The sequence below is a fragment of the Bombina bombina genome, chromosome 4 (assembly GCF_027579735.1).
Source record: "Bombina bombina isolate aBomBom1 chromosome 4, aBomBom1.pri, whole genome shotgun sequence".
NCBI classification, from domain to species: domain Eukaryota; kingdom Metazoa; phylum Chordata; class Amphibia; order Anura; family Bombinatoridae; genus Bombina; species Bombina bombina.
The window spans coordinates 1,143,876,992-1,143,949,080 of NC_069502.1; positions in this window are offsets into that span (position 1 = coordinate 1,143,876,992).

The window sequence follows — 72,089 nt, forward strand, 5'->3', positions numbered from 1 at the left end:
TGCCTTTCACAGAGAAGATTTTTCCTGTAGCATATCAGTCTGATCCTGACTTAGCAGTGCAGTCCAGCCCCGAAATACCAGGCAATCCCTCTCTGAGATAGAAAAGGCAAAATTCCAGACGTACGTTTCGGCCTATTGTGGGCCATTTATTATTATTTTATTTATGCGGTAGAACTTCAGTCAGCTACTGCTATAAAAACTCAACACTTCCTGTCCTCCATGCCTGTTTGTTGGACTTGCTCCTAGGGTGTGCTTTGCTGTATATTGCTGATTTAATTCCTCTGACCATTTTTGCCTGAACCTGTCTACTCTTTTGCCATCTGACTCTGTACCTCATTACCAGACTGTGTATCGGCTTCCTGCCTGTCTCGACTACTCACTCGGATTATCCCTTTGTGCCACATTGCCTACCTGTTGTCGACCTTGCCTGTTCCACTATGTTTTTGCCTTACACTCATTCACTTCTCCACTAGGAACTATACCAACGCTTGGGAACCCTCCAACTAGAGGCCAGTAGTGGAGAGTCTACCTCACTGCAGTAACTTACAAAGTCAACTAAATCACTTTAACTAATGGTTCAATGAGAAACTAGAATAATTATCTATTCTATGAATAAAGCAGCCTAGAGTCAATTAAACTAATTTGGGAAATTAACAACTCTCTTAAAAAAAAAAAATTACTGCTTAAAAATTTGCATAATTCATAAATATTTTTAACAGCCACTTGTCAGAACAGTGAGTGGCATGACCAGCTCCATGGACAAAAGTAACTTCTTCTATCTTACAACCATAAACTTTTTGCTGCATAAAACAACTTCCCAAGGATAATGGCAACAACAAAATCATTAAAAAAAACACTTTAAACTAGTTTGTGTATTAGGCATATTTGTAAAAGTAAAAAAAAAAAGGTGAAAACAAAATAATTTTAAAAAGAAGTACCTCATGCTGTAAAGACAAAAATTATAACTTATAAAAATCAGAGACAAACACAGTCAGCTAATTATATGCAAATATGGTGACTCCAATAAACAAAAGACTAGACTTGTGCACGATTGAAAAATTCGGTTCGCTTCGTTTCATTTTGGTTCGGGCCGTAAAAAAATTTGGTTCGAGACATTCGGAATAATTCAGTATGTGTTGGTAATTCGGTTTTGGGATTTATGTTGTTCCAAATTTTGAAATTTGGAAACATTCAAAACCGTTACCGAATTATTATTAATGTCGGACCAAATTTTTATTACGGACCAAATCGTTATTTCTAACCAATGTTCCGGCGATTGCCGAAAAAAATTATGTTAAACCACCGCCGCCACCCACGCCGCCACAAAATAAAGCTATTAACCCCTAAATCACCATGCACTCACATCACTAACACTACCTAAACTATTAACCCCTGAACCGCCGCCCCCCACATCGCAGACACTAACTAAAAACAAAATAAAGTTATTAACCCCGAAACCGCAGTTCCCCGACATTGCCGACACAAACTAAACCTATAAACCCCTTAACCACACCCCCCGATCGCCAACACTACCTAAACCTATTAACCCTATTAATCACTAAAAAAAGTATTAACCCCTAAACTGACAATAAACGACACTGCCGATACTAACTAAAACTATTAACCCCTAAACCGCACTCCCCCCACATCGCCAACTCTACCTAAACCTATTAACCCCTAAAGCACTGTTCCCAAACATCACCAACACTAACTAAATCTATTAACCCCTAAACTGCACCCCCCCACATTGCCAACACTAACTAAACCTTTTAATTAACCCCTAAACCACCGGCCCCCACATCACAATAACCTAAATTAAACTATATTAACCCCTAACCCTAAACCTAACCCTAACACCTCCTAATTTTAACATAATTTAAATAGACCTAAATTAAAGTTTAAATTATTAACTAAATAATACCTATTTAAATCTAAATACAAAGTAACTTACCTGTGAAATAAAACCTAAGCTAGCTACAATATAACTAATAGTTATATTGTAGCTAGCTTAGGTTTTATTTTTATTTCACAGGTAAGTTATTTATTTTAACTAGGTAGACTGTTAGTAAAATATAGTTAACTATTTACTAACTACCTAGTTAAAACAAATACAAACTTACCTGTGAAATAAAAATAAAACCTTAACTGCCTTACACTAAAACCTACCATTACAAAAAATAAAAAACACTAAAATTACAAAAAATAAAAGAAGCCTACCATTACAAAAAATAACAAACAAAATTATCCAAAACAATAAAAATTATTCCTATTCGAATACCCCCTTTTTTTAAAACAAAATACACCCCAAAATAAAAAAATAACATTACACAAAATAACATACAAATTATCAAAAATAATAAAAATTATTCCTATTCTAATACCCATTTAAAAAAAAAAAACACCCCAAAATAAAAAACCTAATCTATAATAAACTACCAATAGCTGACAGGGTATGGCTGAGAGGCATTGGATATTACATAATTTAATATCTCATTTAGCTAATATCTACAATGAATTGATTTAGCTGCATTGCGAACAAACACTGGAATGGGTGACATCAACCCCTCCCTTTTGTTCTCTATCTATCTATTGGGTACTTATAGAGATGGAAACTAATCACACGTGTTCTCAACTACAGACTTGTAGAACAAAAGAAATAGACAGGACTTCTAAAAAACAAACAAACATTGATCCCAAACTATAAGAGATAATGTCATCTAAAGAGCCTAAGAAATTCATTACTTAGATCACAGCAACCTCTGTAAAGAACAGTTGCTCAGTCTGAACTGATAATAAAATACACAAACATACTCAGAGGAAATAGCTCATATCATCTAGGTGTAAATTTCCGCTGCCGAGCTCCCATACGCAGCTCCCAGACAAGCTGACATTTTAAGTCTCTGTATGACATGGGAAACTATTAGATAAAGGAATTGTGCCTAATTGTCATTTAGTTTAAGATACTCAAATGAATATATATATATTCAGACACATATTAACCCCTTAATGACCACAGCACTTTCCCATTTTCTGTCCGTTTGGGACCAAGGATATTTTTACATTTTTGCGGTGTTTGTGTTTATCTGTAATTTTCTTCTTACTCATTTACTGTACCCACACATATTATATACAGTTTTCTCGCCATTACATGGAATTTCAAAAGATACCATTATTTTCATCATATCTTATAATTTACTATAAAAAAATTATAAAATATGAGGAAAAATTGGAAAAAAACACACTTTTTCTATTTTTGACCCCCAAAATCTGTTACATATCTAATACCACCAAAAAACACCCATGCTAAATAGTTTCTAAATTTTGTCCTGAGTTTAGAAATACCCAATGTTTACATGTTCTTTGCTTTTTTTGGAAGTTATAGGGCCATACATACAAGTAGCACTTTGCTATTTCCAAACCACTTTTTTTAAAAATTAGCGCTAGTTACATTGGAACACTAATAACTTTCAGGAATCCCTGAATATCCATTGACATGTATATATATTTCTTTTTTAGAAGACATCCCAAAGTATTGATCTAGGCCCATTTTGGTATATTTCATGCCACCATTTCACCGCCAAATGCGATCAAATAAAAAAAAAAATATTCACTTTTTCACAAATTTTTTCACAACTTTAGGTTTCTCACTGAAATTATTTACAAACAACTTATGCAATTATATATGAGGTGTGATGGTAAAATAAAATAAAATATAATAATCTTCTATCTTTTAGTTGGGGTAAAGAATACCAATAATAAGTTCAAGGTGTGATGATAAAATAAATTAGTATAATAATCTTCTATATTTTCAGTGGTAATATAATGTGTGCTGCGTAGAAAGCTACTTAGTGAAAGTGTTAATGAAAGTGTTAATCTTTTAGTTAGGGTAGAGAATACCAATAATATGAGGTTCAGGTATGATGATAAAATAAAATAGTATAATAATCTTCTATCTTTTCAGTGATAATATAATGTGTGCTGCGTGGAAAGCTGCTTAGTGAAAGTGTTAATGAAAGTTAAAACATGCTCATTTCTTCTTGTTTATGTAAGGAAAAAAAAAAAATTAAATTGTGAGAGTAAATAGGTGTGAAATTAGTGTTAGAGCAGTAAGTTAAAAGTGACTCTATGCCACCAGGTAGATCTTTTGTGTATATAGTATACGTGCAGCGGCCTTCTAATTACCAAAAAACTATGCCAAAGCCATATATGTCTGCTATTTCTGAACATATTGGATCCCAGAGAAGCATTTACAACCATTTGTGCCATAATTGCACAAGCTGTTTGTAAATAATTTCAGTGAGGAACCTAAAATTGTGAAAAATTTAACGTTTTATTTAATTTGATCGCATTTGGCAGTGAAATGGTGGCATGAAATATACCAAAATGGGCCTAGATCAATACTTGGGGTTCTCTACTACACTACACTAAAGCTAAAATTAACCCTAGAGGCTCCCTACATGCTCCCTAATTAACCCCTTCACTGTTGGGCATAATACACGTGTGGTGCGCAGTGGCATTTAGCAGCCTTCTAATTGCCAAAAAGCAAAGCCAAAGCCATATATGTTTGCTATTTATGAACAAAGGGGATCCCAGAGAAGCATTTAAAACCATTTATGCCATAATTGCATAAGTTAGATAGGGTAATTTGAACAATCTAACTCACTCCAGATATAGCCTCCTTCACTAGTGTAGTCTTCTCACAAGTGACTACACCTAAAGTTTTTGAAAAAAAGAAATTATAGTGGGGTAGGAAGGGGTGCTGAACCGCAATCTGGAAATGTATATAACTTAAGACCTTTGCATTAATTTATATTTAGTTGGTGTAGAGAATACCAATATTAAATCTTATATGAGGTGTGATGGTAAAATAAAATAAAATATAATAATCTTCTATCTTTTAGTTGGGGTAAAGAATACCAATAATAAGTTCAAGGTGTGATGATAAAATAAATTAGTATAACAATCTTCTATCTTTTCAGTGGTAATATAATGTGTGCTGCGTAGAAAGCTACTTAGTGAAAGTGTTAATGAAAGTGTTAATCTTTTAGTTAGGGTAGAGAATACCAATAATATAAGGTTCAGGTATGATGATAAAATAAAATAGTATAATAATCTTCTATCTTTTCAGTGATAATATAATGTGTGCTGCGTGGAAAGCTGCTTAGTGAAAGTGTTAATGAAAGTTAAAACATGCTCATTTCTTCTTGTTTATGTAAGGAAAAAAATAAAAATTAAATTGTGAGAGTAAATAGGTGTGAAATTAGTGTTAGAGCAGTAAGTTTAAAGTGACTCTATGCCACCAGGTAGATCTTTTGTGTATATAGTATACGTGCAGTATGGATGATAATTGTTGTAGTGAAAAGTAGGGGTGCAAAAAAAATAATAAAATAAATATAGTTAAATATATTTGTGATTAAATTAGTACTGGGAACTAGGGATCCTCACAAATTTTTGATTTTAGGTAAAAAATATGGATCCTAATTAAAAATGAGAAAAACAGGGATAGTATGCAGATTAGTGTTATAATGTTAATTTATTAAGTAAGTTCATACTAAGAAATAAAAATTCCTTACAGACATTAATAGCAATAAAATATTAAACAGTAATGTTCTAAAAAATTAGATTCTAAAAACTTAATAACACCGGTTTTATAAATGCATTAAAAACTACAAATCTAATTTAAAACTACAATTCTGATAGAAAAGACTCCAATAGCTGCTAATATGTTAGATGATGGGCATATAATAAAGTAAAAATTAGTAGAGGCATAAGTTGATACAGTAACAATAAACCACTATAAATTGATAAGAGGAGTAAATTTTCAAACACTAGTATGAATTAATATTGAAAACAATGATAAGCCTTTTCTGTGTTGGTAGTATGTAACAGGTGTTTCAAAGTGGTGTGTGTCTTATTAGACACAGTGTTGCAAGCTTTAATTAGAGGGCTTTTCCTAGCATAAGTTGATACAGTAACAATAAACCATTGCAGATTGATAAGTATAGTTAGCTTTCATACACCAGTATGAACCAATGGTAAAAACAATGATAGGCCTTTTCTGTATTGATAGTCTGTAATGAGTGTTTTCAAAATGCTGTGTGTCTTATTAAACACAGTGTTGCAAGCTTTAATTAATTAGAGGGCTTTTCCTAGCAGGTGTTTACCCACAGTCTTTCCTTTTTTGTAGTTCCTTTAAAAGTTTCCAATTAGAGATGTCACACAGTACCTTTATGTATAAAAAACGCTCCTCCGTGTATTCTTACTTTTCCTGTCAGTGTTTGATATATCAGCTGTCCGGTTCGGCAATAGAGTCACGTGGGTTCTTTGTGACTAATCAGAGGTTCTCCTTGTTTAAATTAAGTGCGCGCACTTCATTCCTTTTAAATATTTTTCAGTATGTGGCTCCTCTCGCTGTACATTAACTAACAAGGATTTCTTATTTCAAGATCTTGAAAAAGGCTCTGTTGCCGATACGCGTTGATCCGCCCTACAGCTACAGACAAACTTGGCACCCAGGACCGTTGTCTCTAACAGGAGGTTTGAAATAAGAAATCCCTGTTAGTTAATGTACAGCGAGAGGAGCCACATACTGAAAAATATTTAAAAGGAATGAAGTGCGCGCACTTAATTTAAACAAGGAGAACCTCTGATTAGTCACAAAGAACCCACGTGACTCTATTGCCGAACCGGACAGCTGATATATCAAACACTGACAGGAAAATTAAGAATACACGGAGGAGCGTTTTTTATACATAAAGGTACTGTGTGACATCTCTAATTGGAAACTTTTAAAGGAACTACAAAAAAGGAAAGACTGTGGGTAAACACCTGCTAGGAAAAGCCCTCTAATTAATTAAAGATTGCAACACTGTGTTTAATAAGACACACAGCATTTTGAAAACACTCATTACAGACTATCAATACAGAAACGGCTTATCATTGTTTTTACCATTGGTTCATACTGGTGTATGAAAGCTAACTATACTTATCAATCTGCAATGGTCTAATTAAAGCTTGCAACACTGTGTCTAATAAGACACACACCACTTTGAAACACCTGTTACATACTACCAACACAGAAAAGGCTTATCATTGTTTTCAATATTAATTCATACTAGTGTTTGAAAACTTACTCCTCTTATCAATTTATAGTGGTTTATTGTTACTGTATCAACTTATGCCTCTACTAATTTTTACTTTATTATATGCCCATCATCTAACATATTAGCAGCTATTGGAGTCATTTCTATCAGAATTGTAGTTTTAAATTAGAATTGTAGTTTTTAATGCATTTATAACACTGGTGTTATTAAGTTTTTAGAATCTAATTTTTTAGAACATTACTGTTTAATATTTTATTGCTATTAATGTCTGTAAGGAATTTTTATTTCTTAGTATGAACTTACTTAATAAATTAACATTATAACACTAATCTGCATACTATCCCTGTTTTTCTCATTTTTAATTAGGATCCATATTTTTTACCTAAAATCAAAAATTTGTGAGGATCCCTAGTTCCCAGTACTAATTTAATCACAAATATATTTAACTATATTTATTTTATTATTTTTTTTGCACCCCTACAATTATCATCCATACTGCACGTATACTATATACACAAAATATCTACCTGGTGGCATAGAGTCACTTTAAACTTACTGCTCTAACACTAATTTCACACCTATTTACTCTCACGATTTAATTTTTTTTTCCCCTTACATAAACAAGGAGAAATGAGCATGTTTTAACTTTCATTAACACTTTCACTAAGCAGCTTTCCACGCAGCACACATTATATTATCACTGAAAAGATAGAAGATTATTATACTATTTTATTTTATCATCACACCTGAACCTTATATTATTGGTATTCTCTACCCTAACTAAAAGATTAACACTTTCATTAACACTTTCACTAAGTAGCTTTCTACGCAGCACACATTATATTACCACTGAAAAGATAGAAGATTATTATACTAATTTATTTTATCATCACACCTTGAACTTATTATTGGTATTCTTTACCCCAACTAAAAGATAGAAGATTATTATATTTTATTTTATTTTACCATCACACCTCATATAAGATTTAATATTGGTATTCTCTACACCAACTAAATATAAATTAATGCAAAGGTCTTAAGTTATATACATTTCCAGATTGCGGTCCAGCGCCCCTTCCTACCCCACTATAATTTCTTTTTTTCAAAAACTTTAGGTGTAGTCACTTGTGAGAAGACTACACTAGTGAAGGAGGCTATATCTGGAGTGAGTTAGATTGTTCAAATTAGACATGTGCGGTTCGTTTCGGATTAATTTGGAAATTCGGTAAATTCGGTAAATTCGGAGATTCGGATCGATTCGGATTTCCGAATTAAAATACTTCCGAATCTACCGAATGAATCCGAAATAGCTGCCGTATCTCCGAATAAATCCGAATTAGCTCGTTAAAATTCGGCATTTCCCCATAGGAAACAATGGGAGTTTCGGCTGAAAAAAAACTAACACCGCAGCCCCATTGTTTCCTATGGGGAAACACTAAGGCCTAGATTTAGAGTTTGGCGGTAAAAGGGCTGTTAACGCTCCGCGGGCTTTTTTCTGGCCGCACCATAAATTTAACTCTGGTATCGAGAGTTAAAACAAATGCTGCGTTAGGCTCCAAAAAAGGAGCGTAGGGCATTTTTACCGCAAATGCAACTCTCGATACCAGAGTTGCTTACGGACGCGGCCGGCCTCAAAAACGTGCTCGTGCACGATTCTCCCATAGGAAACAATGGGGCTGTTTGAGCTGAAAAAAAACCTAACACCTGCAAAAAAGCAGCGTTCAGCTCCTAACGCAGCCCCATTGTTTCCTATGGGGAAACACTTCCTACGTCTGCACCTAACACTCTAACATGTACCCCGAGTCTAAACACCCCTAACCTTACACTTATTAACCCCTATTCTGCCGCCCCCGCTATCGCTGACCCCTGCATTACACTTTTAACCCCTAATCTGCCGCTCCGTAAACCGCCGCAACCTACGTTATCCCTATGTACCCCTAATCTGCTGCCCTAACATCGCCGACCCCTATATTATATTTATTAACCCCTAATCTGCCCCCCACAACGTCGCCGACACCTACCTACACTTATTAACCCCTAATCTGCCGAGCGGACCTGAGCGCTACTATAATAAAGTTATTAACCCCTAATCCGCCTCACTAACCCTATCATAAATAGTATTAACCCCTAATCTGCCCTCCCTAACATCGCCGACACCTACCTTCAATTATTAACCCCTAATCTGACGACCGGAGCTCACCGCTATTCTAATAAATGTATTAACCCCTAAAGCTAAGTCTAACCCTAACACTAACACCCCCCTAACTTAAATATAATTTACATCTAACGAAATAAATTAACTCTTATTAAATAAATTAATCCTATTTAAAGCTAAATACTTACCTGTAAAATAAATCCTAATATAGCTACAATATAATTTATAATTATATTATAGCTATTTTAGGATTAATATTTATCTTACAGGCAACTTTGTAATTATTTTAACCAGGTACAATAGCTATTAAATAGTTAAGAACTATTTAATAGTTACCTAGTTAAAATAATAACAAATTTACCTGTAAAATAAATCCTAACCTACCCTATCAATAAAATAATTAAATAAACTACCTACAATTACCTACAATTAACCTAACACTACACTATCAATAAATTAATTAAACACAATTCCTACCAATAAATACAATTAAATAAACTTGCTAAAGTACAAAAAATAAAAAAGAACTAAGTTACAGAAAATAAAAAAATATTTACAAACATAAGAAATATATTACAACAATTTTAAACTAATTACACCTACTCTAAGCCCCCTAATAAAATAACAAAGCCCCCCAAAATAAAAAATTCCCTACCCTATTCTAAATTAAAAAATTTACAAGCTCTTTTACCTTACCAGCCCTGAACAGGGCCCTTTGCGGGGCATGCCCCAAGAAGTTCAGCTCTTTTGCCTGTAAAAAAAACCATACAATACCCCCCCCCAACATTACAACCCACCACCCACATACCCCTAATCTAACCCAAACCCCCCTTAAATAAACCTAACACTAATCCCCTGAAGATCTTCCTACCTTGTCTTCACCATCCAGGTATCACCGATCGGTCCTGGCTCCAAGATCTTCATCCAACCCAAGCGGGGGCTAGACATCCACTGAAGAAGTCCAGAAGAGGGTCCAAAGTCTTCCTCCTATCCGGCAAGAAGAGGACATCCGGACCGGCAAACATCTTCATCCAAGCGGCATCTTCGATCTTCTTCCATCCGGTGCGGAGCGGGTCCATGTTGAAGCAGGCGACGCGGATCCATCCTCTTCTTCCGATGTCTCCCGACGAATGACGGTTCCTTTAAGGGACGTCATCCAAGATGGCGTCCCTCGAATTCCGATTGGCTGATAGGATTCTATCAGCCAATCGGAATTAAGGTAGGAATTTTCTGATTGGCTGATGGAATCAGCCAATCAGAATCAAGTTCAATCCGATTGGCTGATCCAATCAGCCAATCAGATTGAGCTCGCATTCTATTGGCTGTTCCGATCAGCCAATAGAATGCGAGCTCAATCTGATTGGCTGATTGGATCAGCCAATCGGATTGAACTAGATTCTGATTGGCTGATTCCATCAGCCAATCAGAAAATTCCTACCTTAATTCCGATTGGCTGATAGAATCCTATCAGCCAATCGGAATTCGAGGGACGCCATCTTGGATGACGTCCCTTAAAGGAACCGTCATTCGTCGGGAGACATCGGAAGAAGAGGATGGATCCGCGTCGCCTGCTTCAACATGGACCCGCTCCGCACCGGATGGAAGAAGATCGAAGATGCCGCTTGGATGAAGATGTTTGCCGGTCCGGATGTCCTCTTCTTGCCGGATAGGAGGAAGACTTTGGACCCTCTTCTGGACTTCTTCAGTGGATGTCTAGCCCCCGCTTGGGTTGGATGAAGATCTTGGAGCCAGGACCGATCGGTGATACCTGGATGGTGAAGACAAGGTAGGAAGATCTTCAGGGGATTAGTGTTAGGTTTATTTAAGGGGGGTTTGGGTTAGATTAGGGGTATGTGGGTGGTGGGTTGTAATGTTGGGGGGGGGGGTATTGTATGTTTTTTTTTTACAGGCAAAAGAGCTGAACTTCTTGGGGCATGCCCCGCAAAGGGCCCTGTTCAGGGCTGGTAAGGTAAAAGAGCTTGTAAATTTTTTAATTTAGAATAGGGTAGGGAATTTTTTATTTTGGGGGGCTTTGTTATTTTATTAGGGGGCTTAGAGTAGGTGTAATTAGTTTAAAATTGTTGTAATATATTTCTTATGTTTGTAAATATTTTTTTATTTTCTGTAACTTAGTTCTTTTTTATTTTTTGTACTTTAGCTAGTTTATTTAATTGTATTTATTGGTAGGAATTGTGTTTAATTAATTTATTGATAGTGTAGTGTTAGGTTAATTGTAGGTAATTGTAGGTATTTTATTTAATTAATTTATTGATAGTGTAGTGTTAGGTTTAATTATAACTTAGGTTAGGATCTATTTTACAGGTAAATTTGTAATTATTTTAACTAGGTAGCTATTAAATAGTTCTTAACTATTTAATAGCTATTGTACCAGGTTAAAATAAATACAGAGTTGACTGTAAAATAAATATTAATCCTAAAATAGCTATAATATAATTATAAATTATATTGTAGCTATATTAGGGTTTATTTTACAGGTAAGTATTTAGCTTTAAATAGGATTAATTTATTTAATAAGAGTTAATTTATTTCGTTAGATGTAAATTATATTTAAGTTAGGGGGGTGTTAGTGTTAGGGTTAGACTTAGCTTTAGGGGTTAATACATTTATTAGAATAGCGGTGAGCTCCGATCGGAAGATTAGGGGTTAATAAGTGTAGGTAGGTGTCGGCGACGTTGTGGGGGGCAGATTAGGGGTTAATAAATATAATATAGGGGTCGGCGATGTTAGGGGCAGCAGATTAGGGGTACATAGGGATAACGTAGGTGGCGGCGATTTGCGGTCGGAAGATTAGGGGTTAATTATTTTAAGTAGCTGGCGGCGATGTTGTGGGGGGCAGATTAGGGGTTAATAAATGTAATATAGGGGTCGGCGGGGTTAGGGGCAGCAGATTATGGGTACATAAGTATAACGTAGGTGGCGGTCGGCAGATTAGGGGTTAAAATTTTTAATCGAGTGTCGGCGATGTGGGGGGAGCTCGGTTTAGGGGTACATAGGTAGTTTATGGGTGTTAGTGTACTTTAGGGTACAGTAGTTAAGAGCTTTATAAACCGGCGTTAGCCAGAAAGCTCTTAACTCCTGCTATTTTCAGGTGGCTGGAATCTTGTCGTTAGAGCTCTAACGCTCACTGCAGAAACGACTCTAAATACCAGCGTTAGAAAGATCCCATTGAAAAGATAGGCTACGCAAATGGCGTAGGGGGATCTGCGGTATGGAAAAGTCGCGGCTGCAAAGTGAGCGTTAGACCCTTTAATCACTGACTCCAAATACCAGCGGGCGGCCAAAACCAGCGTTAGGAGCCTCTAACGCTGGTTTTGACGGCTACCGCCGAACTCTAAATCTAGGCCTTAGTCTGCACCTAACACCCTAACATGTACCCTGAGTCTCTAAACACCCCTAATCTAACACTTATTAACCCCTAATCTGCTGCCTCCGCTATCGCTGACACCTGCATTATTTTATTAACCCCTAATCTGCCGACCGAATATCGCCGCCACCTACATTATAACTATTAACCCCTAATCTGCTGTCCCTAACACCGCCGACCCCTACATTATAGTTATTAACCCCTAATCTGCCCCCCCCCCAACGTCGCCGCACTCTAACTACAAGTATTAACCCCTAATCTGCCGACCCGATATCGCCGCCGCCTACATTATAGCTATTAACCCCTAATCTGCTGTCCCTAACACCGCCGACCCCTACATTATAGTTATTAACCCCTAATCTGCCCCCCCCAACGTCGCCGCAATCTAACTACAAGTATTAACCCCTAATCTGCCGACCCGATATCGCCGCCGCCTACATTATAGCTATTAACCCCTAATCTGCTGTCCCTAACACCGCCGACCCCTACATTATAGTTATTAACCCCTAATCTGCCCCCCCCAACGTCGCCGCAATCTAACTACAAGTATTAACCCCTAATCTGCCGACCCGATATCGCCGCCGCCTACATTATAGCTATTAACCCCTAATCTGCTGTCCCTAACACCGCCGACCCCTACATTATAGTTATTAACCCCTAATCTGCCCCCCCCAACGTCGCCGCAATCTAACTACAAGTATTAACCCCTAATCTGCCGACCCGATATCGCCGCCGCCTACATTATAACTATTAACCCCTAATCTGCTGTCCCTAACACCGCCGACCCCTACATTATAGTTATTAACCCCTAATCTGCCTCCCCCCAACGTCGCCACAATCTAACTACAAGTATTAACCCCTAATCTGCCGACCGCAAATCGCCGCCACTATAATAAATGTATTAACCCCTAAACCGCCGCACTCCCGCCTCGCAAACACTATAATACATTTTATTAACCCCTAATCTGCCCTCCCTAACATCGCCGCCACCTACCTACAATTATTAACCCCTAATCTCCCGCCCCCATCGTCGCCGCTACTATAATAAGGTTATTAACCCCTAAACCTAAATCTAACCCTAACACTAACACCCCCTAACTTAAATATAATTTAAATAAAACGAAATAAGTTTACTATAGTTAAATAAATGAATCCTATTTAAAACTAAATACTTACCTGTAAAATAAACCCTAAGATAGCTGCAATATAACTAATAGTTACATTGTAGCTATTTTAGGATTTATTTTTATTTTACAGGCAACTTTGTATTTATTTTAACTAGGTACAATATTTATTAAATAGTTAATAACTATTTAATAACTACCTAGCTAAAATAAATACAAATTTACCTGTAAAATAAATCCTAACCTAAGTTACACTAACACCTAACACTACACTATCATTAAATTAATTAAATAAATGACTCATATTTAAAACAAAATACTTACCTGTAAAATAAACCCTAATATAGCTGCAATATAACTAATAGTTACATTGTAGCTATTTTAGGATTTATATGTATTTTACAGGCAACTTTGTATTTATTTTAACTAGGTACAAAAGCTATTAAATAGTTATTGACTAATTAATAGCTACCTAGTTAAAATAATTACAAAATTACCTGTAAAATAAATCCTAACCTAAGTTACAATTAAACCTAACACTACACTGTCATTAAATAAATTAACTACAAGTACCTACAATTATCTACAATTAAATAAACTAAAGTACAAAACCCCCCCACTAAATTACAAAAAAAAACAAACACTAAATTACAAAAAATAAAAAAATATTACAAGAATTTTAAACTAATTACACCTAATCTAAGCCCCCTAATAAAATAACAAAGCCCCCCAAAATAAAAAAAAATGCCCTACCCTATACTAAATTACAAAAGTTAACAGCTCTATTACCTTACCAGCCCTGAACAGGGCCCTTTGCGGGGCATGCCCCAAAGAAAACAGCTCTTTTGCCTGTAAAAAAAAAACACAATCCCCCCCCCACATTACAACCCACCACCCACATACCCCTACTCTAACCCAAACCCCCCTTAAATAAACCTAACACTACCCCCCTGAAGATCTCCCTACCTTGAGTCGTGTTCACCCAGCCGGGCCGAAGTCTTCATCCGATGGGGCAGAAGAGGACATCCAGACCGGCAGAAGTCTTCATCCAAGAAGAGGTCTTCCATCCATCATACAAGTACCAAAATACAAACAAACACTAAATTACCAAAAATAATAAAATATTACAATAATTTTAAACTAATTACACCTAATCTAAGCCCCCTACTAGCTATTAATATAGCTTCAATATAACTAATAGTTACATTGTAGCTATTTTAGGATTTATATGTATTTTACAGGCAACTTTGTATTTATTTTAACTAGGTTCAATAGCTATTAAATAGATATTGACTATTTAATAGCTACCTAGTTAAAATAATTACAAAATTACCTGTAAAATAAATCCTAACCTAAGTTACAATTAAACCTAACACTACACTATCATTAAATAAATTAACTACAAGTACCTACAATTAAATACAATTAAAAAAACTAAACTAAAGTACAAACCCCCCCCCCCACTAAATTACAAAAAATAAAAAAATATTACAAGAATTTTAAACTAATTACACCTAATCTAAGCCCCCTAATAAAATAACAAAGCCCCCCGAAATAAAAAAAATGCCCTAACCTATACTAAATTACAAAAGTTAACAGCTCTATTACCTTACCAGCCCTGAACAGGGCCCTTTGCGGGGCATGCCCCAAAGAAAACAGCTCTTTTGCCTGTAAAAAAAAAACACAATCCCCCCCCACACATTACAACCCACCACCCACATACCCCTACTCTAACCCAAACCCCCCTTAAATAAACCTAACACTACCCCCCTGAAGATCTCCCTACCTTGAGTCGTGTTCACCCAGCCGGGCCGAAGTCTTCATCCGATGGGGCAGAAGAGGACATCCAGACCGGCAGAAGTCTTCATCCAAGCGGGGCAAGAAGAGGTCTTCCATCCATCAGAAAAGTACAAAAAAACAAACAAACACTAAATTACCAAAAATAATAAAATATTACAATAATTTTAAACTAATTACACCTAATCTAAGCCCCCTACTAGCTATTAATATAGCTACAATATAACTAATAGTTACATTGTAGCTATTTTAGGATTTATATTTATTTTACAGGCAACTTTGTATTTATTTTAACTAGGTACAATAGCTATTAAATAGTTAATAACTACCAACTAAAATAAATACAAATTTACCTGTAAAATAAACCCTAACCTAAGTTACAATTACACCTAACACTACACTGTCATTAAATTAACTAAATAAATTAATCCTATATAAAACTAAATACTTACCTGTAAAATAAACCCTAATATAGCTACAATATAACTAATAGTTACATTGTAGCTATTTTAGCATTTATATTTATTTTACAGGCAACTTTGTATTTATTTTAACTAGGTACAATTGCTATTAAATAGTTATTGACTAATTAATAGCTACCTAGTTAAAATAATTACAAAATTACCTGTAAAATAAATCCTAACCTAAGTTACTATGAAACCTAACACTACACTATCATTAAATAAATTAACTACAAGTACCTACAATTAAATACAATGAAATAAACTAAACTAAAGTACAAAAAAAACAAACACTAAATTACAAAAAATAAAAAAAATTACAAGAATTTTAAACTAATTACACCTAATCTAAGCCCCCTAATAAAATAACAAAGCCCCCCAAAATAAAAAAATGCCCTACCCTATACTAAATTACAAAAGTAATCAGCTCTATTACCTTACCAGCCCTTAAAAGGGCCTTTTGCGGGGGCATGCCCCAAAGAAAACAGCTCTTTTGCCAAAAAAAAAAAACACAATACCCCCCCCCACATTACAACCCACCACCCACATACCCCTACTCTAACCCAAACCCCCCTTAAATAAACCTAACACTACCCCCCTGAAGATCTCTCTCTACCGTGTCTTCACCCAGCGGGCCGAAGTCTTCATCCGATGGGGCAGAAGAGGACATCCAGACCGGCAGAAGTCTTCATCCAAGCGGGGCAAGAAGAGGTCTTCCATCCATCAGAAGTCTTGATCCAGGCGGCATCTTCTCTGTTCATCCATCCGGAGCGGAGCGGCAGCATCCTGAAGACATCCCACGCAGAGCATCCTCTTCTTTCTTGATCCGACGACTAGGTGACTGTACCTTTAAGTGACGTCATCCAAGATGTCGTCCCTTGAATTCCGATTGGCTGATAGGATTCTATCAGCCAATCGGAATTAAGGTAGGAAAAATCTGATTGGCTGATTTAATCAGCCAATCAGATTCAAGTTCAATCCGATTGGCTGATGGAATCAGCCAATCAGATTGACCTCGCATTCTATTGGCTGTTCCGATCAGCCAATAGAATGCGAGCTCAATCTGATTGGCTGATTGGATCAGCCAATCGGATTGAACTTGAATCTGATTGGCTGATTGAATCAGCCAATCAGATTTTTCCTACCTTAATTCCGATTGGCTGATAGAATCCTATCAGCCAATCGGAATTCAAGGGACGCCATCTTGGATGACGTCACTTAAAGTTACAGTCACCTAGTCGTCGGATCAAGAAAGAAGAGGATGCTCTGCGTGGGATGTCTTCAGGATGCTGCCGCTCCGCTCCGGATGGATGAACAGAGAAGATGCCGCCTGGATCAAGACTTCTGATGGATGGAAGACCTCTTCTTGCCCCGCTTGGATGAAGACTTCTGCCGGTCTGGATGTCCTCTTCTGCCCCATCGGATGAAGACTTCGGCCCGCTGGGTGAAGACACGGTAGAGAGAGATCTTCAGGGGGGTAGTGTTAGGTTTATTTAAGGGGGGTTTGGGTTAGAGTAGGGGTATGTGGGTGGTGGGTTGTAATGTGTGGGGGGGGTATTGTGTTTTTTTTACAGGCAAAAGAGCTGTTTTCTTTGGGGCATGCCCCCGCAAAAGGCCCTTTTAAGGGCTGGTAAGGTAATAGAGCTGATTACTTTTGTAATTTAGTATAGGGTAGGGCATTTTTTTATTTTGGGGGGCTTTGTTATTTTATTAGGGGGCTTAGATTAGGTGTAATTAGTTTAAAATTCTTGTAATTTTTTTATTTTTTGTAATTTAGTGTTTGTTTTTTTTGTACTTTAGTTTAGTTTATTTCATTGTATTTAATTGTAGGTACTTGTAGTTAATTTATTTAATGATAGTGTAGTGTTAGGTTTAATTGTAACTTAGGTTAGGATTTATTTTACAGGTAATTTTGTAATTATTTTAACTAGGTAGCTATTAAACAGTAAATATCTATTTAATAGCTATTGTACCTAGTTAAAATAAATACAAAGTTGCCTGTAAAATAAATATAAATGCTAAAATAGCTACAATGTAACTATTAGTTATATTGTAGCTATATTAGGGTTTATTTTACAGGTAAGTCTTTAGTTTTATATAGGATTCATTTATTTAGTTAATTTAATGACAGTGTAGTGTTAGGTGTAATTGTAACTTAGGTTAGGGTTTATTTTACAGGTAAATTTGTATTTATTTTAGCTAGGTAGTTATTAACTATTTAATAGCTATTGTACCTAGTTAAAATAAATACAAAGTTGCCTGTAAAATAAATATAAATCCTAAAATAGCTACAATGTAACTATTAGTTATATTGAAGCTATATTAATAGCTAGTAGGGGGCTTAGATTAGGCGTAATTAGTTTAAAATTATTGTAATATTTTATTATTTTTGCTAATTTAGTGTTTGTTTGTTTTTTTGTACTTTTCTGATGGATGGAAGACCTCTTCTTGCCCCGCTTGGATGAAGACTTCTGCCGGTCTGGATGTCCTCTTCTGCCCCATCGGATGAAGACTTCGGCCCGGCTGGGTGAACACGACTCAAGGTAGGGAGATCTTCAGGGGGGTAGTGTTAGGTTTATTTAAGGGGGGTTTGGGTTAGAGTAGGGGTATGTGGGTGGTGGGTTGTAATGTGGGGGGGGGTATTGTGTTTTTTTTTACAGGCAAAAGAGCTGTTTTCTTTGGGGCATGCCCCGCAAAAGGCCCTGTTCAGGTCTGGTAAGGTAATAGAGCTGTTAACTTTTGTAATTTAGTATAGGGTAGGGCATTTTTTTTTATTTTGGGGGGCTTTGTTATTTTATTAGGGGGCTTAGATTAGGTGTAATTAGTTTAAAATTCTTGTAATATTTTTTTATTTTTTGTAATTTAGTGGGGGGGTTTTTGTACTTTAGTTTAGTTTTTTAATTGTATTTAATTGTAGGTACTTGTAGTTCATTTATTTAATGATAGTGTAGTGTTAGGTTTAATTGTAACTTAGGTTAGGATTTATTTTACAGGTAATTTTGTAATTATTTTAACTAGGTAGCTATTAAATAGTCAATATCTATTTAATAGCTATTGAACCTAGTTAAAATAAATACAAAGTTGCCTGTACAATAAATATAAATGCTAAAATAGCTACAATGTAACTATTAGTTATATTGCAGCTATATTAGGGTTTATTTTACAGGTAAGTCTTTAGTTTTATATAGGATTCATTTATTTAGTTAATTTAATGATAGTGTAGTGTTAGGTGTAATTGTAACTTAGGTTATGATTTATTTTACAGGTAAATTTGTATTTATTTTAGCTAGGTAGTTATTAAATAGTTATTAACTATTTAATAGCTATTGTACCTAGTTAAAATAAATACAAAGTTGCCTGTAAAATAAATATAAATCCTAAAATAGCTACAATGTAACTATTAGTTATATTGAAGCTATATTAATAGCTAGTAGGGGGCTTAGATTAGGTGTAATTAGTTTAAAATTATTGTAATATTTTATTATTTTTGGTAATTTAGTGTTTGTTTGTATTTTGGTACTTGTATGATGGATGGAAGACCTCTTCTTGCCCCGCTTGGATGAAGACTTCTGCCGGTCTGGATGTCCTCTTCTGCCCCATCGGATGAAGACTTCGGCCCGGCTGGGTGAACTCGACTCAAGGTAGGGAGATCTTCAGGGGGGTAGTGTTAGGTTTATTTAAGGGGGGTTTGGGTTAGAGTAGGGGTATGTGGGTGGTGGGTTGTAATGTGGGGGGGGGGATTGTGTTTTTTTTTTACAGGCAAAAGAGCTGTTTTCTTTGGGGCATGCCCCGCAAAGGGCCCTGTTCAGGGCTGGTAAGGTAATAGAGCTGTTAACTTTTGTAATTTAGTATAGGGTAGGGCATTTTTTTTATTTTGGGGGGCTTTGTTATTTTATTAGGGGGCTTAGATTAGGTGTAATTAGTTTAAAATTCTTGTAATATTTTTTTATTTTTTGTAATTTAGTGTTTGTTTGTTTTTGTAATTTAGTGGGGGGGTTTTGTACTTTAGTTTATTTAATTGTAGATAATTGTAGGTACTTGTAGTTAATTTATTTAATGACAGTGTAGTGTTAGGTTTAATTGTAACTTAGGTTAGGATTTATTTTACAGGTAATTTTGTAATTATTTTAACTAGGTAGCTATTAATTAGTCAATAACTATTTAATAGCTTTTGTACCTAGTTAAAATAAATACAAAGTTGCCTGTAAAATAAATATAAATGCTAAAATAGCTACAATGTAACTATTAGTTATATTGCAGCTATATTAGGGTTTATTTTACAGGTAAGTATTTTGTTTTAAATATGATTCATTTATTTAGTTAATTTAATGATAGTGTAGTGTTAGGTGTTAGTGTAACTTAGGTTAGGATTCATTTTACAGGTAAATTTGTATTTATTTTAGCTAGGTAGTTATTAAATAGTTATTAACTATTTAATAACTATTGTACCTAGTTAAAATAAATACAAAGTTGCCTGTAAAATAAAAATAAATCCTAAAATAGCTACAATGTAACTATTAGTTATATTGCAGCTATCTTAGGGTTTATTTTACAGGTAAGTCTTTAGTTTTAAATAGGATTCATTTATTTAACTATAGTAAACTTATTTCGTTTTATTTAAATTATATTTAAGTTAGGGGGTGTTAGTGTTAGGGTTAGACTTAGGTTTAGGGGTTAATAACCTTATTATAGTAGCGGTGACGTTGGGGGCGGGAGATTAGGGGTTAATAATTGTAGGTAGGTGGTGGGATGTTAGGGAGGGCAGATTAGGGGTTAATAAAATGTATTATAGTGTTTGCGAGGCGGGAGTGCGGCGGTTTAGGGGTTAATACATTTATTATAGTGGCGGCGATTTGCGGTCGGCAGATTAGGGGTTAATACTTGTAGTTAGATTGTGGCGACGTTGGGGGGGCAGATTAGGGGTTAATAACTATAATGTAGGGGTCGGCGGTGTTAGGGACAGCAGATTAGGGGTTAATAGCTATAATGTAGGCGGCGGCGATATCGGGTCGGCAGATTAGGGGTTAATACTTGTAGTTAGATTGCGGCGACGTTGGGGGGGGGCAGATTAGGGGTTAATAACTATAATGTAGGGGTCGGCGGTGTTAGGGACAGCAGATTAGGGGTTAATAGTTATAATGTAGGCGGCGGCGATATCGGGTCGGCAGATTAGGGGTTAATACTTGTAGTTAGATTGCGGCGACGTTGGGGGAGGCAGATTAGGGGTTAATAACTATAATGTAGGGGTCGGCGGTGTTAGGGACAGCAGATTAGGGGTTAATAGTTATAATGTAGGCGGCGGCGATATCGGGTCGGCAGATTAGGGGTTAATACTTGTAGTTAGATTGCGGCGATGTTGGGGGGGGGCAGATTAGGGGTTAATAACTATAATGTAGGGGTCGGCGGTGTTAGGGACAGCAGATTAGGGGTTAATAGTTATAATGTAGGCGGCGGCGATATCGGGTCGGCAGATTAGGGGTTAATACTTGTAGTTAGATTGCGGCGACGTTGGGGGAGGCAGATTAGGGGTTAATAACTATAATGTAGGGGTCGGCGGTGTTAGGGACAGCAGATTAGGGGTTAATAGCTATAATGTAGGCGGCGGCGATATCGGGTCGGCAGATTAGGGGTTAATACTTGTAGTTAGGATTGCGGCGACGTTGGGGGGGGGGCAGATTAGGGGTTAATAACTATAATGTAGGGGTCAGCGGTGTTAGGGACAGCAGATTAGGGGTTAATAGCTATAATGTAGGCGGCGGCGATATCGGGTCGGCAGATTAGGGGTTAATACTTGTAGTTAGATTGTGGCGACGTTGGGGGAGGCAGATTAGGGGTTAATAACTATAATGTAGGGGTCGGCGGTGTTAGGGACAGCAGATTAGGGGTTAATAGCTATAATGTAGGCGGCGGCGATATCCGATCGGCAGATTAGGGGTTAAATAATGTTATTATAGGGTTTGCGATGTGGGGGGGCCTCGTTTTAGTGGTTCATAGGTAGTTTATGGGTGTTAGTGACTTAGTGTACTAAATGGGTGTTAGTGTACTAAAAACATACCGAATTTCGGAACGGAATAGAACCGAATTCAGCCGAATCCGAATAAATCCGAAACTAATTTATTCGGATCCGAATAAATCCGAAACGAATTTATTCAAATTTTGCCGAATCTGATTCGATTCGAAACGAAATTCCAAAAGTCCGAATCGATCCGAACCGAAAACGAACCGAATTTTTTAGCGGTGCACATGTCTAGTTCAAATTACCCTATCTAACTTATGCAATTATGGCATAAATGGTTTTAAATGCTTCTCTGGGATCCCCTTTGTTCATAAATAGCAAACATATATGGCTTTGGCTTTGCTTTTTGGCAATTAGAAGGCTGCTAAATGCCACTGCGCACCACACGTGTATTATGCCCAGCAGTGAAGGGGTTAATTAGGGAGCATGTAGGGAGCCTTTAGGGTTAATTTTAGCTTTAGTGTAGTGTAGTAGAGAACCCCAAGTATTGATCTAGGCCCATTTTGGTATATTTCATGCCACCATTTCACTGCCAAATGCGATCAAATTAAATAAAACGTTAAATTTTTCACAATTTTAGGTTCCTCACTGAAATTATTTACAAACAGCTTGTGCAATTATGGCACAAATGGTTGTAAATGCTTCTCTGGGATCCAATATGTTCAGAAATAGCAGACATATATGGCTTTGGCATAGTTTTTTGGTAATTAGAAGGCCGCTAAATGCTGCTGCGCATCACACGTGTATTATGGCTAGCAGTGAAGGGGTTAATTAGGTAGTTTGTAGGGAGCTTGCAGGGTTAATTTTAGCTTTAGTGTAGAGATCAGCCTCCCATCTGACACATCACACCCACTGATCCCTCCCAAACAGCTCCCTTCCCTCCCCACCCCACAATTGTCCCCGCCATCTTAAGTACTGGCAGAAAGTCTGCCAGTACTAAAATAAAAAGGTATCTTTGAATTTTTTTATTTTTTTAGCATATTTACATATGCTGCTGTGTAGGATCCCCCTTTAGCCCCCAACCTCCCTGATCCCCCCCCCCCAAACAGCTCTCTAACCCTCCCCCTCTGCCTTATTGGGGGACTGATTTTGACTTTGCTGCCTTTTTGGGACACAGTCACAATAAGCAAAATTGGGCTACCTTTTCATCCATATTGCAAAATACTCCTCTTATTTTATGAGGTTAACGTGAATTTCAACTGGTAACGTATAAAAGGTTATTTCATACTTTTATATTTTGTTGCTACAGTTTAATTAATGCTGGCGATTCAAGAGGGCACTTTGTATTTTAAGTTATAGCCATAGTCCTGTGTAAATTAGAACCAGTCATATTCAATGCTAGATAATCTTATTTGCTAGATAAAGTTTTTTTTGTATTTTATATCCTTAAGTCAGGTTTATTATTGCAGTTAAGTTTCTCTGGTGTATTAAGTTATTTGTAACTATTGTGATATATTTTAAAACTTATTTTGTTGTAGCTAAATAAGAGGTTATTTCAGCTAAGATAAATTGGCATATCAATTGGATGTTAAAGTATTTTTTTATACTGTTTAACTAAACACTGTTAAGCTAACGGTTCATACTCTGGTATTTTATTGTGGTATTTTAATGTGATTCATTGTGAGTAAAGTTAATTTTAAATGTATATTTTTATGATCTGTTGTATAGAATATTGTAACGGAATAAGCGTGCATAGTTGATTCAAAGCTAGTCTCTACTTAATATATTTCAATGTGTTTATAAATTTAACTAATCTCAAGAATTTAGGAATAGTGATGTCGCAAACCTAAAATTTTGCGTTCGCGAATAGCGAACGCGAACTTCCACAAAAATTTGCGAACCCGCGAACCGGGCGAACCGCCATTGACTTAAATAGGCAGGCGAATTTTAAAACCCACAGGGACTCTTTCTGGCCACAAAAGTGATGGAAAAGTTGTTTCAAGGGGACTAACACCTGGACTGTGGCATGCCGGAGGGGGATCCATGGCAAAACTCCCATGGAAAATTACATAGTTGATGCAGAGTCTGTTTTTAATCCATAAAGGGCATAAATCACCTAAAATTCCTTAATTGTTTGGAATAACGTGCTTTAAAACATCAGGTATGATGTTGTATCGTTCATGTAGTGCAAGGGTTACGCCCGCTTCACAGTGACAGACCAAACTCCCCGTTTAACGCACCACAAACAACCGCAAACAGTCCATTTGCACAACCGCAAACTCCCCATAGATCAATAGATACATTTGATGATAGATACAATAGATAGATAGATAGATAGATAGATAGATAGATAGATAGATAGATTTGATAGATAAATAGATAGATTTGATAGATAGATAGATAGATAGATAGATAGATAGATAGATAGATAGATAGATAATTTCCCAGACAGAGAATTACAAGACGGGCGGACTGGGACCCATGGTAAGGTTTCCAGAGGCAGTTGCGGCACCCGAGGCTCTGATTAGAACAGAGCACTCTGTGTATCTGCCCTCGGCTGAAATTGGAACATTCTTTAGCTTTCTGCCTGTCGGCCAAATGTCCATCTGCCAAATGTCCGTCTGCCAAATGTCCGTCTGCCAAATGTCCTTCTGCATTTTGTCAAAGCACCGCGTGCAATCTACTGTGCCACCAGATAGGAGTGGTGTGTTAACTAGTACTATTCTTATCAGTTTAATCCCTGTTACATCCCCTATCAGGGGAAGTGTATATGGCATGGATTTTAGGAACCGGGAGATGGAAAAAGATGCTTGGACACCCAGTACAGGTCGTTCTCCTTCAGCCTTTTTATACGAGGGTCCCCGACCCTCAACAGGCACGACAGCATGAAAGACCCCATATGCCATGACTTCCTTTTGCACAATCGAGTACAGGTATGGCATCATTTTTAGGAACCCAGAAATAATTTTTAGGAACTGGGAGATGGAAAAAGATGCTTGGACACCCAGTACAGGTCGTTCTCCTTCAGCCTTTTTATACGAGGGTCCCAGTCCCTCAACAGGCACGACAGCATGAAAGACCCCATATGCCATGACTTCCTTTTGCACAATCGAGTACAGGTATGGCATCGATTTTAGGAACCCGGAGATCATTTTTAGGAACCGGAGATGAAAAAAGATGCTTGGTCGGTCTGGCCACGAGATAGATAGATACATAGATTATATAGATAGATCAATAGATGCAATAGATACATTTGATGATAGATACAATAGATAGATAGATAGATTTGATAGATAAATAGATAGATTTGATAGATAGATAGATAATTTCCCAGGCAGAGAATTACAAGACGTGTGGTCTGACACCCATGGTAAGGTTCCCAGAGGCAGTTGCGGCGCCCGTGGCTCTGATTAGAACAGAGCACTCTGGAACGTATCTGCCCTCGGCCGAAATCAGAACATTCTTTAGCTTTCTTTCTGTCAGCCAAATTTCTGCCTGCTAAATGTCCGTCTGCATTAAATAGTTATTAACTATTTAATAACTACCTAGCTAAAATAAGTACAAAATTACCTGTAAAATAAATCCTAACCTAAGTTACAATTACACCTAACACTACACTATCATTAAATAAATTACCTAAACTACCTACAATTAATTACAATTAAATTAAATAAACTAAATTACGAAAAAGAAAAACACTAAATTACAGAAAAAAAAGAATTACAAAAATTTTAAACTAATTACACCTAATCTAATCCCCCTAATAAAATAAAAATCCCCTCAAAATAATAAAATTCCCTACCCTACACTAAATTATAAATAGCCCTTAAAAGGGCCTTTTGCGGGGCATTGCCCCAAAGTAATCAGCTCATTCGCCTGTAAAAAAAATACAATACCCCCCAACATTAAAACCCACCACCCAACCCTACTCTAAAACCCACCCAATAAAATAAACCTAACACTACCCCCCTGAAGATCTCCCTACCTTGAGCCGTCTTCACCCAGCCAGGCACAAGTGGACCTCCAGAGGGGCAGAAGTCTTCATCCGATCCGGGCAGTAGAGGTCCTCCAAGCGGCAGAAGTCTTCATCCAAGTGGCATCTTCTATCTTCATCTATCCGGAGTGGAGCGGGTCCATCTTCAATCCAGCTGACGCAGAGCCATCCTCTTCAAACTACATCCTAACACAGAATGAAGGTTCCTTTAAATGACGTCATCCAAGATGGCGTCCCTTGAATTACGATTGGCTGATAGGATTCTATCAGCCAATCGGAATTAAGGTAGGAAAAATCCTATTGGCTTATCCACTCAGCCAATAGGATTGAGCTTGCATTCTATTGGCTGATTGGAACAGCCAATAGAATGCAAGCTCAATCCTATTGGCTGAACCAATCAGCCAATAGGATTGAACTTCAATCCTAATGGCTGATTGGATCAGCCAATAGGATTTTTCCTACCTTAATTCGGAATTCAAGGGATGCCATCCTGGATGACGTCATTTAAAGGAACCTTCATTCAGTGTTAGGACATCGTTTGAAGAGGATGGCTCCGCGTTGGCTGGATTGAAGATGGACCCGCTCCGGATGGATGAATATAGAAGATGCTGCTTGGATGAAGACTTCTGCTGCTTGGAGGACCTCTTCTGCCCAGATCGGATGAAGACTTCTTCCCCTCTGGAGGTCCACTGAAGCCCGGCTGGGTGAAGATGGCTCAAGGTAGGAAGATCTTCAGGGGGTAGTGTTAGGTTTTTTAAGGGGGGATTGGGTGGGTTTTAGAGTAGGGTTGGGTGTGTGGGTGGTTGGTTTTAATGTTGGTTTAATGTCAGTTTAATCCCTGTTACATCCCCTATCAGGGGACGTGTATATGGCATGGATTTAAGGAACCGGGAGATGGAAAAAGATGCTTGGACACCCAGTACAGGTCGTTCTCCTTCAGCCTTTTTATACGAGGGTCCCCGACCCTCAACAGGCACGACGGCATGAAAGACCCCATATGCCATGACTTCCTTTTGCACAATCGAGTACAGGTATGGCATCGTTTTTAGGAACCCAGAGATAATTTTTAGGAACTGGGAGATGGAAAAAGATGCTTGGACACCCAGTACAGGTCGTTCTCCTTCAGCCTTTTTATACGAGGGTCCCAGTCCCTCAACAGGCACGACAGCATGAAAGACCCCATATGCCATGACTTCCTTTTGCACAATCGAGTACAGGTATGGCATCGATTTTAGGAACCCGGAGATCATTTTTAGGAACCGGAGATGAAAAAAGATGCTTGGTCGGTCTGGCCACGAGATAGATAGATACATAGATTATATAGATAGATCAATAGATGCAATATATACATTTGATGATAGATGCAATAGATAGATAGATAGATTTGATAGATAAATAGATAGATTTGATAGATAGATAGATAATTTCCCAGTCAGAGAATTACAAGACGTGTGGTCTGACACCCATGGTAAGGTTCCCAGAGGCAGTTGCGGCGCCCGTGGCTCTGATTAGAACAGAGCACTCTGGAACGTATCTGCCCTCGGCCGAAATCAGAACATTCTTTAGCTTTCTTTCTGTCAGCCAAATTTCTGCCTGCCAAATGTCCGTCTGCATTAAATAGTTATTAACTATTTAATAACTACTTAGCTAAAATAAGTACAAAATTACCTGTAAAATAAATCCTAACCTAAGTTACAATTACACCTAATACTACACTATCATTAAATAAATTACCTAAACTACCTACAATTAATTACAATTAAATTAAATAAACTACATTACGAAAAAGAAAAACACTAAATTACAGAAAAAAAAGAATTACAAAAATTTTAAACTAATTACACCTAATCTAATCCCCCTAATAAAATAAAAATCCCCTCAAAATAATAAAATTCCCTACCCTACACTAAATTATAAATAGCCCTTAAAAGGGCCTTTTGCGGGGCATTGCCCCAAAGTAATCAGCTCATTAGCCTGTAAAAAAAATACAATACCCCCCAACATTAAAACCCACCACCCAACCCTACTCTAAAACCCACCCAATAATATAAACCTAACACTACCCCCCGGAAGATCTCCCTACCTTGAGCTGTCTTCACCCAGCCAGGCACAAGTGGACCTCCAGAGGGGCAGAAGTCTTCATCCGATCCGGGCAGTAGAGGTCCTCCAAGCGGCAGAAGTCTTCATCCAAGTGGCATCTTCTATCTTCATCTATCCGGAGTGGAGCGGGTCCATCTTCAATCCAGCTGACGCAGAGCCATCCTCTTCAAACTACGTCCTAACACAGAATGAAGGTTCCTTTAAATGACGTCATCCAAGATGGCGTCCCTTGAATTACGATTGGCTGATAGGATTCTATCAGCCAATCGGAATTAAGGTAGGAAAAATCCTATTGGCTTATCCACTCAGCCAATAGGATTGAGCTTGCATTCTATTGGCTGATTGGAACAGCCAATAGAATGCAAGCTCAATCCTATTGGCTGAACCAATCAGCCAATAGGATTGAACTTCAATCCTAATGGCTGATTGGATCAGCCAATAGGATTTTTCCTACCTTAATTCGGAATTCAAGGGATGCCATCCTGGATGACGTCATTTAAAGGAACCTTCATTCAGTGTTAGGACATCGTTTGAAGAGGATGGCTCCGCGTTGGCTGGATTGAAGATGGACCCTCTCCGGATGGATGAATATAGGAGATGCTGCTTGGATGAAGACTTCTGCTGCTTGGAGGACCTCTTCTGCCCGGATCGGATGAAGAGTTCTTCCCCTCTGGAGGTCCACTGAAGCCCGGCTGGGTGAAGATGGCTCAAGGTAGGGAGATCTTCAGGGGGTAGTGTTAGGTTTTTTAAGGGGGGATTGGGTGGGTTTTAGAGTAGGGTTGGGTGTGTGGGTGGTTGGTTTTAATGTTGGGGGGATATTGTATTTTTTTTACAGGTGAAAGAGCTGATTACTTTGGGGCAATGCCCCAAAAAGGCCCTTTTAAGGGCTATTTGTAATTTAGTATATGGTAGGGAATTTTATTATTTTGGGGGGATTTTTTATTTTATTAGGGGGATTAGATTAGGTGTAATTAGTTTAAAATTCTTGTAATTCTTTTTTATTATTTTTTTATTTAGTGTTTGTTTTTTTCGTAATTTAGTTTATTTAATTTAATTGTAGTTAATTGTAGGTAGTTTAGGTAATTTATTTAATGAAAGTGTAGTGTTAGGTGTAATTGTAACTTAGGTTAGGATTTATTTTACAGGTAATTTTGTACTTATTTTAGCTAGGTAGTTATTAAATAGTTAATAACTATTTAATAACTATTATACCTAGTTAAAATAAATACAAAGTTGACTGTAAAATAAAAATAAATCCTAAGCTAGCTACAATGTAACTATTAGTTATATTGTAGCTATCTTAGGGTTTATTTTATAGGTAAGTATTTAGTTTTAAATACGATTAATTTATTTAATTATGTTAAATTTATTTAATTTAATCTAAATTATATTTAAGTTAGGGGGGTGTTAAGGTTAGGGTTAGACTTAGGTTTAGGGGTTAATACCTTTAATATAGTAGTGGCGATGTTGGGGTGGCAGATTAAGGGTTAATAAATGTAAGTAGGTGTCGGCGATGTTAGGGACAGCAGATTGGGGTTAATAAAATTTAACTAGTGTATGCGAGGCGGGAGTGTGGCGGTTTAGGGGTTAATATATTTATTAAAGTGGCGGCGATGTCCGATCGGCAGATTAGGGGTTCATATATTTATTTAAGTGTTTCCGATGTGGGGGGGGGGGCTCAGTTTAGGGGTTAATAGGTAGTTAAAAGTGTTATGTTCCGGCATTAGCCCATAAAACTCTTAACTACTGACTTTTAAATGTGGTAGGAGTCTTGACAGGAGAGGATCTACCGCTCACTTCTTCCAAGACTCGTAATACCGGCGTTAGGCAAATCCCATTAAAAAGATAGGATACGCAATTGACGTAAGGGGATTTGCGGTAGCCTCGAGTCGCAGAAGAAAAGTGAGCGATACACCTATACCTGTCAGACTCGTAATACCAGCGGGCCTTAAATAGCAGCGTTGGGACCTCTCAACGCTACTTTTTAAGGCTAACGCCAAACTCGTAATCTAGGCGATTGTTTGTATCTGACTGCTTGATATTATACAAACCAATTACAATGTTTCACATCTAGACATCTCTAAAAATATTCGGCACCTATAGGTACTCACCATTAGTACTACTTTACCTACTATCTTGTTTTTTTATTCTAACACCTGAGACCTCATATCTTTGAGCCCTGGGCCCCTATGTATCAAGCCGTCGACTTTCTTGCATTCACCGGCACCAATACACTCACCTAAGTTCGCCTAACATTGCCGCCGCGGACCTGAATACGTTCTCCAAAATTATCAAAAAAGCTGTCAAAAAGCCGCACACCAAGTACGGTGCTATGAGCAGCGGACTGTTGTTAACTAACAGTCATCGATCTCGCTGCTATTCGGCTTTTTCACAGCTTTCTTGCTACCCTGTCACTAAACACCCACACTATACTATACTGTTTTACCCCCTAAACTGCCGCTCCCGTACCCCACCACAACTAAAAAAAGTGCTTAACACCTAAACCGCCGCTCCTGGACCCCGCCGCAACAATAATAAATGTATTAACCCCTAAAGCGCTGCTCCCAGAGCCCACCGCCACCTACATTATACTTATTAACCCCTAATCTGCCACCCCCTATACCGTCTGCCACCTAAATAAAGTTATTAACCCCTACCCTGCCGCTCTATAATTCCCCTAAACCGCCACTCCCGGAGCCCACCGCCACCTACATTATATTTATTAACCCCTAATCTGCTCCCCCCTACACCGCCGCCACAATAATAAACATATTAACCCCTAAACCTAAGTCTAACCCTAAACCTAACACCCACTAACTTAAATATAATTTAAATAAATCTAAATAAATATTCCTATCATTATCTAAATTATTCCTATTTAAAACTAAATACTTACCTGTAAAATAAACCCTAAGCTAGCTACAATATAACTAATAGTTACATTGTAGCTATCTTAGGATTTATTTTTATTTTACAGGCAACTTTGCATTTATTTTAACTAGGTACAATAGTTATTAAATAGTTATTAACTATCTAATAACTACCTAGCTAAAATAAATACAAATTTACCTGTAAAATAAAACCTAACCTAAGTTACAATAACACTTAACACTACACTATAATTAAATAAATTAACTAAATTAAATACACTCAATTACAATTAAATAACATTAACTAAAGTACAAAAAAACCCAACTAAATTACAGAAAATAATAAAATAATTACAAGAATTTTAAACTAATTACACCTAATCTAATCCCCCTAATAAAATAAAAAAGCCCCCAAAATAATAAAAATCCCTACCCTATACTAAATTACAAATAGCCCTTAAAAGGGCTTTTTGCGGGGCATTGCCCCAAAGTAATCAGCTCTATTACCTGAAAAAAAAGTACAATACCCTCTGAGCAGGCGGAAAGACATCGCCAGAAATCAACTCGATCGAGTACGATCGGGTTGATTGACACCCCCTGCTGGCCGCGAGTCTGCAGGGGGCGGCTTTGCATTGGTATTGCTCGCCGTATTCAGCGAGGTCTGGCGGATCAGGTCTGCCAGACCTTGATAAATAGAGGCCAATGTAACTATTAGTTATATTGTAGCTAGCTTAGGGTTTATTTTATAGGTAAGTATTTATTTTTAAATAGGAATAATTTTATTTAGATTTATTTAAATTATATTTAAGTTAGGTGGTGTTAGGGTTAGTGTTAGACTTAGGTTTAGGGGTTAATACATTTAATATAGTGGTGGCGGTGTAGGGGGGGCAGATTAGGGGTTAATAAATTTAATGTAGGTGGCGGCAATGTAGTGGGGGCAGATTAGGGGTTAATAAATTTAATGTAGGTGGCGGCAGTGTAGGGGGGGCAGATTAGGGGTTAATAAGTATAATGTAGGTGGTAGTGGGCTCCAGGAGCGGCGGTTTAGGGGTTAAACACTTTATTTAGTTGCTGCGGGGTCAGGGAGCAGTGGTTTAGGGGTTAAACACTTTATTTAGTTGCGGCGGGGTCCGGGAGTGGCGGTTTAGGGGTTAATAAGTATAATGTAGATGGCGGCGGTGTAGGGGGGGCAGATTAGGGGTGTTTTGACTCGGGTACATGTTAGGGTGTTAGGTGTAAACGTTCCCATAGGAATCAATGGGATATCGGGCAGCAGCGAACATAAGCTCTCGCTACTTTCCGACTCCCATAGATTCCTATGGTAGCCGCGGCTTCCAGGGGGGCGGATTGAAAACCAGGTACACTGGGCCAGAAAAGTGCCGAGCGTACCTGATAGGAATTTGATAACTTCCAAAAGTAGTCAGATTGTGCCGAACTTGCGTTCAGAACATCTGTAGTGACGTAAGCATCGATCTGCGTTGGGATGAGTCCGGCGGATCGTATGTTACATCACTAAATTCTACTTTTGCCGGTCTGTAGGGTTTGATAACTAAGGCGAATCAAGCTCGCCACAAATACCCTGCGGAATTCCAGCGTATTTGCGGTTGACAGCTTGATAAATAGAGGCCCTGATTACTTGTTTTATACACTTTTTATTCGATAGTGTTATTATGACTGTAATTGTACTTTCATTGTATTTTGTATGTTTTATGACACTTTATTGTTTTATTAAACAATTAACCAGAGCTCTGAGGTTGCACTATCCATTGCATTTTATCTTCAATTGCACTCAAGCGATCGCATTTACTTTCAACTTGTAATACAAGCACTACATCCAACACGTGCGAACAGCCACGATAAACTCAATATTGCTCAAGAGAAACTGTTAGTTCGTCACTCGTAATCTGTCCCAGAATGTTTTAGTAACTGGATTGCTGTCAGCAGCAGTTTCAATTACTAGTGGTGTTCATCAGGGATCAGTTCTGGGGCCTGTTTTGTTTAACATATTTATCAGTGATATCAGCAAATGGCTACAGGAGCAGAATGTATGTCTGTTTGCAGATGATACAAAAATGGGATGCTCCGGGAATGTTGGACCAAATGAGAAGTGATAGAGAAAAATTGGTGGACTGGACAAATTACTAGGATGTAAAGTTTAACATCGCAAAGTGCAAAATTATGCATCTAGGAAAGAAAACTACAAATGTTAAATGCAGGTTCAATTACACTTTACTGACGGTTACAAAAAGGAACAGGACTTGGGAATTATAATTTCTAAACAAAGTAATATTGTAGCTATTATAGCAAGTAAAATGCTTAGTTGTATTTGTAGAGGTATTGGCAGCAGAAATAGAAAGGTTCTAAGGGCACTTTACAGATAATTAGTTAGGCCTCGTCTTGAGTATTGCGTACTTTTCTGGAGGCCATATCTCCAGAAGGATAAAAACAAACTGGAATCTGTCCAATGGAGTGTTACTAAAATGGTCAAAAAATAAAAGGCTCATTTACCTAAATGTGTATAGCTTAGAGGAGAGAAGGGAAAGTGGTGATATGATAGTAAATTTTAAGTATATTAAGGGGCTTAGTAAAGATAAGACTATGAGGCCTATTTATCAAAGCGTCAACTATGTTGCATTCGCGGGCGTCAATACGCTCGACAAACATCGGAAAACATTGCGGCCGCGGATCTGAATACGATTTCCAAATGTATGAAAAAAGCCATCAAAAACATGCGCGTCAAGTATGGTGCGAGGAGTATCAGACTGTTGTTAACTAGCAGTCATCAATCTCGCGTCTTTTCTGGTTTTTCTCAACTTTATTTATACTATTTCATTACTGTCCACGAACAAGCACAATTCTCTTTAGCACATTATTTTATATAGTGGAAATGTATTCTTTTTCGGAGCAGGAATAATTGCCAATATAGCAAGTAGTGACATATTTGGTGCAAAGTGCACAGTCAATTATTAGAAGTCTTTGGAAGATTAGACATACATATTTTAGTATGTATATATGTATATATATATATATATATTCCTTGATATATTTATATGTATGTATGTACATATGTATCTATATAAATATAAATATAATAGATGTATTTATGTATATATCTATGTAAAGATATATATGAATATATATTTATTACTATTCGGGAAAAAAAATGTATTTCCTAAATTAAAGGGACACCAATATCATAGAAGAACAAACAACAAGAATACAACCCTTGAACTTTTATTAAAGGGACACTAAGCACAATTATTAACTTTCAGGATTCAGATAGAACATTCAATTGAAATCAACTTTCAAAATTTCTCCTATTATCAATTTTTATATGTTCTATTGTTATCTTTATTTGAAAAAGAAGGAATCTAAACTAAGGAGCTAGACAAATTCAGTTTAAGCACCCTGGAAAGCACTTGTTTATTGGTGCTGTTCAATCAGCAAGGTCAACCCAGGTTGTTCTTCAAAAATGGGCCTGCTTATAAACTTACATTCTTGATTTTCAAATAAAGATACAAATAGAATGAAGAAATTTGGATAATAGGAGTAAATTAGAAAGTTGATTAAAATTGCACACTCTATCTGAAGCATGAAAGATAACATTGAGGCTCAGTTGCACTTTAATCCTCAGATATCCTTTTTAGTAGAAATAGCAATGCACATGTGCAAGCCAATCATATGAGGCATCTATGTGCAATCATCAATCAGCAGCTATATAGTTTATCTGCATATGCTCTTCATCAAAGTTTATTTAAAAGATGAAGAGAAATTAAATATAGACAAAAAATATATAATATAAAAAATATATAATTTAACACATTGCATGCTATTTATACATTATTCAACATATATTTTGTTTTTATGCCACTTCAAAATAATATTTAAATGAATACAGGTACCCCATAATTTTGATTAAAGATATATTTATTTTAAAATGTTTTTTTTTTTTTTAAATAAATAAATAAAATTAATTTAACATTGGTCATGGCCGCCTGCAGGGCCTGCACAGCCCGGGATACAATATCCAGCCCCTCCACCAGCTGGTGAAATATATCTGCCAGAAAGGGCTCTGTCTGGGTGCCCTGATCCATATCTATAAAAAGACAAAAAAAAGTATGTTATACAAATTCATTATCAATATATAATTGTTAGAACCTAATATTAAGTTTTCTTACATTCAATTCCAGCCACCTCCTCTTCCTCTTGCAGCGCTGGCGAAAAGACAGCCACCTCCTCTTCCTCTGGTAGTGTCAGCGAAAAAGCTGGTGCTGTATCCTCCCCCTGTACTTGGTTGTCTGTCAGAGATGAAGCACAAACACAAATCATTGTTAGTATGAGGAATATTTGACAAGGCCTATATTATACACAAAATTGTTGTGGAAAAACTGGTACAAACATTTAATTTTTTTAAATTAAATCCATTACATTAACCTGCACCCTCAATGAACCTGTATAAAAAAACATTCACAGAGAATACGAGTTTTGCGGTAACAGGGGTGTGTTGCTAACAAGCATTTTTTTTCAACGCTCCCTTAAGACAACGCTGGTATTACAGGTTTTTTTAAACCCAGCGTTAGCCGCAAAAAGGTGAGCGTAGAGCAAAATTTAGCTCAACATCTCACCTCAATATCAGCGTTACTTACAGTAGCGGTGAGCTTGCAAAACGTGCTCGTGCACGATTTCCCCATAGGAATCAATGGGGCAGATCGTGCTGAAAAAAAACCTAACACCTGCAAAAAAGCAGTGTTCAGCTTCTAACGCAGCCCCATTGATTCCTATGGGGAAACAAAAGTTATTTCTACACCTAACACAAACCCCGAGTCTAAACACCCTTAATCTTACACTTATTAACCCCTAATCTGCCGCCCCCGACATCGTCACCACCTGCATTATATTATTAACCCCTAATCTGCCACTCCGGACACCGCCGCCACCTACATTATACTTATGAACCCCTAATCTGATGCCCCCAACATCGCCTAACCCTACATTATATTTATTAACCCCTAATCTGCCCCCCCCAATGTCACCGCAACCTACCTACAATTATTAACCCCTAATCTGCCGCCCCATCATCGCCGCTACTATATTAAATTTATTAACCCCTAAACCCAAGTCTAACCCTAACACCCCCTAACTTAAATATAATTTAAATAAATCTAAAGAAAATAACTTCAATTACAAATAGGCTAAATTACAAATAGCCCTTAAAAGGGCTTTTTGCGGGGCATTGCCCCAAAGTAATCAGCTCTTTTACCTGTAAAAAAAAATACAATACCCCCCAACATTAAAACCCACCACCCACACACCCAACCCTACTCTAAAATCCACCCAATCCCCCCTTAATAAAACTTAACACTACCCCCTTTAAGATCACCCTACCTTGAACCGTCTTCACCCAGCCGGGCACAAGTGGTCCTCCAGAGGGGCAGAAGTCTTCATCCGATCCGGGCAGAAGAGGACCTCCAGACAAGCAGAAGTCTTCATCCAGGCGGCATCTTCTATCTTCATCCATCCGGAGCGGAGGTGGTCCATCTTGAAGCCAGCCGACGTGGAGCATCCTCTTCTTCTGACGACTCCCGACGAATGAAGGTTACTTTAAATGACGTCATCCAAGATGGCGTCCCTTGAATTTCTATCAGCCAATCGGAATTAAGGTAGAAAAAATCATATTGGCTGATCCAATCAGCCAATAGGATTGAGCTCACATTCTATTGGCTGTTCCAATCAGCCAGTAGAATGTGAGCTTAATTCTATTGGCTGATTGGATAAGCCAATAGGATTTTTTCTACCTTAATTCCGATTGGCTGATAGAATCGGAATTCAAGGGACGCCATCTTGGATGACATCATTTAAAGAAACCTTCATTCGTCGGGAGTCGTCGGAAGAAGAGGATGCTCCGCGTCGGCTGGCTTCAAGATGGACCCGCTCCGCTCCAGATGGATGAAGATAGAAAATGCCGTCTGGATGAAGACTTCTGCTCGTCTGGAGGTCCTCTTCTGCCAGGATCGGATGAAGACTTCTGCCCCTCTGGAGGACCACTTGTGCCCGGCTGGGTGAAGATGGCTCAAGGTAGGGTGATCTTCAAGGGGGTAGTGTTAGGTTTTATTAAGGGGGGATTGGATGGGTTTTAGAGTAGGGTTGGGTGTGTGGGTGGTGGGTTTTAATGTTGGGGGGGTATTGTATTTTTTTACAGGTAAAAGAGCTGATTACTTTGGGGCAATGCCCAGCAAAATGCCCTTTTAAGGGCTATTTGTAATTTAGTATAGGGTAGGGAATTTTATTATTTTGGGGTGGCTTTTTTATTTTATTAGGGGGATTAGATTAGGTGTTATTAGTTTAAAATTATTGAAATCATTTTTTTATTTTCTGCAATTTAGTGTTTGTTTTTTTTGTACTTTAGTTTATTTAATTTAATTTATTTAATTGTAGTTAGTTTAGGTAATTAATTTAATGATAGTGTAGTGTTAGGTGTAATTGTAATTTAGGTTAAGATTTATTTTACAGATATATTTGTATTTATTTTAACTAGGAAGTTATTAAATAGTTAATAACTATTTAATAACTATTGTACCTAGTTAAAATAAATACAAAGTTGCCTGTAAAATAAATATAAACCCTAAGATAGATACAAATGTAACTATTAGATATATTGTAGCTATCTTATGGTTTATTTTACAGGTAAGTATTTAGTTTTAAATAGGAATAATTCATTTAATTGTAGTAATTTAATTTTGCTTTATTTAAATAATATTTAAGTTAGGGGGGTGTTAGACTTAGGTTTAGACTTAGGTTTAGGGGTTAATAAATTGAATATAGTAGCAGTGACGTTGGGTGCGGCAGATTAGGGGTTAATAAAATCTTACTAGTGTTTGTGAGGTGGGAGTGCGGTGGTTTAGGGGTTAATATATTTATTAAAGTGGCAGCGATGTCCGATCGTCAGATTAGGGGTTAAAAACTTTATTTAAGTGTTTCGATGTGGGGGGGGGGCTCGGTTTAGGGGTTAATATGTAGTTTATGGGTGTTAGTGTACTTTTTAGCACTTTAGATAAGAGTTTTATGTTACGGCGTTAGCCCATAAAACACTTAACTACTGACTTTTAAATGCGGTAGGAGTCTTGACAGGAGAGGGTCTACCGCTCACTTCTTCCAAGACTCATAATACCGGCGTTAGGCAAATCCCATTAAAAAGGTATGATACGCAATTTACGTAAGGGGATTTGCAGTAAGCTCGAGTCGCGGAAGAAAAGTGAGTGGTACACCTGTACCTGCCAGATTCGTAATACCAGCGGGCATTAAAAAGCAGCATTGGGACCTCTCAACGCTGCTTTTTAAGGCTAACGCAAGACTCGTAATCTAGTAGATTGTTAATGTAAAATACTGCAAACATAGTATTATACTTGAAAATTACCTTAGATATCAGTGACGTCCACATCTGTCCCTGACTCATCCTCTGGACAAATAAATTGTGGGGACATAGGAGCGCCACCCAAAGGGGGCTTAAGGGTGCTGGTGGAAAAGCTAGGCCCAAAGAGATTATCAATATGGCTGTATAATGGCCAAACAACATCACATAGTCCTGTATTACTAAAGAGTGTGGAAATAACACATAATACTGTATTAATCACACATAATACTGTATTAATAAGGAACGTAGAAATAGGGTGAAAAATACAGACAATAAAGAATATATAAAAACATATGTTGTATATAAAAATGGTTTTAATTCAAGGAATATATGGAACAAGATTGCTAGAACTATGTGGTAATCTAACAGAGTTATTCACAATCTAGAGTAAAATGTTTAAAAAGTAACGGTTAAAAACATGTCAAACAGATGACAAAATAAGGGTATAACAAAAAAAAAAGACAATAAAGAAAATAAAAAAAATAATAATGAATGATATTAATGAATCTGAGCTCAGATAATGGGACGTCCCTTATATAAAGCAACAATATAGTCCCAAAGTCTATACAGTCAAAAAGAGTCACAAAGAGTAAAAAATCCAGTGGAGGTCCAATTTGGAAGGATCCAGAGAAGAGAGAGGAAAATACTTTTAACCTAGGGAGAAAAATCTTTTATCCAAAACTTCTGGTTCAGAGTAAAAACATCTAAAGGTAGCTGTGGAAGAAAAAACAAACAGATGCACAAAAACAAAAAAAGATAGCTAAACTAAAAGGAAAAGTGCTCACCATATACAAATAGGAACTCAGGCTGGTATGTCACAGGAGGTCAACGCGTTTCAGCCTGAGAGGCCTTTATCAAGACTATACCAGCTTAATTTAGAGTTGTACTATTTAAAGTCTAACTTAGCCAATCAAAGAAGGGGGTTTGGCGAGTTTTTTTTGGTTAGGGGCAAAAAATTATATATATAATTATATATATTTTTAATAAACTTTATTTTATGTTTTTGAAAGGATTCTGATAGAGTATGAAGTTTTATTCAACCATATTTACTCGTATTATCCATTTTACTTCTTTCTATGGCTGTCTTTATTTAAAAAAAATAATGTATATTAGCTAAGGAAGCAGACAATTTTATTTTAATGACCCTGTACAGAACTGTTATATTGGTGGCTGACATAAAATTGATGGCTGCCATAAAGCCAACAACCATTAAAAACAACCCATGTTTTGAAATTAAAATGGTCCTGCAACAAAACTTATATTCTTTGATTTTTCAAATAAACTGAAATAAAATGAATAGGATTACATTACAATGTCGATTAAAATTCAATGCTGTATCATGAAATTATTTTTTTTTTTTCTGCGTCATTGAAATATACATAATTTATAATTACAATACACAATATAAGAAGTGCTACTTACAGGCTCTAATGAGCGATCGGAAGTCCCAGTATCGCTCGTTTTCGCATCTCTGAAGGTCCAAAAACCTCTGGAGACAACTCTGACGCGACCTCCGTATGCCCGACACCCTTCTCATCTGCTGCATCATCTCATAGATGATGTGGTCCCTGTCCTCGTGAGCAATCCCTCTCACACCTCCAATCCTCCTTGGGAAATAGCGGTTCATCCCCTAGACCAGGATCAACAATTCCCTGTCACTGAAAATTGGAGGTTGCGCCGTCTTGAACTCAAAAAATTATATAACATAATTTTTAAGTGTGACATATCTATACCAATTAGAGAGCAATCTGATTGGTTATTGACAGTGGAAACAAATCATTAATATTAATAAATCATTAATATTTGATTGGCGGATTATATTCATCATGTGTTTATGACAATTACTATGTAATCAACGTTGAAAATGTAAACATATTATGAAAACTATATCCTCTAACATATGTTTTTTGCACTTGCTAATAAATCCTCAATAAAACAAATTTGAATGTATATTTAATTACATAAGTGTATTGAATCAATGTTAACTAATTTGATAGAAGTTAATGATTATATAACAATATTAATTTAATTTAACAAACAAGTTCATTTTCTAAATCACTTATCTGAACATTTAATATTATATGCGTCAACAATGACGGCATTATTAATAGCATGTACTATAAGAATTGAATAACCGTCAATAAACCTAATACTGTAACACATTTTAATTGATTATTGTCTAATTGTTAACGGCTGATTGTCTATATACTAACTATAAAAGGGGAAGGAAAATGGTGTCTATTAAGTCCTACAAAGCTTGGATGATAGCTGGCGTCTGAAAAGACAAAGTCTGGGCGCAATATTCAATTTTCTTTTGAGCAGAATCAAATTTTAGTTACCCTAAAATCTGGCGAGATATAACTTTCAGTGTCTCCGCCGAAGGCGCACATGCCAAATCGGTGGAGCACTGTAAGAAGAGATTCTCAGACATCAAAATAATCTTGAAGGCCAAGCTGGCCAGGGAAAAAACAGTCTGCACGTACTACAGGCGGTGGCATGCTTTATACAGCTGAGTTGTTTTCATAGGAGACTCAGCTGATGGAGAAGCAGGGGTCAAATATGACGCTCGGTCTGGATTTGGTTGGGCATGATAATGATGAGGTGGCAGGTAATTAAAGTTCTATTACATGCGTTTTTCATGTTGCAAAAGTGTTTTAATGAAAATATTGGCCTTTTTTTGGATTGACATTAGGATGTACAATTATATTAGTACTAATTTTCTTTTTCAAGCATCTACCAGTGCTGCTGCATCTGCAGGTACAGCTGCTGCTGATTCTGCCACTGATGGGGATGACACACTCCATATCCATACTGAATCCAGCCACAGCTTCTCCTCGGATGCCACACAGCCTGACATTATGTGCAGCACCCCTGATGGAGCAAGCATTGGCCGTTCTACAGGTATGTTTTTTAATGTTAGATTTTGTCTAATTAAAATGCTCTTACTCGTATGATTGTAAATTGTTTTTTAACTTTTAACTCTGTATATACACATTTGTTTTTTTCAGCTGAGGTCCAAAGGGGTTTGGGACACCCTCCAACATCTTCGATCTCCTCCTCAGGTAACAAAAACAAGATCAAACCTTAATGTTATGTTTGCTCACATTAGCAGGACAGTCAATACTATAATTTTAAAGATAAAATTGTATTAATGAAGAATATCACAGTCTTAAACACGAATGTTAAATTACATTCGGCTAGGTTATTAGTCTTGCGTTATGAGTAAAAAAGCAGCGTTAAGCCTCATAACGCTGCTTTTTTACTACCGCTGCTATTACGAGTCTTGTAGGTACAGCTGTCCCGCACACTTTTTGGCCTTACCGCAAATCAACTTACGCAATTTGCGTATAGTCTATTTTCAATGGGACTTCCATAGCGCCGGTATTACAAGCTTTTTTTTTTAGGTCAAAAAGTGAACGGTACAGCCTATCCCGCAAGATTCGTAATGCATTCTAAAGTCAGTAGTTATGAGTTTTACACTATTAAGCCGTAGCATAAAACTCATAACTAAAGTGTTACAAAGTACACTAACACCCATAAACTACCTATTAACCCCTAAACCGAGGCCCTCCCACATCGCAAACACTAAAATACAATTATTAACCCCTAATCTGCCGCTCCTGACATCGCCGCCACTATAATAAACATATTAACCCCTAAACCGCCGCACTCCCACCTCGCAAACATTAGTTAAATATTATTAACCCCTAATCTGCTGTCCCTAACATCGCCGCCACCTACCTACATTTATTAACCCCTAATCTGCCGCCCCCAACGTCACCGCCACTATACTATATTTATTAACCCCTAAACCTAAGTCTAACCCTAACACCCCCTAACTTAAATATAATTAAAATAAATCTAAATAAAACCTACTATTAGTGATGCCGCGAATTGTTCGCCGGCGAATAGTTCCCGGCGAACATAGCATGTTCGCGTTCGCCTCGGTGGGCGAACATATGCAATGTTCGATCCGCCCCCTATTCGTCATCATTGAGTAAACTTTGACCCTGTACCTCACAGTCAGAATACACATTACAGCCAATCAGCAGCAGACCCTCCCTCCGAGACTCTCCCACCTCCTGGACAGCATCCATTTTAGATTAATTTGGAAGCTGCATTCTTAGTGAGAGGAGGGACAGTGTAGCTGCTGCTGATTTAATAGGGAAATCAATAGCTAGGCTAGTGTATTCAGTGTCCACTACAGTCCTGAATGACTCATCTGATCTCCACTGTAAGGACAGCACCCCAAAAAGCCCTTTTTACGGCTAGAACATCAGTCTGCTTTTTTTTTTTTCCTGTGTAATCTAATTGCAGTTGCCTGCCTGCCAGCGTGTGTGTCAGGCTCACAGCGTATACTGTGCCCACTTGCCCAGTGCCACCACTCATATCTGGTGTAACAGTAGTTTTTTGACTGTGAAATAATAGCAAACAGCTGCCAGTACCCAAGATGGCCGCCAATAAGGCAGATGGGGAGGGTTAGAGAGCTGTTTTAGGGGGGATCAGGGAGGTTGGGGGCTAAGCTGGGATGCTACACCACAGCATATGTAAATATGCTAAAAAAATATTTAAAAAAAAAAAAAAAATTTATTTTAGTACTGGCAGACTTTCTGCCAGTACTTAAGATGGCAGGGACAATTGTGGGGTGGGGGAAGGAAGGGAGCTGTTTGGGAGGGATCAGGGGGTCTGATGTGTCAGGTGGGAGGCTGATCTCTACACTAAAGCTAAAATTAACCCTGCAAGCTCCCTACAAACTACCTAATTAACCCCTTCAATGCTAGCCATAATACACGTGTGATGCGCAGCAGCATTTAGCGGCCTTCTAATTATCAGAAAGCAACGCCAAAGTCATATATGTCTGCTATTTCTGAACAAAGGGGATCCCAGAGAAGCATTTACAACCATTTGTGCCATAATTGCACAAGCTGTTTGTAAATAATTTCAGTGAGAAACCTAAAATTGCGAAAAAATTTAAGTTTTTTTAAAATTTGATCGCATTTGGCGGTGAAATGGTGGCATGAAATATACCAAAATGGGCCTAGATCAATACTTTGGGTTGTCTACTACACTACACTTAAGCTAAAATTAACTCTACAAGCTCCCTACATGCTCCTTAATTAACCCCTTCACTGCTTGGCATAAAACACGTGTGATGCGCAGTGGCATTTAGCAGCCTTCTAATTACCAAAAAGCAACGCCAAAGCCATATAAGTCTGCTATTTCTGAACAAAGGGGACCCCAGAGAAGCATTTACAACCATTTATGCCATAATTGCATAAGTTGTTTGTAAATAATTTCTGTGAGAAACCTAAAGTTTGTGAAAATTTGATCGCATTTGGCGGTGAAATGGTGGCATGAAATATACCAAAATGGGCCTAGATCAATACTTTGGGTTGTCTACTACACTACACTTAAGCTAAAATTAACTCTACAAGCTGCCTACATGCTCCCTAATTAACCCCTTCATTGCTGGGCATAAAACACGTGTGGTGCGCAGTGGCATTTAGCAGCCTTCTAATTACCAAAAAGCAACGCCAAAGCCATATAAGTCTGCTATAATGGCATGTCTGGCACACAGTGTTGGGGCAAGGGTCCATCTGACCACTGATAGCTGGTCTGCAAAGCATGGTCAGGGCAGGTATATCACCTACACTGCGCACTGTGAAGCGGGCGTAACCCTTACACGTAACCCTTACACTACCTGATCAATACAACATCATACCTGATGTTTTAAAGCATGTTATTCCAAACAATTTAGGAATGTTAGGTGATTTATGCCCTTTATGGATTAAAACCAGACTCTGCATCAACTATGTAATTTTCCATGGGAGTTTTTGCCATGGATCCCCCTCCGGCATGCCACAATCCAGGTGTTAGTGCCCTTGAAACAACTTTTCCATCACTATTGTGGCCAGAAAGACTCGCCTGCCTATTGAAGTCTATGGCAGTTCGTCCGGTGCGCCGGTTTGCAAACTTTTGTGGAAGTTCGAGTTCTCCGTTCGCGAACTCAAATTTTTAGGTTCGCGACATCACTACCTACTATCATTACATAAATAATTCATATTTAAAACTAAATACTTACCTGTAAAATAAACTCTAAACTATTATAACTAATAGTTACATTGTAGCTAGCTTAGGGTTTAATTTTATTTTACAGGCAAGTTTGTATTTATTTTAACTAGGTAGAATAGTTACTAAATAGTTATTAACTATTTAGTAACTACCTAGCTAAAATAAATACAAATTTACCTGTAAAATAGAACCTAACCTAAGTTACACTAACACCTAACCTTACACTACAATTAAATAAATTACCTAAATTAAATACAATTAAATAAATTAAATACAATTACCTAAATTACAAATAAAAACAACTCTAAATTACACAAAATAAAAAACAAATTACAAGATATTTAAACTAATTACACCTAATCTAATAGCCCTATCAAAATAAAAAAGCCCCCCAAAATAAAAAAAAACCCTAGCCTAAACTAAACTACCAATGGCCCTTAAAGGGGCCTTTTGTGGGGCATTGCCCCAAAGAAATTTTACCTTAAAAAAAATACAAACAACCCTTCCAACAGTAAAACCCCCCACCCACACAACCAACCCCCCAAATAAAACCCTAACTAAAAAAAACTAAGCTCCCTATTGCCGTGAAAAGTGCATTTGTATGGGCATTGCCCTTAAAAGGGCATTTAGCTCTATTGGGGCCCAAACCCTAACCTAAAAATAAAACCCACGCAATAAACCCTTAAAAAAACCTAACACTAACCCCTGAAGATCCACTTACAGTTTTGAACACCGGACATCCATTATCAGCGAAGCCGGGAGAAGTCCTCAATGAAGCCGGGAGAAGTCTTCATCCAAGCCGGGAGAAGTGGTCCTTCAGACGGGCAGTCTTCATTCAGACGGCATCTTCTATCTTCATCCATCCGGGCCGGAGCGGGTCCATCTTCCAGAATTCTGACGCGGAGCATCCTCTTATTTCCGATGACTAACGAGGACCACTTCTCCCGGCCTGGATGAAAACTTCTCCAAGCTTCGTTGAGGACTTCTTGCCGCTTCGTTGAGGACTTCTCCCGGCTTCGTTGAGGATGGATGTCCGGTCTTCAAAACTGTAAGTGGATCTTTAGGGGTTAGTGTTAGGTTTTTTTAAGGGTTTATTGGGTGGGTTTTATTTTTAGGTTAGGGTTTTCTACCTAGTTAGAATAAATACAAACTTTCCTGTGAAATATAAATAAAACCTAAGCTAGCTACAATGTAACTATTAGTTATATTGTAGCTAGCTTATGGTTTATTTTACAGGTAAGTATTTTGCTTTAAATAGGAATTATTTCGTTATAAATAGTAGGTTTTATTTATATTTATTTTAATTATATTTAAGTTAGGGGGTGTTAGGTTTAGACTTAGGTTTAGGGGTTAATAATTTTAATATAGTGGCGGCAACGTTGGGGACGGCAGATTAGGGGTTAATAATATTTAACTAGTATTTGCGAGGTGGGATTGCGACGGTTTAGGGGTTATTATGTTTATTATAGTGGTGGCGAAGTTGGGGGCGGCAGATTAGTGTTAATAAGTATAATGTAGGTGTCGGGGATGTCCGGAGCGGCAGATTAGGGGTTAATAAATATAAATGTAGGTGTTGGCGATGTCGGGGCGGCAGATTAGGGGTTAATAAGTGTAAGATTAGAGGTTTGACACAACACAAAATACAATGGCACCACAGCGGCAACCTTTTCAATATTAGTATTGGCTGACAAAAACACTTGTTCTTGTCTGTATTTTTATTATAGCAGAAAAGTTGGTGCTGTGCAGTGTATAATATACTCAGCAAAAAAAGAGGAAGAGACCTCTCAAAAGACTGCACGTGTAGCACTCTACGTCTGGACTAGTAATGGAGAAATTGGGAAAATTAAAATATAACTTTTATTTGGTATTTTAAAATAAGACTCACAATTAAAAACAACCAAAAAATTGAAAGCCCATTCCTTATTATCAGTAAGCCTTTGATATAACCAAAGTAGTTTAAGGAATTTATATAGGTGGAGAGCTGTATCATTGACCACTATTAGACAAATTTATGACAAGTAGTGAGGATCAGTATTGTAATGTTATTCACAGGGTATGTTGTGATTGTATATTCTCACAGTATATGGGTAGAGTATGACACCTTTAAAGTGTTTATATGCACTTTTATGGTTGTGTGGTATCACTTTATTTGTGCTTATATCAACAAGTTCATATTTTACTTGAGTTGAAATAAATTTCAAAGCAATCAAAAAAGCGCACAACAAATTTTAAAGCATTCAAATAGCACACCACCTCTTGTGAGTATATTTGTATATTTTATTTGTGATTGTGTGACATCACATATTTATGCACATAGTATCATCCTCATGTAATATTTAAGTTAATATTGGATAATGTAGCTTTAAGAGCATGCAGATTGCATGTAACTCCTTGTCTACAGTCAACATGAAAATTTTCTTGTGATTTTTGTACCTATGTGATATCACTTTAGTATCACTTTCATATTGTCCCTCAGATAATGTAAAGTAAGGCAATAAAAACACGAATAGCACCAACTGTATGATTTTTTTTTAAGTTGACCTATTGGTTTCTAGAAATAAAGATCAACTTGAATAAAATGGTGTCCGTGTCTTATTACTTAATATTGCAATGAAATTCTGGCTTAATTTATTGATATTACTATAATAGTGTTTATTAGCACATCATTTAATTAGGCATATCAGGTTGAAATATTTTTTCTATAAATTGTCAGGTAGAAGTATATTTTCTACAGCCACTATGTCATTTACGTTTAGTATATCACATTACCAATGACTAAGGTCAATACACTTGATGATTATTTGCTTTTTGTTAGAAATAGAATTAATCCCCTGTTATATCAGTGGGATAATGTCATAGGAGACAAGGTTTGTATGCGATAAATTGTAGAAAATAAACTAGTGGATTTACTATGGTTAAGCATGCATCTAAAGATTGTACTAATGTACAAGGTTTTTATATAGCCCTGTAACTGTGCTGGTAGATATCCGGTTTGTAATTGATGCTGCTAAGGAGATATATCCTCTTATAAAGCCACTTGTTAAAAGTTTATTTTATTCTTTTTTTGTGTTTCAACAGTAATGTCAATCCTACTAGTTCAATATAACAATAGTAGCTAGTTTGTTACAAGTTGCAGCACAATCAGCAGACCGTTAGCACCTGGAGTGATCGTTTGGGTAACTTCTTAGTATAGGTCTATTGGTATCAAAACATATTCCTTGCTTAAAATGCCTGTATGCCGTTTAAATTAAATAGCCAGGTTTAAATTATTAAGTATTGGTATTGTATCTATTTCCACCTATATAGGCTAACAATTTAAGGTAAAGTTTTAAAAATAAATAGAGCTCCCCTAAGCTCTACAACCCCCTGACCGGTTTCGCCCGTATCAGGCTTTTTCAAAGGCCTACACATGCAGTCTTTTGAGAGGTCTCTTCCTCTTTTTTTGCTGAGTAAGATTAGGGGTGTTTAGACTCGGGGTTCATGTTAGGGTGTTAGGTGTAAACATAAAATGTGTTTCCCCATAGGAATCAATGGGGCTACGCTACTGAGCTTTACGCTGCTTTTTTGCAGGTTTTAGACTTTTTTTCAGCTGGCTCTCCCCATTGATGTCTATGGGGAAATCGTGCACGAGCATGTACAACCAGCTCACGGCTGACTTAAGCAGCGCTGGTATTGAAGTGCGGTATGGAGCACAATTTTTCTCTATGCTCACTTCTTGCCTTTTAACGCCGGGTTTCTGAAAACCTGTAATACCAGCGCTGTAGGTAAGTGAGCGGTGACAATAACGTGCAAGTTAGTACCGCACCCCTCATAACGCAAAACTCATAATCTAGCTGAAAGATTGTTGATATAATCTGTCATTTCATGATATTTCTAAGAATAGTATATGCAAAAGATGATATTCCTCATTTACATAGACCATGCATTTTATATATACATCAAAAAATCGTCCTGTTAAATATTCTTCTTTCTATAATTATCTTTATTTGAAAAATACATTAAAGGGGCATGAAACACAAACCTTTACTTTGTGGATTTAGATAGAGTATACTATTTTAAACACATTTCTAATTTACTTCTATTATTTAATTTGCTTCATTTTCTTGTTATCCTTTGTTTATCTTGGCAAGCTCTGGAGCAGCAAAGAACCTAGTTTATAGCTGCTGATTGGTTGCTGCATATATATATATATATATATATATATATATATATATATACTGATTGTCATTGGCTCACCAATGTGTTCAGTCAGCAACCAGTAGTGCATTGCTGCTCATTCAGCAAAGCATACCGAGAGAATGAAACAAATTAGATAACAGAAGTACATTTTTTAAATTAAAAAAAATGTATTCTCTAGCTTAATCTTGAAAGAACATTTTTTGGTTTCATGTTCCTTTAAACTTAGAAGGAATCACAGGTTTGGATCATCACCTGTGTATTGCCTGATGATTGTTTGCCTATGTGCTTAGCAAAACACAGAACATCTAAGCCTACATTTAAAACAATCGAAACAGAGAACAGATAAAAATGTTCATTGATTTATTTAGAAAGTTCATTCAAATTGCATGCTCTATCACAATCATTACCCTTCTATTTTGAATAGAATATTCCTTTTATAGATAGATAGATAGATAGATACATCTATCTATCTATCTATGCTAAATTCTAAATATTAATGTTAACAATTATTAATGTTTTTACATGCACATCCATGTGGCTCAGAATAAGATATTCTCTGTTCAACAGCATTGTCAATACTCCAGCTTCTCACAGCACCAGTGGAGCTTGTATCATGTCAGTAATTAAGAAACAGTCTAAATAGAGTTTTAAAACAGAAAAAAAACCAACAAAAACAAAGTGATGTGTTGAAAAAGCTGGTGCATGGTGAATACTTAAATACACTTTTGAAAATTATATAGCTTTTACAATAAGCACTTTGTTCAAACATTTATATAGCAACAATTAAAATGCTTTTTTTAAAAAAAATTAGATGCATTCATTTGTATTACAAACTTTGATGGAGTATCCCTTTAAGATAACATTAACTATCGGAATCATTCATGTTAAAATACAGTGTCTTAAATGTATAATCTCAATATGAATCATGGAAGCTATATGTTTACTTTCATATGCCTTTAATCTTTCACTGTACATTACGTGGGATTATAATATTTTTTCCATCACATTTTTTTAGATATTGAACATGCCCATAATGTTTCGGAGGAGATCACCAGTTGTGTTCGCCAGATGAGAGCTGTTGTGGAGGAGGAGGAGTCCCTGGGAGAGACCCAATATCAAGAATCCCAGGAGCTGGGAATCTCCCAGGGGACATCGGATATGGAGGCTCTCATCTGTGCTGCCCCTCCTGCCCCAGAAGACCCAGCTGCTCTGGACCCTAGTGCCCCTCCTGTACCTGTTGCTCATTCCCCAGCAGTTCATGGCCATGCTGATCCTGGCCACAAACTGCCTATTATATATATATATATATATATATATATATATATATATATATATATATATATATATATATATATATATATATTAAATCTGGCCAGGCAGTACCGGGATGATCACCATGAGTTGCATGGGACATTAATAGTATCTGTTAAGCAACAGGGGCAGATATTAGAGAGGGGCATTATAGTAAATAGGAAAGATTGAGAATAGAAGCAGGTAGAATAGATTTAGAGAGGGAAAGATTTGTATTTGAAAGGATGAGGGATAGTGAAAGTTTAGAATTAGAGAGGGATAGCTTTGCATACGAAAGACAGAGGGATAGTGATAGGATACATTTTGATAGGGAGAGATTAGAAGTAAATAGGTCCAGGGTGGCTGTAGAGCAGGGAGAACTACATCGTCGGGACAGGGCAGATGAAGACAACCAGATTTTTAATTGTGAATTGTTTTTAATGTTTGGGAGAAGGGGAACAAGGGAGAGATCTCCCACCCTGTCTCCATCACCTGAAAGAACAAAAGAGTAGGGTTTTTATTTTTTTCTGTTATATTCTTTGTGATTATTTTTACTTTTTTTGGTATGTTTTATTATGTATGTCATTATCTTTTTTCAAAAATAATTTTGAAAATTAATAAATGTGTTTGTTTGTTATTACTTTATTCCCATAATACAAATGTTACAAATGATTGATGATCAAATTCAATGCATGTGTAAGATATACTTTTCTCTGCTTATTAAAAGGTCAATCTACACTATATATGTTTTGCATTTAAATTTTATACAAAAATATTATATAGTCTTGACTTTGGCATAAACAACTCATTTCAATTAAAGGTTAATTGAATCAATAATTTTAATTTCATGAGTCATAATTAGCATGTGATAGTAAATTAATTTGAAATTTAATAAAGTTGTGGAAATGTATTCATTCTCATATTTCATTAATATATGACCTTTTTAAATAAAGGGACACTGAACACCAACAAATACATTTAAAATTCATATTGAGCATGCAATAGTAAGAAAAAATAAATTTTTCAAATATTAACAATTTATATTTTAATACATTTATATAAAATACATTTTTAATTAATTTTTATTTGATAAAATGAAAGTCAATAGTTAATAAATTAAATGTCATTTTATCAGGGGGCTGTCAGAATATGCTTATATAAAATTTAATCACAGAGGTAAAAAGTATATCAATATAACATTGTTGATAATGCTAAACTGGGGAATGTGTAAAAAAAAGAATAACCCATCTTTTTTTGAAAAAAATTAGGTCTTGAATTTCCATTTAAGCATGGACAGGCCTGTGCACAAGTACAATATTGAAAATTCATTGAGACTTTTTTAAAGAAACACACAGAGAAAGTACATAACTCACTCACAATCTCTCAGCTAAGATGAAAATCAATAATTGAAGGGTTAATTAAAACATTTAGAAAAATTGGGACAAGCACGGGTTCCTTGTCAAGGTTCCTTCAGAAACCCGTGTCCCCTAAAACTGCCACACAGTGTAAGCTCTCAATCCAACAAAATTTGAAAAAGTGAAGGGTGCACAGGTAAATAAACCTTCTATTTTTATAACAAAATTAAAAATAGAGGTTTCAAAAAAGAGAGAGAGAGAGAGCAAAAGAGAGATAGAGATTGCAAGAGAGAGAGAGGGAGAGAGAAAGATAGAGAGAGAACGAGAAAGAGAGAGAAAGAGAGAGAGAAAGAGAGAGTGATACACATATATTCAATTCTAAACCTGAAGTGCATTGCTGCTACTTCAACAAATGATAGCAATTAAATTAATACAATTTTTTGTTATGGGTGAAAAATTAATTTTTATTGAAGGGACAGTGAAGTCCCCCCCCCCAAAAAAAAAATTAAATGTAAAATGTATTTTTATAAAAGAAAATACATTTTATTTAAAAAAATGTGATTTGTTATTTTTGTATTCTTAGTTGAAAGTTAAGCCTAGGAGGTGCATATGCAAATGTATTAGACCTTGAAGACTGCCTCTATTCAGAAATAATTTAGACCACTAGAGGTCATTAGTTTATGTGTTTCATATAGATAACATTGAGCTCATGCAGGTTAAGTTACCCTGAAGTTAACAGTGATTGGCTAAAATGCAAGTCTGTCTAAAGAACTGAAATAAGGGGGCAGTTTGCAAAAGCCTAGACAGAAGGTAAACACATATTTAAAAATGGTATTGGTATTGCTATAACAAGTGTACATAAAAAAAAAAGATTTATTTGCAGATATTTTATCAAGCATCAGTTTTTCATAAACCTTACATTGAACAATTGCAAGATCGACAAAATTAACCAATTTTAGTTAATGGCAAGACGATGATATACAATATCATTTTGTTGATATTTAAATTACAAATTTTGCAAACAAATAATCCAAAATATATCATCTTTTGGATTAAAAAGTATACTCTAAAGTAAATATAAATAAAATTAATACTGTATGTTGCACTGTCAACATTATTGCCCAAAAACTGCCTGAATATAGTCTGCTTGAGCTTGGACTCCCCTAGCATCATTCTCCTGTAATGGAGCTAGATGTGCCCCATACTCATGGTTTTCCAAGCTCTCCAGATCTATATCAGGGATTGTTAGGGCAATGTTGTGCAACATACAGCAAATCAAAAAAATTAAGGAGACTTTAGAGGGGCGTACTGAAGAACCCCACCAGAGATGTCCAAGCAGTGGAAACGGCTCTTCAATACGCCAAAGGTGAGCTAAATCACCGATCTGGTGGCAATATGTGCCTCATTGTAGCGCACCTCTTCCATTCCGTTGGGGTTGTGGACGGGTGTGAACAGCCAAGGAAGACACAATATCCAGAATCACCTGTGTAAACAAAATAGATCATTGACATTAGCAATCAGAATGAATAAAATATATCATATACATATGTTGGAGTATATAAGAGATATTTACCTATCAGGATTCCCTCTGGCATTTGTCCCTCCTGGAAGCGATGGTAGATGGCAGATTTCCGGAGGATGAAGGAATCGTGGTTGCAGCCAGGGAGTCCACAGCATACGCTCATGATCCTCAACCTAGCATCACAGATGACCTGGATATTCAGCGAGTGGTTGTGCTTCCTGTCCTGGTATGGCTCTTCTGTACCCTTGGGAGGCTGAACCAATACATGAGTGCAATCTATGGCCCCCAATACTCTTGGCAATCCAGCCCAATGATAGAACTGGAGCTTGACAGCATGCCACTCCTCAGGTGTATAAGTGAAGTGGACATGAAGGCCTAGGCATTGGTGCAAGGCATTCAGGACAACCTTCAGATGATCTGAGAAGGTTGCCTGGCTCATACCTACGCCTAGACCTGCCACAGCCTGGAATGATCCAGTTGCCAAGAAATAGAGGACCGATAGTAATTTCACCATCTGAGATATTGTCCTAGTCCTTGCAGAGAGTGGCTCGAGAGAGTCCTTGATTTCGACATAGAGCCTCTCAATAGAGGCCCTATGTAGTCAAAATCTATGGATCACCTCTCGGTCACTGAGGGCATGTAGACCAACCCTAGGCAGGAACACCCTTGGCACCTGCTGACATCTTTGTTGTCGCACAACTGCAGCCATCAACACTCGTCTTTCCCTGCATCTCCTTAAAAACAGGACAAACTGTAAAGCATTTAGTATGCCCATGCTAAAAATAATAATGAAATGAAGTGATTGAAAGCCCTTTTTATAATGCCAAGTTCTACAGCTGTGAATGATTTCAGCAATTGAATAAAAGATGCGCAACACATTAGATAACAAATGACTTACAGAATTTCATTATTCTTGCGTCATTTTATGAGCAAATTGATTGAATAATTGATTCACGATTGACCTAATTTTGGTATTATTGCCTTATTTGACGAGCACAATGTTGTGTCAAAATGAATAAGTTTAGAATGAGATCATCCTGGTGAGTTCAGCAGCTGTAATAAATGCAGGTGTATTGTTTGTGCAATTAACTAAATAACTTATGCAAAACACATGAGTATTTAGCTCTGGTTGAAATCATTATTCAGATTTTCTGTGTTTGGATGGCAACATTGTGGAGGCTTAAAAGGTCAGTGATTACTGTATTTTTGATATACCATATTAAAGAACAATGTGGTGTATTAAAATTGCCAAACATAAGATAGAACATTATGATATGCAATAATTTGTGCAACAGTTAAAAATGTCTTGTTATCCTTTGTAGGATTGATAATGCCATTTTAAAGTCATTTCAAAGTATTTTGCAAGCACAAAGGAAAACAGTGGCATGCAAAATCCATAGAAATGACTTTAAAATGGCATTCTAATTCAAACAAAGGATAGCAAGAGAATGAAAACAGTGCTATGTTTTTTATTAAAAAAATATAATTACTGACCTTTTAAGCCTCCACAACGCTGCCATGCAAACACAGAAAATCAGAGTTCAGATTTCATCCCTAGATAAATACTCATGTATTGTGCATAAGTAATTGATGGAATTGCACAAATACACCTGCATTTATGACACCTGCATTTATTACAGCTGTTGAACCTGCACAAAATTGAATGCCATTTTAAAATCTTGTCAATGTATTTTTAATGCCACTCTTTACATTCTCTTGCTATCCTTTGTTCAAAAAATATTTGCAGAGTGAATTAAAGAATTATGTAGAGTATCAACATTGCAAAACATGACAGTAAGGGAATGCTATTTAATAACTTTGTGTTGGTATCATTCGTCTTTGCGGCTATACAACATTAAACATGGTGCAAATAGATTTTAAAAATATAAATAGTTAGCTATGTTTATTTTTTTATCTCTATATAGTGCACCAAATGTGTAGCAATAATATTGTTTGATTTTTGAAGGGTATACATAGTTAATAGTTTGTAATTGACTTTTATTAGGTGATATGCTTCATTGTCTTGCAGCATTGAACATAAGATTTCAGTGCTTTCCAACTCCCATTGAGTTCTATGGCATCCGCGACCTCAAGGGTGGAAGATTGAAAACTAGGTTTGCTGCGTTGGAAAAGACGCGAGCGTAACATTTTAATTTTTGATAACTTCGTAAGAGCTTCAAATAGTGTCGAATAGGAAGGCGAATGAACACAATTCCGCTCGAATTCCATGGGTTTTCAACTCGCATCGATCTGCGTCGGATTGAGATCGCAAGATCGTATGTTACGTCACAAATTTCAACATTTGACGATCTTGACGCCTTGATAATTACGGCGGATCAATCTCACGACAATTACGACATGGAATTCCTGCGTATTTTCAGTTGACGCTTTGATAAATAGGCCTCTATGAGTATTTTTCATAAAAAGAAAAATTCAAGAACAAAGGGTAATGATCTCAAGTTGAAAGGTAGCAGGTAGACAAGTAATTTGCGGAAGCAATTCTACACAGAAAGGGTGATTAATTCATGAAATAAACTTTCATTAGAGGTGGTAATGACAGAAACTTTTGGGGGGGGGTTAAAAGAATGACTGGGATAAACATAAGACTGTCCTACAAACTAGAAAAGTTTACACTTATAGGAAATTTTGGGTAAATTTTTAGGGCCAATGGTTCTTATCTGCAGTCAAAATCTATGTATCTTTCTTTGTTCAAAAGATTATAAAACATATAATAAAACACACAAAAAAACAACACATCTATGAAACTAAATAAACTTGAAATAAGTTAAATAAAAATAAAATAAAATAAAAATTAGAGAATAGCAATTACATCCTTCTTGAGTCATGGTTTAGGTGAAAAATCCAAACTACTCCTCGAGAATAAATGCCCTGTTACACTCCGGAACAAGGTAAATTCCATTTTATACAACAATATTATTTAACATTGGGTTTTTCGTCTCCAAGCCTCAGGCCTATCTAACATTCTAGATTTCCAGGATTACCTTGAGTGAGAGCAGGTTAATAATCTTGATTACTTAGGTGACTATTTTACCTGTGCTCTTTTGCAGATATTCTGTAAATCTGGCCTCTTAGGAACTCCTAAAAACTGGAATTAAAATAATACAGCTTTAACATAACATAACAGATACGAAATTATTTAACAATAACACAAATTTTGTATCTGTTGGAACTCCCATTGGATAGAAAATGTAAAGTGAATGAAATTCGAACATAGGCTTGCCTTGGTGACAAGGATCCTTGGCAGCATAATGAAAGTCTAAAAATGTAGCTCAATGTATTTGTTATTTCTAGGAAGAAAATAATAATACAAATATAACAATTGCACATTTGCATATTTAATTCCATTTAAAATAAATTAGTATAAACAATAATTATTGATAAATGTCATTGGAAATTTATCTTTTTCTACCTGATAATCTGTGTTTCATGGGTCCGCATCCTTCTTTGTATATTAGTTGCTTCTCCATATTATTCTGAATCTCAATTTCACAGTTTAAAAAATTTGGGGCTAGATTACGAGTGGAGCTGCATTTATCGCTTGCTCTCGTGTGTTTACTGCACTAGAAGTAAGCTTTTTACACATGTATTATAAGTTGAAAGTAAAAAGTAGAGACTGCGCGCAAGGACAAACACACCTGACCTTCCAACTGATCTGGCGTGTGGTGGAGTGGGCATGGCCGAGCAGGTGCGATGTGGACGGGGCCAGGCGTGACGTAGGCAGGGCCGGGCGTGACGTGGGCGGATGGGGCGCAGGCAGGGTGGGCGGGGCTGGGGTGTGGCCAGATGCAGGGGCCGACCAGACTGCCGTGAGAGACTGTTAGAGAGCTCTAAAGAGGGGGGATAGAGAGAGCACAAAAGAGAGGGGGGAGAGAGCACAAAAGAGAGGGGGGAGAGAGCACAAAAGAGAGGGGGAGAGAGCACAAAAGAGAGGAGGGAGAGAGAGTGCAAAAGAGAGGGGGGAGAGAGAGCGCAAAAGAGAAGGGGAGAGAGAGAGAGTGCGCAAAAGAGAGGGGGGAGAGAAAGAGCGCAAAAGAGAGGGGGAGAGAGAGCAAAAGAGAGGGAGAGAGACAGCAAAAGAGAGGGGGGAGAGTGGGTAAAAGAGAGGGGGGAGAGCACAAAAGAGAGGGGGAGAGAGCGCAAAAGAGAGGGAGATAGAGCACAAAAGAGAGGGGGGAGAGAGCACAAAAGAGAGGGGGGAGAGCACAAAAGAGAGGGGGAGAGAACATAAAAGAGAGGGAGAGCACAAAAGAGAGGGGTAGAGAGAGCACAAAAGAGAGGGGGAGAGAGCACAAAAGAGAGGGGGGAGAGAGCACAAAAGAGAGGGGGAGAGAGCACAAAAGAGAGGGGGGAGAGAGCACAAAAGAGAGGGGGGAGAGAGCACAAAAGAGAGGGGGAGAGAGCATAAAAGAGAGGGAGAGAGCACAAAAGAGAGGGGGAGAGAGCACAAAAGAGAGGGGGAGAGATCACAAAAGAGAGGGGGAGAGAGAGAGCACAAAAGAGAGGGGGGGGAGAGAGAGCACAAAAGAGAGAGAGAGAGCAAACGAGAGGAGAGAGAGAGAAAACGAGAAGACAGAGAGAGCAAACGAGAGGGGGGAAGAGAGAGAGCAAAAGAGAGGGAGACAGCAAAAGAGCGGGATATAGAGAGCAAAAGAGAGGGAGAGAGACAGCAAAAGAGGGGGAGAGAGAGCAAAAGAGAGGGGGGAAAGAGAGCAAAAGAGAGGGGGAAGAGAGAGAGCAAAAGAAAGGGGGAAGAGAGAGCAAAAGAGAGGGGGGAGAGAGAGTGCAAAAGAGAGGGGGGAGAGAGAGCGCAAAAGAGAAGGGGAGAGAGAGAGAGTGCGCAAAAGAGAGGGGGGAGAGAAAGAGCGCAAAAGAGAGGGGGAGAGAGAGCAAAAGAGAGGGAGAGAGACAGCAAAAGAGAGGGGGGAGAGTGGGTAAAAGAGAGGGGGGGAGAGCACAAAAGAGAGGGGGGAGAGAGCACAAAAGAGAGGGGGGAGAGAGCACAAAAGAGAGGGGGGAGAGAGCACAAAAGAGAGGGGGGAGAGAGCACAAAAGAGAGGGGGGAGAGAGCACAAAAGAGAGGGGGGAGAGAGCACAAAAGAGAGGGGGAGAGAGCATAAAAGAGAGGGAGAGAGCACAAAAGAGAGGGGGAGAGAGCACAAAAGAGAGGGGGGAGAGATCACAAAAGAGAGGGGGGAGAGAGAGAGCACAAAAGAGAGGGGGGAGAGAGAGAGCACAAAAGAGAGAGAGAGAGCAAACGAGAGGAGAGAGAGAGAAAACGAGAAGACAGAGAGAGCAAACGAGAGGGGGGAAGAGAGAGAGCAAAAGAGAGGGAAACAGCAAAAGAGCGGGATAGAGAGAGAGAGCAAAAGAGAGGGAGAGAGACAGCAAAAGAGGGGGAGAGAGAGCAAAAGAGAGGGGGAGAGAGAGCAAAAGAGAGGGGGAAGAGAGAGAGCAAAAGAGAGGGGGAAGAGAGAGCAAAAGAGAGGGGGGAGAGAGAGAGCAAAAGAGAGGGGGGAGAGAGAGAGCAAAAGAGAGGGGGGAGAGAGAAAGCAAAAGAGAGGGGGGAGAGAGAAAGCAAAAGAGAGGGGGAGAGAGCACAAAAGAGAGGGGGAGAGAGCATAAAAGAGAGGGAGAGAGCACAAAAGAGAGGGGGAGAGAGCACAAAAGAGAGGGGGGAGAGATCACAAAAGAGAGGGGGGGAGAGAGCACAAAAGAGAGGGGGGAGAGAGAGCACAAAAGAGAGAGAGAGAGCAAACAAGAGGAGAGAGAGAAAACGAGAAGAGAGAGAGAGCAAACGAGAGGGGGGAAGAGAGAGAGCAAAAGAGAGGGAGACAGCAAAAGAGGGGGATAGAGAGAGAGAGCAAAAGAGAGGGAGAGAGACAGCAAAAGAGAGGGAGAGAGACAGCAAAAGAGAGGGGGAGAGAGAGCAAAAGAGAGGGGGAAGAGAGAGAGAGCAAAAGAGAGGGGGAAGAGAGAGGAAAAGAGAGGGGGAGAGAGAGCAAAAGAGAGGGGGAAGAGAGAGAGCAAAAGAGAGGGGGAAGAGAGAGCAAAAGAGAGGGGGGAGAGAGAGAGCAAAAGAGAGGGGGGAGAGAGAGCAAAAGAGAGGGGGGAGAGAGAGAGCAAAAGAGAGGGGGGAGAGAGAAAGCAAAAGAGAGGGGGAGAGAGAGAGCAAAAGAGAGGGGAGAAAGAGAGAGCAAAAGAGAGGGGAGAAAGAGAGAGCAAAAGAGAGGGGAGAAAGAGAGAGCAAAAGAGAGGGGGGATAGAGAGAGAGCAAGGAGTGGAACCCCTGTACTGCAAAAAATGGCCCGTGTACACAAGCTTTAGGACTAGTTTCTATATATATGGAAAATACACATATACACATATATACACATATAAATACATATATACGCATAAATACACACACACACACACACACACACACATATATATATATATATATACACACACACAGTACATATACATATTTAGACATGTATATGTATGCATCTCTACTTTAAAGCCCTTTGCAGTCTTTCTATTTCTTTCTAACACCTGACACCTCATATCTTTGAGCCATTATACGGGCCAGATTGCAGTGAAGCGATAATTAACTCTCCCACTTTAGTGCTAACTCCGCTTAGAAGTAAGGTTTTTGCGTCGGGTAGCGCTCGTATTACAAGTTAAACATAAACACATATATATACATACATATATATCTTTAGACATGTAAAGGTATGCATTTCAATGTTATTAAAGCCATTTACCGGCCTTTTTTTTTTTTTGTAACAACCTCATATCTGTAAGCCCTTATACTTTGTTGTGTTATTATGAGTGTAGCTATCCTTTGTAATGTATTTTTGATGTGTTTTGTGACACTTTTTTTGTTTCGCAAAACAGTTAACCAGAGCTCACGGTAATCATTCTAGCATAAATTGCGATTGCGCTCATGCCTTCACATTTACTTTCAACTTGTAATATAAACGCTCCTTCTGATACTCAAAAACAGCCACAATAAACCTGATATTGCTCGCGCAAAACAGCGCGCCACTCATAATCTGGCCCTTAGTGCTTTTTTTTAATTATAAAAACAAATTACAAATTATAAATAATGAGATAAATAATTTTAAAATATAATAATGTGTATGATCTGTCTTTAAAGTACATTTTTTTACTTTCATTACTCTTTATTTTCCACTTTAAACTATTCTTAAAATCAAATGATGACAATAAATATTCTAGCACGGATAAAGAACGCTCATTAAAGAACTTAGAAGATCTTCCGGCACTCGCACCTGTTTTAAGGTTTGTTGTACTTAGAAGAAAAGTTACTAGGATTCTTTTTGCTTTTTTCTTTCTCCTTTTGGAGCCCTGTGGAATACGCAATTAAACCACAGGGAAGAGAGAAAAGCATTCAGTTCTTTTAAATGTACTTATGTCAAATCCATCCCATTCTTCCTGCCTTCTTTCCTTAATCTAGCCACCGTTCCCAGGGGCTGGAGAACATTATAATCCATTCACTTTATATGAATGGGCACAAACAGATTTTTTCACCATTTCAACATGTCTACATTTGCAGGCATATCCTGTAGGCCAACTTAAACAGCCTTATTTTCAATTTACTGTCTCCCAAAGGAACATGCCCTTCTACTGAATGTGGAAAAATCAGTGAACATGTATTTTCCAAGTTAACATCTCAACTGGAAGTAAAACATTTTTTTAAAGATTAATGAACTGTACTTTTGATGTTTATAACAGGACATGTCAACCTTGTAAAATATCTTTGTTGGTAAATATATATTTTTGTATATGCATAACTCAGGAACATTAAAATTAAACAGCTGAACATTTTTTTTAATCTTTTTTTAAATAATTGTTCTATATTTATCTGTATGATAATTTGGCATTATATTTATCATTTTTTTCACATATATATGAAAGAATATGGGTTCAATTTATCATTAACTCCACACTTGCCCGGCACAAATGTTGTATATTTTAGCTTGGATGACAGCATTGTGACATCTTTAGCAAGGGACTTGTATCCGGTAGTGGGTTGGAGTGGTAGCATAGCAAGTAAAAGAGGCGGACGCCATATTTGTAGAGCACCAACAGATTCCGCAGAAATTACTCCAAATGGTATGGATGTTTAAAGTACACACACTGAGACCCTATTGTAGCATGGAAACATATATTCCTTAGAGGACACAGATATGTGTGGATTATCAGGCTACAGTGGGCTTGTGTGTTCAGTCGAACATTAGGCTGATAAATTGAGGCATTGGGGTAGATTTATTATGCAGCGAAAGCTACATTCTATGCCCATCATTTCAGGCTCATCTGAAACAGAAGTTAAGAAGCAGCAGGTCATAAGACCACTGCTCCTTAACTTCTCCGCCACATTTTTAGGTGGCGGACTGAAATCATCCCGGTCTGATCTGATCGGGATGATTGATACCCCCTGCTAGTGGCCAATTGGCCACGAGTGAACAGGGGGCAGCATTGAACAAGCATTTCATAAGAAATGCTTGTGCAATGTTAAATGCCGACAGCGTATGCTGTCAGCATTTAGCGATATCGAGCGGACATGATTTGCTGTAGCGAATCATGTCTGCCCAACTTTTGTTAAATCTACCCCATAGGGGCCGATTTAACTAAGGCCGAACGGTCCCTAATCACCCTGTTCCGCGCAAGCCTTCAGGCTCACCGTAAACAGCAGTTAAGAAGCAGCGGTCTTAAGAACTGCTTGTGCAATGTTAAATGCTGACAGCGTATGCCAGACATTGATAAATCGGCCCTCATAGTCTCTTCCTTTTGTTACTTTATACTCCCTAATCTATCCTAGCACAACACTGATTACAATTGAATTAAGAAAGTAAATTACGAGCACAAATCTAAATCATGTAGGCCTAGATTTGGAGTTTGGCGGTAGCCGTGAAAACCAGCGTTAGAGGATCCTAACGCTGGTTTTAGGCTAACTCCGGTATTTGGAGTCACTCAAAAAAGGGTCTAACGCTCACTTTTCAGTCGCGACTTTTCCATACCGCAGATCCCCTTACGTAAATTGCGTATCCTATCTTTTCAATGGGATTTTTCTAACTCCGGTATTTAGAGTCGTGGCTGAAGTGAGCGTTAGAAATCTAACGACAAAACTCCAGCCGCAGAAAAAAGTCAGTAGTTAAGAGCTTTCTGGGCTAACGCCGGTTCATAAAGCTCTTAACTACTGTACTCTAAAGTACACTAACACCCATAAACTACCTATGTACCCCTAAACCGAGGTCCCCCCACATCGCCGCCACTCGATTACATTTTTTTAACCCCTAATCTGCCGACCGCCACATACGTTATACTTATGTACCCCTAATCTGCTGCCCCTAACACCGCCGACCCCTGTATTATATTTATTAACCCCTAATCTGCCCCCCACAACGTCGCCGCCAGCTACCTACAATAATTAACCCCTAATCTGCTTACCTGCAAAGCGCCTCCACCTACATTATAGCTATGTACCCCTAATCTGCTGCCCCTAACACCGCCGACCCCTATATTATATTTATTAACCCCTAATCTGCCCCCCTCAACGTCGCCTCCACCTGCCTACACTTATTAACTCCTAATCTGCCGAGCGGACCGCACCGCTACTATAATAAAGTTATTAACCCCTAATCCGCCTCACTAACCCTATAATAAATAGTATTAAGCCCTAATCTGACCTCCCTAACATCGCCGACACCTAATTTAAATTATTAACCCCTAATCTGCTGACCGGAGCTCACCGCTATTCTAATAAATGTATTAACCCCTAAAGCTAAGTCTAACCCTAACACTAACACCCCCCTAAATTAAATAAAATTTTAATCTAACGAAATTAATTAACTCTTATTAAATAAATTATTCCTATTTAAAAATAAATACTTACCTGTAAAATAAATCCTAATATAGCTACAATATAAATTATAATTACATTGTAGCTATTTTAGGATTAATATTTATTTTACAGGCAACTTTGTAATTATTTTAACCATGTACAATAGCTATTAAATAGTTAAGAACTATTTAATAGCTACCTAGTTAAAATAATTACAAAATTACCTGTAAAATAAATCCTAACCTAAGTTACAATTAAACCTAACACTATACTATCATTAAATTAATTAAATAAAATACCTATAATTACCTACAATTAAACCTAACACTACACTATCAATACATTAATTAAATACAATATCTACAAATAACTACAATGAAATAAACTAACTAAAGTACAAAAAATAAAAAAGAACTAAGTTACAAAAAATAAAAAAATATTTACAAACATAAGAAAAATATTACAACAATTTTAAACTAATTACACCTACTCTAAGCCCCCTAATAAAATAACAAAGACCCCCAAAATAAAAAATGCCCTACCCTATTCTAAATTAATAAAGTTCAAAGCTCTTTTACCTTACCAGCCCTGAACAGGGCCCTTTGCGGGGCATGCCCCAAGAAGTTCAGCTCTTTTGCCTGTAAAAAAAAAACATACAATACCCCCCCCAACATTACAACCCACCACCCACATACCCCTAATCTAACCCAAACCCCCCTTAAATAAACCTAACACTAAGCCCCTGAAGATCATCCTACCTTGTCTTCACCTCACCAGGTATCACCGATCTGTCCTGGCTCCAAAATCTTCATCCAACCCAAGCGGGGGCTGGCGATCCATCATCCGGTGGCTGAAGAGGTCCAGAAGAGGCTACAAAGTCTTCATCCTATCCGGGAAGAAGAGGCGATCCGGACCGGCAACCATCTTGATCCAAGCGGCATCTTCTATCTTCATCCGATGACGACCGGCTCCATCCTGAAGACCTCCACCGCGAACCCATCTTCATCCGGCGACGTCCAACTGAAGAATGACGGTTCCTTTAAGGGACGTCATCCAAGATGGCGTCCCTCGAATTCCGATTGGCTGATAAGATTCTATCAGCCAATCGGAATCAAGGTAGGAATATTCTGATTGGCTGATGGAATCAGCCAATCAGAATCAAGTTCAATCCGATTGGCTGATCCAATCAGCCAATCAGATTGAGCTCGCATTCTATTGGCTGTTCCGATCAGCCAATAGAATGCGAGCTCAATCCGATTGGCTGATTGGATCAGCCAATCAGATTGAACTTGGATCAGCCAATCAGATTGACGGATCGGTGATACCTGGTGAGGTGAAGACAAGGTAGGATGATCTTCAGGGGCTTAGTGTTGGGTTTGGGTTAGATTAGGGGTATGTGGGTGGTGGGTTGTAATGTTGGGGGGGGGGGTATTGTATGTTTTTTTTTTACAGGCAAAAGAGCTGAACTTCTTGGGGCATGCCCCGCAAAGGGCCCTGTTCAGGGCTGGTAAGGTAAAAGAGCTTTGAACTTTATTAATTTAGAATAGGGTAGGGCATTTTTTATTTTGGGGGTCTTTGTTATTTTATTAGGGGGCTTAGAGTAGGTGTAATTAGTTTAAAATTGTTGTAATATTTTTCTTATGTTTGTAGATATTTTTTTATTTTTTGTAACTTAGTTCTTTTTTATTTTTTGTACTTTAGTTAGTTTATTTCATTGTAGTTATTTGTAGGTATTTTATTTAATTAATTTAATGATAGTATAGTGTTAGGTTTAATTGTAACTTAGGTTAGGATTTATTTTACAGGTAATTTTGTAATTATTTTAACTAGGTAGCTATTAAATAGTTCTTAACTATTTAATAGCTATTGTACATGGTTAAAATAATTACAAAGTTGCCTGTAAAATAAATATTAATCCTAAAATAGCTACAATGTAATTATAATTTATATTGTAGCTATATTAGGATTTATTTTGCAGGTAAGTATTTAGCTTTAAATAGGAATAATTTATTTAATAAGAGTTAATTAATTTTGTTAGATTAAAATTATATTTAACTTAGGGGGGTGTTAGTGTTAGGGTTAGACTTAGCTTTAGGGGTTAATACATTTATTAGAATAGCGGTGAGCTCCGGTCGGCAGATTAGGGGTTAATAAGTGTAGGCAGGTGGAGGCGACATTGTGGGGAGCAGATTAGGGGTTAATAAATATAATATAGGGGTCGGCGGTGTTAGGGGCAGCAGATTAGGGGTACATAGGGATAATGTAAGTAGCGGCGGTTTACGGAGCGGCAGATTAGGGGTTAAAAAAAATATGCAGGGGTCAGCGATAGCGGGGGCGGCAGAATAGGGGTTAATAAGTGTAAGGTTAGGGGTGTTTAGACTCGGGGTACATGTTAGAGTGTTAGGTGCAGACGTAGGAAGTGTTTACGCATAGCAAACAATGGGGCTGCGTTAAGAGCTGAACGCGGCTTTTTTGCAGGTGTTAGGTTTTTTTTTTCAGCTCAAACAGCCCCATTGTTTCCTATGGGGGAATCGTGCACGAGCTGGCCGCGTCCGTAAGCAACTCTGGTATCGAGAGTTGAAGTTGCGTTAAAAATGCTCTACGCTCCTTTTTTGGAGCCTAACGCAGCCTTTATGTGGACTCTCAATACCAGAGTTATTTTTATGGTGCGGCCAGAAAAAAGCCGGCGTTAGCTACGCGGGTCCTTACCGACAAAACTCCAAATCTAGGCCGTAGTTACTACATACTATATATAAGTTAGAAAAAATATATAAATATTATCATAGTGATGTCGTTTGAATGTAGCTTTTTTTTAAAAAAAAATATATCTAAAAAGAAATACAGGCCAACTTTATTCTAGTGGATGCAGTCATTTGAAGAATTTGGGGCTGAATTATCAAGCTCCGAATGGATGATGATTGACACCCCCTGCTAGCGGCCTATTGGCCCCGAATCTGCAGGGGGCGGTATTGCACATGCAGTTTTGGTAACCTGCTTGTGCAATGATAAATAGCGACAGCGTAAGTTGTCAGCATTTATCGATGTGCAGCGGACATGATAGGCTACATCATATAATGTCCGCTCGCACTTTGATAAATATGTCCCTTTGTGTGGAGAAATAATGGAGAAATTAGTATTTTTAGTTTATGATGTGAAGTTTTCTGTTCCTGATAGATTCATGGATTTCTAAGTAATAGCTACAATTACCACCAAAATGAAAAATATTTTCATAGGAATCAGAGCAGAAATATGGAAATATGTTTTGTCAATTTGAAGTTTGCTTTGGGAAAATAGTGTAAGTTATGGTCTCTGATTTCAACTGCATTTTTGGATTCAGCTGTCATTAACTTTAAAGTAATACCACAAAAGCATTTTTAAGCATCATTTTTTCTGTTTTCGTATATTACATATCACATTTTGATTATGGACTGCTGCTTAACCACAATAATAAAATAAGATTTTCTTCAGGGAACATATAGAAGGATCCTTATATTGATGAATAAAACAGAACACATTAGTGATTACTTATCCAATAATGTATTTTCTTTTTTTATCTTTATTGTTTTTCTAATACATTTTTTCATACTATTAGGAAAAAACAACTATTAAAATAAATGAACAAAATAAAAAATATAATACATTATAATAGCATAATAATTGAATATACACTAACCCTCTCCTTTCCAATGTCCAACAAAATCAAATTTCCCTTGAATTGCTCCTCACTTATATACTCTGTATTTTTAAAGCGGTATAGAATCTACCTTTCTTTATTTGCAGTATATGGAGTGTTTTAATAAAGTATTCAATAACTTATTTTCACTAAGACTAAGGGTGCAATTATATCCATGACTTCCTGACACTTCAAATCCTCCTAATTGCTGTCCTGATGCTCTGCTGGAAGTAACCAAATCTGTGACCATCCTCCTCAAATACACCAAATAGCTATAATGAGTCCCAGTGTGTATATATACAAGTGTATAATTTGTTTCAAATAGTTAAAAGTATCCAAGTGCATCTGACCCAATCCCCTATCATTACTATCCTAACCATGATCTCCCAAATCAGACCCCTCCCCCATAAATATCCCTCCACAAACACACTCCCTACTGATATACCATCCTTTATCAGTAACCACTATACTAAAGCTTATTACCACTAGATCAACCACCCATCAAAAATCCCCCTCCCACGTTATCCATTCACTCATATTAATTGACCCCTACATTGTTTGACCCCCCTCTAATATACACAAAAATATTGTATTTAAAAAATCCTTTTGAGGGTTTTTCAGCCTCTTCTAATTTTCACCATACTTTAATTCTTTAAATGTTTCCCCTTCACTATTAAAGGGACAATAAGCACCAAAAATGTTATTGTTGAAAAAGATAGATAATCCCATTATTTACCATTCCCCAGTTTTGCATAACCAACGCTGTTATAGAAATACACTTTTTACCTCTGTAATTACCTTGTATCTAAGCCTCTGCAGACTGCCTCCTTATCTCAGATCTGTTGACAGACTTGCAGTTTAGGCAATTAGTGCTGACTCTTAAATAACTCCACGGGCGTGAGCACTATGCTCTCTTTAAGGCACACATGAAATAGCACCCTCTAGCTGTGAAAACCTGTCAAATGCATTTAGATAAGAGGCGGCATTCAAGGGCTTAGAAATAAGCATACTGTATGAGCATACCTAGGTTTACCTAGGTATACCTAGGTTTAGCTTTAAACTAAGAATACCAAGAGAATAAATGAAGATAAAATTAGAAAGTTGTTTAAAATGACATGCCCTATCTGAATCATGAAAGTTTAATTTGGACTTTACAGTCCCTTTAAAATAAAATTAGCAATGTTAGTTAAAGAACTAGCATTTTGAAAGGGTGGAATTACTTTCAAAACTAAGCCTACCCACTCTTCTGTGCGATTATTAATAATGCATTTTTATTAACTTTAGAACATTCAGCTAGATTACAAGTTTGTGCGTTCATCTTTCAACGCTAAAAATATGGTATTTTCAGTGTTAAAACAGCACCACAGCCATTACAAGTCCTGTCAGTATAGGTGTACCGCGAGCCTTTTAGCCTGTAACGCAACGTCAGTACCGCACTCGTAAAAAATTACGTTTTTTCATGGGATTCCCATAGCGCCGGTATTATGAGTTTTGCGGTCAGGCTAAAAAGCAAGCATTACAGCCTAAAACCACAAGATCCGTAACGCCATCTTAAGTCAGTAGTTATGAGTTTAACGCCACAAAGCTGTAACATAAAACTCATAACTAAACTGCTACAAAGTACACTAAACACCCATAAATTACCTATTAACCCCTAAACCGAGGCCCTCCCGCATCGTAAATACTATAATAAATGTATTAACCCCTAATCTGCCGCTCCCAATATCGCTGTCACTAATAAAATTTATTAACCCCTATTCTGCCAATCCCCAACATCGCCGCCACTATACTAAAGTTATTAACCCCTAAACCGCCGCCCTCCTGCATCGCAAACACTCTGTAAATATTATTAACCAATAATCTGCCTTCCGCCCACATCGCCCCCACTATACTTAAGTTATTAAGCCCTACGCCGCGGCCACTATAATAAACCTATTAACCCCTAAACCGAAAGCCCCCATAACTAAATATAATAAATTCAACTATTAACCCCTAAACCGAAAGCCCCCACATCGCAATAAACTAATTTAAACCTAACCCTAACGTAACCCCAACGTAACCCTAACCCTGACACCCCCTAATTTTAACATAATTAAAATAAAGCTAAATTAAAAACTTACAATTATTAACTAAATAAACCTATTAACCCCTAAACAGAAAGCCCCCACATCGCAATAAACTAATTTAAACTAGTAACTGCTAAACCTAACCCTAACCCTAATATAACCCTAACCCTAACACCGCATAACTTTAACATAATTAAAATATAGCTAAATTAAACTTACAATTATTAACTAAATAAACCTATTAACCCCTAAACCACCAACCCCCCACATTGCAACATCCTAAATTAAACTATTAACCCCTAACGTAACCCTTACCCTAACACCCCCTAACTTTAACATAATTAAAATATAGCTAAATTAAACTTACAATACAATTATTAACTGATTAATACCAATTTAAAACTAAATACAAACTTACCTGTGAAGTAAAACCTAAGCTAGCTAAAATATAACTAATAGTTATATTGTAACTAGCTTAGGTTTTATTTTTATTTCACAGGTAAGTTTGTATTTATTTTAACTAGGTAGACTAGTTAGTAAATAGTTATTAATTATTTAATAACTACCTAGTTAAAATAAATAAAAAAAATTACCTGTCAAATAAAACCTAAGCTACCTTACACTAAAACTTAAATTACAAAAATTTAAAAAAAACCTACCATTACAAAAATAACAAACGAAATTATCCAAAAAAATAAAAAAATATTCCTATTCTAATACCTTTTTAAAAAAAAAATCACCCCAAAATAAAATGCCTAATCTAAAATAAACTACCAAGGGCCCTTAAAAGGGCCTTTTGTAGGGCATTTCACTGAGTTAAACAGCTCTTTTGCTACAAAAAAAACACCCCCTAAAAATATACATTACACAAAATAAAAAAATATAAAAAATACTATTCTAATATACCCATAAAAAAACACCCTAAAATAAAAAACCTAATCTAGAATAAACTACCAATGGCCCTTAAAAGGGCCTTTTGTAGGGCATTGCCCTAAAGAAATGAGCTCTGTCCTGATACAAGCGGCGAGAAGTCTTCATCCAGGCGGCCTCTTCAATCTTCATCCAGACGGCAACTTCTATCTTGATCCCGGAGGCGCGGAGCGGGTCCATCCTGAAGACATCCCCTTCATACGGTCGCTGAATCTTCAATGCAAGGGACGCAATTCATCCAAAAGGAGTTAGGGCTGCTAAAATCCTATTGGCTGTTTAAATCAGCCAATAGGATTTAAGCAGCTCTCATTCTACTGGCTAATTCATATAAGCCAATAGAATGAGAGCTGCTTAAATCCTATTGGCTGATTTGAACAGCCCATAGGATTTTAGCAGCCCTAATTCCTTTATTTTGTGGGTTTGGGGGGTGGGGGTTTGTAATGTTAGTGGGTCTTTGTAATTTTTTCACAACATTTTTTTCACAAAAAGAGCTGCTATCTTTAGAGCAATGCCCTACAAAAGGCCCTTTTAAGGGCCCCCAAAAGGCCCTTTAAAGGGCCCTTGGTAGTTTGGGGGGTGGGGGTTTGTATAGTGTTAGGGGGTGTTTGTATTTTTTTTTTGGAGCAAAAGAGCTGTTTAACTCAGGGCAATGACCTACAAAAGGCCCTTTTAAGGGCCCCCCAAAAGGTCCTTTTAAGGTCCCTTGGTAGTTTATTCTAGATTAGGCTTTTTTATTTTGGGGTGGATTTTCTTTTTTAAAAGGGTATTAGAATAGGAATAATCTTTTTTTGTAATGGTAGGTTTTTTATTTTTTTGTAATTTTAGGTTTTCCTTTCATGTAATTGGCAAGAGTCCATGAGCTAGTGACGTATGGGATATACAATCCTACCAGGAGGGGCAAAGTTTCCCAAACCTCAAAATGCCTATAAATACACCGCTCACCACACCCACAATTCAGTTTTACAAACTTTGCCTCCTATGGAGGTGTTGAAGTAAGTTTGTGCTAGATTTCTACGTTGACATGCGCTTCTCAGTCTTTTTGAAGCCTGATTCCTCTCAAAGTACAGCGAATATCAGAGGGACGTGAAGAGAGTATCACCTATTGAATGCAATGATTTTCCTAACGGGGGTCTATTTCATAGGTTCTCTGTTATCGGTCATAGAGATTCATCTCCTACCTCCCTTTTCAGATTGACGATATACTCTCATATACCATTAACTCTACTGATAACTGGTTCAGTACTGGTTTGGCTATCTGCTATATGTGGATGGGTGTCTTTTTTGGTAAGTATGTTTTTTATTACTTAAGACACCTCAGCTATGGTCTGGCACTTTATGCATTTATATAAAATTCTAAATATATGTATTGTACTTATATTTGCCATGAGTCAGGTTCATGTATTTGCTTGTGCAGACTGTCAGTTTCATATTTGGGAAATAAACATATTAAGAAATATTTTTTTCTTACCTGGGGTTTAGTCTTTTTTTCAAATTGACTACTTTTTTCTTACAAAATTGCAGGCAGCATTAGGTCCGCGGGTGCGCCAAATGCTAGACTTTATTGCGTCATTCTTGGCGCGATAATTTTTTGGCATGAAAAGTACATTCGTTGACGCAAGTTTGTCATTTCCGCCGTCGTAGTTGATGCGGAAGCCTTACACACATTTCCGGACATTGTTGGCACCAAATTTTTTTATACTTACGTTGTACGTCATACTTGGTGCCAAATTTTTCATTAGTTTTATACCCCATTGCTGTTTGCCTCTTGCCTTTTTATATGTCAGAGGGCTATGCTGTTTGCATTTCTTCCCATTCCTGAAACCGTCATATAAGGAAATTGATAATTTTGCTTTATATGTTGTTTTTTCTTTTACATTTTGCAAGATGTCTCAATCTGATCCTGCCTCAGAAGTATCTGTTGGAACTTTGCTGCCTGACATCGGTTCTACCAAAGCTAAGTGCATTTGTTGTAAGATTGTGGAAAGTATATCTCCGAATGTCATTTGTAATAGTTGTCATGATAAACTTTTACATGCAGAGAATGTATCCATCAGTAATAGTACATTGCCAGTTGCAGTTGCTTCAACTTCTAATGTACATGATATACCTATGAATTTTATTTCCGCCTTCTAATAAACGTAAAAGATCTTTTAAAACTTCTCATAAAGTTGATGAAATTTCAAATGACCGACAACATAATGATTTATCCTCCTCTGATGAGGATCTATCTGATTCAGAAGATCCCTCCTCAGATTGACACTGGCAAATCTACTTATTCGTTTAAAATGGAGTATATTCGTTCTTTGTTAAAAGAAGTGTTAATTACTTTGGGTATTGAGGAAGCTAGTCCTCTTGACATTAAGACTAGTAAATGTTTAAATGCTGTTTTTAAACCTCCTGTGGTTACTCCAGAGATTTTTCCTATTCCTGATTTTATTTCTGATATGATTTCTAAGGAATGGAATAAGCCAGGTACTCCTTTTATTCCTTCTTCAAGGTTTATAAAATTGTATCCTTTACCAGCAATTTCTATAGAGTTTTGGGAAAAGATCCCCAAAGTTGATGGGGCTATATCTACTCTTGCTAAACGTACCACTATTCCTATGGAAGATAGTACTTCTTTTAAAGATCCTTTAGATAGGAAACTTGAATCCTATCTAAGGAAAGCCTATTTATATTCAGGTCATCTTCTCAGGCCTGCAATTTCTTTGGCTGATGTTGCGGCTGCATCAACTTTTTGGTTGGAGAATTTAGCACAACAAGAATTGGATTCTGACA